The following is a 72,089-nucleotide window of genomic DNA, read 5'->3' as shown; positions in this document are numbered from 1 at the left end:
CTACCGTACCATTCCCTGAATGTTACGACCCACTGAAGATGTTTATAAAATGATCCTTTCTTAAGATCAATATTGCTTAAAATGTCCAACCACCTTTTGGACTAAAGAAGAAAATCTCTCGAGTATCTCCAACCCATACATATGGGAATTCCTTAAACAATTGTCTTGTTTCAGTTTCTTGTATTATCTAGAAATTTCCAGAGTAATATGCAAAACTTAGTTTGTGAAGATATTTTAGTTCATCTATCATTATTTCAATGCAACATGCTTTATGAATAATGGGAGACAAATAAATTGATCCTGAGGATAATTAGATTTGGACAAATTATTGGAAGGAATGCAAAAAGATTAACCTGAGAACATATCTTTGCAAAGAAAAAGAATCCAAAGATAGTAAATAGGATAGAAATCAGATGCCCCAGATATCGCCGCTTGAGCGTCTATACACCAGCTCCATGAAGACTTTCTTGAGTTCAACATGTGTTTAAAATATCCAAAGTAATTCGTTGATGCCTCAATATGTAACATACTTCATTTCTCGTTGAATCCAGTATAGCAAGGTCACTGCATGACTTTCCAAATTTGAGCTGCCCTTTCGGGTTTTCAACTCAAAACCCCTTTGGTCTCAAGGTGCCCTTTGCGGGTTTTCACCTTGGCCTCTCCATTTTTTTTTCTTTTTTCTCTTTTTTCTTTTTATTTTTTTATTTTTTTCTTTTACTTTTTTGCCTTTTTTTTTGAAATAGAAGTCCCAAAGTGCCCTTTGTGGGTTTTCACCTTGGCTTCCCTTCTCCTTCAGACAAAGTACTCCTTGACCGAGTCCGAATTCACTGGATCAGATAAATTCTTCCTATCCATTTCTTGTCAAAATCAGTGCACCTCTAGAGAAAGCCCTCTTTGCAACATATGACCATTCCCAATTCGGCATCCTTTTGCATGGGAAGGATCTCTTTCAGCACAAGGTTTCCTTTATGAAATTCTTTTGGACGAACCTTCTTTGTTATAAGTCTGTGTTATCCATTCTTGGTACATTTGCTTAGGATGAATACTTTCAAGTTAATTTTACTAGAGGTATCCAATTCTTGACTCCATCAAAGCTTGGAGGAAAAATCTTGATTCAGAAACCCATGAGAAAAGGATTGCCCCAGCAGCATTCCTGGCTGTTGTTTGTCAAACCCTACAAAAAGATGGTTCAATGATTCTCAGCAGACAAGAATGAAGTTGCTGACTTTATCCTTCAACCTGAAAAGCTGAGGTACAGAGATTACTCCCGGAGCATACATCCTACCATGACTCGATGATGTTTCTGAAGCATCCCTAATCTTCATAAATTGCCCCCAACTGTGAAGCTGCCAAATGAGCGTAGCAAATAGGAGCCACAACAAATATGGTTGTGGTGCTCTTTTGATACATATAGGATAGAGAATGAACAAACTCTTGCAGATCATCAGCCGAAAACTCAGCCTGGCTAAGAGAACATGATAGTGGGTTTGCCTCGTGATTCCAATCATTCCAGCATGGGTACCAAGGTAAAAATCATTGTTCTTTGGATGGCATACTTTGTTGTCAATGACAGTACCATGTAGCACATTGTCAGGAGATCCCTGCTGAAAAAACTTGGTATGATGGTTTTTTGTACAACAATAATCACAATCTTTAGGGTTCCACTTCTCGTCAAGGAACTTACAAGCCTCAATAACTTGATCAAAACTTGATTAAATTGAGACTCGCTAACCCCATCCCTGAAAATAATGATTTGATCCGGTTTCCTCTTCCCTGAACTTGTATAGAAGTCTAAGAGAGCTTCATTCAAGATACCGTCCTCCACTTAGTTAGAAACTGGTTTTGAAGAAAGAATCTATCATTTTAAGCTTCAGAGGCTATGTACGGCCTGATGCCCCATAGCTGGAAATCAATGGCCACCGCCTGGAGCTAAACATCGCAGCTATTGACGGCACATCAGACTGCTCAGGAAAGCCAAACAATGCACCCATTCCAAGGATAATGGTTGGAACCGTTGAAACAACTAGAATTGAAGGTGTTTTCCCCAACATAAGCATAGAGAGTAGGTGGTAGTTTCTTATGCCAATTTTTACCAGTCTCGGTCATCTTCTGTAATTTGTTTTTTCCTTCTTTTTCTTTTCTTTTGGCAACCTTTGTTGTATTGTGGTATGGCGCATTATCTTTGAACAGACTGCAAACTTTTAGCATTGTGCAGTTATAAATAATCTCTCTTTTTTTTTTGAAATGGATGACTTTTGACTTGGTAATATTGGCATATGAAGCTATCTCCCTCTCTTAATGGAGTAGTTGACGTCCACAAAGATGAGTCATTGTCAGCTTGAAACTTTTGACGAGCTTGGGCCCATAACATACATGCCCTATAAGTCTTGACTCCTTTAAATTTGGCATTCGTTGTACAACTGATGCGGTCCCTTTCCATGGTGGACCAACAGTGCCCCAAAACCTCATGTTTATCCTGGCAATTGCAAATCCTCCTGCATGCGTCTTTGGCCCACATTTTTGAATTCCCATAATAGTCTTAACAAGGTCTTGTTTTGTCTCCTCAGCTAATTCCAATTTCGCAATCTTTCCTTCCTCTAAGGCTATACTTCCTACCACCACTTCATGGGGTAAAAACGATTTTCAACAAATTCAGAAACAAGTCACAATTTCTGTCACCTTCAAAGTACTGAGATTCCTCTAAACACATATCGCACTCAAAAGGAACTCTGAATCTGTAGTATCGTTGCTCGTGTCATTGATATCTAGGGATCTATGATAGGCACACAAAAGAATATACAAGGAATAAATGAATTCAAGAATGACTATTCACATGAAATGAAAATTTATAAAGAATGTCAAAGGTCAAAAGAATCAGAATGAAAGAATATTTACTCGGATGAATAATAAAAGTATGTTTTATTGAAAATAAAAATGTATGAACATGAGCCCACTTCTCAAAATAAATCTCATTACTCCTAGGCTTTAGAGCAACAAGAGTGTTCTGAATATTACTCCGTAAAATTCCTAAAGATTACAGGAAGTTCTTCTGTAGTCCAATTGTTTAAAGAACTTCCCGATTCGTAAGGGCGAATGCCCTCAAGGTTTCTTTGTTCAGTCCCTTCCTCATGTATGATATTGATGGGATGATTTTCATTTCCAAACACCCCATTCTCCGGGTAAGCTATCCCTCCTGACACAAAAGTCGGGGATATGTAAGGGAACATCGTTAATTCCCATTCAACTTCTTTTTCACTCAGCCGTGACCCTCTTCTCTCTCTCTCTTTTTCTTTCTCTTTTTAATAACTTTAACTAATTAGGGTCTTTTTGCGGAGTTAAATGCATTTGATGTGATACAATGAAAATGCATGAATGCAAAAGAAAAGGAGATGTTGATCTTGAATTCAATTCCATTAGAATAACCTTTCTCGAAAACAGATTTCTTTACATGAAAATAGATTACATATGCGATCTTGCCCTTCATAGTCCAAGTAAACGCTGATCTTTTCTTCATGGTCGAATCCTGTAAATTCTCCAAAAGATGCCTTTGCTAGCTCCTTGCTGCTTAATCTGAGCCTTGATCTCTAACTCGCTTATCTTCATGATACTCATCAAAAAGTGCCAGCTCTTGGATAATCTTCATTGGCAATTAAATCAAGTCATGTATTCCTTCGTGGACTTCCAGCTTTCTCTTTTCATGCTCTTGGATAACCTTTGTTGGCTTGAATCTCTGGAAATTACATCATGTATTCCTCCATGGACTACCAACTTTCTCTCGTCGTGTTTACTTGGACTATATTCAGACGACCGCACTATAATCTACTTTATCAAGAAATTTGTTTCCTTATGACAAACTATTCTATTTAGGAATCGAATTTCAAATCAACACCTTCTTTTCTTTGATGTAATGTAATGCAAATGCATGAATGCAAAAAGGCATCGATCTCGATTCAGTTTTATTTTAGAAAACGTTATTTAAGGAACAAAAGTCTTTTCATAAAACGGATTACAAATACGCTTTTGCTCGTAGGCCCAGAGTCTTAACCCTATCTAATAACAAAGCTAACTCTCGACCTCTATCTGAACTGTAGCTCATATTGGTGCTCAACGTGCTAGCCCTTTCTACCAGTATCTGTAAATGATCAGCTATCTCTTGAATTTGAATTACGGCTTCACCTATGAAATAAGCTCTACAGCTAAAGACACCTCCTCCAATGTCTGTGAAGTTGCTCTGATTACCTTGAAAGAAAGATTAGCAAACAAGTAGGCATTCCAGCTTCGCAGCATACTGCCTTAAAATGATATCAAGCATCCTCAGTGCTTCTTGAGAGTCTTTAAATTTCTGCCTCCACAGAACATTTCAAATTGCTTGCATGGGTATCTTCGCAGCATAGCTAATCTCCACTTTAAAGGTCTTTAAATGATACAATCTTCTTTAATCTCTTTCTTTCATGCTCATTTGGGTTGTCCCGGTCATCAGATCTTGCATTTCCATTATTTCTGATAAGTACAACATCCTAAAGTACCACAGTAAATTCCAGCTTGTTGTTTGGTAGCGGTCCTATAGTAAGTGAGCCTTTCTACCATCATAAGCAAAATTCTTTCCATCCAATTCAATTTTGTAGGTCTTAAACCCTTACCAGCCACGAGGTGACTATCTTCATCTGTAATGGTAGAAGTGTCCATCAGTACTCCCCACGCTCACCTTGAATTATTCATCTATCTTCATGTCAAGTGAATACTGCAATTCCCCATAACTGTTGTAGAACAATTGCTTGGCTTCGTTACTCCATTAATCCCATATTTCCTTTAACTCTTGGAGGTTATTTTGCATCACACTAATGAGAGTGTAGTCCCATAATTCTGATGTGTATCCTTCGATGACACTATTTCCTTTTTCTATCTGGGTTTTCTCTGACCAAGCACAAACAAAAGAGTAGTCCTTCACTTTATTAAGATATTCGTTCCCTATTACAAAACTTTCTAACTCAGAAATCGAACCTTGAATCAACACATTTTAATGATAAATGACATGCAATGATAGCAAAATAAGAAAAACAAGTCAGTGTCACATATATAAAAATATAATAAATAAGAACTTATAAAGGTAGGCACTAAAGGTCATCATCATACTACCTGAGGCAAGCACTTAAAGTTCACTATATGTAGTTCGGTTCTAAAGCAAGGATACCTGAACCAGCAGATTCCTCGATCCTCACCAATTATAGGCTCATATGGACCAAGTTCAGTTCAGGGGGACACATTTCCCTATGGCCATGCGGAGATGAAAACCTCACGAAGACATAGGTACGGATGTATCCCGGAAGCAATCCACTAGCCCATGTGGAGGTGAAAACCTCACGAAAGCATAGCTTCTCACTCCCACTTAAGGGTGTGACCACAACGGTCATGCAAATGCAATGTGTGCATAATAAATAACTAACATATGCAACTAACACATGTAAAAATGACATATTTTAAAAATTTTCCAAATTTTCGAAATTACGACAGAAAATAATCAATTTTCGGCTTGACTCTCTTATAATCCCCAGTGGAGTCGCCAAGTTGTCGAAACCTATTTTTTAAAGGGGTGTTTGAAAAACGAGGATTGACTTTTTGAAAAATGAAAACGGGAGTCGCCACCAATCTTTTTAGGTGTGATTGGATCACCTTATAAAATGTTTTGTTTCAAAACATTAATTTTGGTCTACGAAATTATGAGAAAAATAGGTTCGGGAGTCGGTTACGTACGATGAAGGATTAGCACCCTCATAACGCCAAAAGTTGGTACCAAATTGAATAATTTTTTGTCTTAATGTCAGAAAATTTGAAAAGATTTTAAAACTTGAACAATTTAAAGTTGAAACTTGAGATTCCTTTGTTTCGAAATATACAAACATCACATCCAGCATGTTAGGACACGATGTTTTAAATCCTCGTAACTAAAATTATCTCATGATTTTTAAATTTGTTAAAAAGGATATTTGGTTATTTAGTCAAACGAAAAAATCGCAACCCAGCATGTTAAGGCACTATTTTCCGAATTTCTAAACACCAGACATTGCCTTATTTAAGAAAAAAAACTTTTTCAATTAAATAAAATATATTTTTTAAAACAATGAATAATATAAAATTTAATAAAAAAATAATTTGATATAATACTAAAATTATTAAAAAATAAAATATAAAAGAGAATTAAAAAACACGGAGATAGTGATTAAATAAAAAAGTTGAAAACGAAGATGAACAAAGAATAAATAAGAACAAACCGTAGAAAATAAGAATGCAAGAGGGAGACAAATTTGAGTGAATGCTCTCAAGAATTCTTATTGCTTCCCAAAACTCAAGTGTAGTCAAGTCGTTTTACAATGAGAGGAGAGGCCTCTATTTATAGTTGAGCCTCCCCAAATCCAACGGTACAGATCAATTACATCAACGGTTAAGATTAAAGGATATCTACAAATTAAATCTCCAAGATTACAAAATCATATCTTCTAAGATTGTATATCATATCTAAGATTGCAATCATATCTAAGATTGTATCATATCTAATATTGCAATCATATCTAAGATTGTATCATATCTAAGATTACATATCACATCTAAGATTGCATATCATTGAAGATTATATTTCCATATGAGTCAAACTTGTAGATGGACCTTAAATCTTTTTAAGTAATGGGCCATTCCGATCGGGCCAAATTATATTTGTAATTCTGGACTGAACTTGGACTTTTTTGGGGGGGTTTATTATTTTTGTTTTTGGACTTATTTTTAGGCCCAGGCAAAATTGAGTGTCTACAGAGATTACTTATCATATCAATCATTGATAATCTAGTGTCATGTGTTTTAGAACTTGCCTTCTTAATGGTCTGTAGATCCCGAGATAAATATTAATATATACCTTGAAATCACCATTACCTAGATCAGTTATCTTGTTGATTTCTAACCAAGTTACTTAAAATCTAGCTAGCACAATATAGGCAAATCAAACATATTATACCTTTGGCGAATACTCATTTCATACTTACTTTTTATCTTATAACACTGACTTTTCATTAATATTGCAGTATCAGGAAATCAAATTCTTACTTTCTTATGTGGCAGATACTATACGCCTACACGTATACACCAAAAACAATCATTTGGGCAGCTAACACTATATCAGACAAACTATTTACAGTTATACATCGAAACTTTAGACCCACCAGATTTGAGGTGTTAAAGCTATGACAACCAATAGAGGCCGACGAGACATTAAAAGCGGGGCAATCCGTCGGGATAATAAACACGAGGTAGTTTCCTAGGACATTAAACATGGGGTATAGTGTGTAAGACCATAGCTCAGCTATGACAACATAGAGAGTCCATCGGGATAGTAAATAGGAGAAAGTTCACCAGGAAATTAAACATTGGGTTACAATGTGTAAAACTATAACTCAGCTTTGGCAACCAAGAGAGTCCGCTAGGACATTTAACATGGGTTCAGGCTAGGTAAGACCATAGTTCAGCTATGGTATCAGGTGAATTCTACAGAAAAGTTTGGGCTAGAAAGAAGGAAATATAAGAAAAGAGAGAGATCGAAATATGACCTACTTGAAGAGTAACACAAAAGGACAAGTACGATGTGTCCGAGAACACGGGTAAATGAGATAGTCCAAATATCTGTCAGATTAATAATATGAGTTTACATGTTTGGGCAAGTAAACCTGAGTCGGGGTGAAAATATGATGATTAAGTGGAACATAAAACTAAGGATCCGTAACTATCTAGTGTCTGGTAAGTCTATTGAGGTCTACGCGGAGATAAGTTGTAACAACCCGGTTTTAGCTAAATCGAAACAGTAGTTTTGGAACCACAAATTCAAGGTCATAAAATTATTTTTAATATTATTTTTGATGCTTATAGCATGTTAATATGTATGTGTGAAAATTTTGTGGAATAATTTTAATGTTTGAGTGCTTAATTTGACAAAAAGACTAAATCGGGTAAAATGCAAAAGTTGCATTATATTTGTTAAAGTGCTTAATTGTCATGACTTATTAAATGAAAGGTCCTTATATTGATATTAGACCATTGATAGTGGAAATTTTCATAAATGGGCATCCATTAAGTTGTTTTTAAATGGTTTAATTAAGATTAAATTTGTAAAATGGTTATTAAATGATAACTAAAGTAAAACAGAACCAAATGTTCATCTTTATTCATCTCTTTGACCGAAACTAAGGAAAGAAATAAGGGTTGGGAAGCTTTCATACATTCGGCCATCTTTAAGCTTGAGTGTAAGTCCGTTTTAGCTCGATTTTTTATGATTTTATGTTTTTGTGATCGTTGCTTTGTGTTTTAGCTAACCCATGCCCTAATTTTTGATTTGGTTGATGATTTTAGAATTTTCCATTGATGAATTCATGTGTTTTATGATGTTTGATGATGAATTATGAAAGTTTGGTGCTTGATATACATGTTTTGTAAAGTGATTTTGAGTAAAAAATGCATATTAGGGATTAAATTGAGAAAAGTCTAAATAGAGGGGTTAAATTGTAAAATAAATGAAAGTTTTGGGCTGTTAGGGACTCAAGCATAAATTGCCTAAGCATGGGTCTTATTGAATTTTGTGAATTTTGTGTATTTATGAAATATGAACTAAATTGAATAAATGTGGAATTTTAGGGGCTAAAGTGCAAAAATGCCCAAATATGTGTTTGTGCATTAAATTTAATAAACATATAATTGAATAGGTTAAATTTGAATACATCTAGATCTAGAAAAGAGGAATTCAGATCTAGATTGGGGGAAAACTAAAGTTATCGATAAACGATTCAATTCTTCGTTTTAGTATCCGAGGTAAGTTTGTACGTGATAAACATTGTTACAATTATGTTTTAATGCTTTAATATTGCATAATTGTACATATGCGACTACGATTGCGTACGATGATAAATTGACTATGTTTGGCACTCAGTGTGCGTTTCGAGATAGCTTCGGCTATATAAAGCACTTATTGTGCGAATTGGAATAGCTTCGGTCTAATGTGATGGCACTAAGTGTGCGACATCGTTATGGCTTTGGCTAATTATTATTTCACTAAGTGTGCGAGTTCATTGAATATTGAAAGACTTCTGGGTGGTTTAATGTATTGAATAAAAAGGTGAGAAGGAAATAAATAAATACGGGGAAGTACAGGTACGTACAAAACCTATGTGGTAGTTGATACTATATGTATGAAGTAAGGGATTTGTATATACATGGTAATGGTCTTGGACTAGAATTGAATGATGATATTAGACTTACTAAGTGTTTATTAATTAATGATTTGTATTTTATGAATTGTTGAGTATATTTAGTACGAACTTACTAAGCTATGAAGCTTACTGTGTGTATTTGTCTTTGTTTTATAGAGTATCGAAGCTAGCACGGACATAGGGGATCATTGGGAACCATCATCACACTATCGACTACTTGTTGGTATTTTTGGATGCTTGTAAATATGGTATATTGCATGTATAGGCTAGTGAGTTGATGATATGTTTTGAATTATGATTTAAGCCATAAGATTTGGCTTACTTTTGGTTGAAAATGTTGGTATGTATTTGGTCATTTAAGTTGGCCTCAGTGATGTGCATAATGCCTTATGTATATTGGGTTGATTTGGTTTGATGGCCTTAGTGTTGATAAAGTTTAATAATGTGTTTTGTGATATGAAATAGATGATAATATGATGAATTAATGTATATGGAACTTATGCAAGTTGTGATGATTTTGGCATAATGATTTGGTATGTTTTGAATGTGGAATTGAGTAGTTAAAATGGTTGATGATAGATGGTATGATATATGTGTGAATTGGTTGTTTTGGGCTGCCTATAAGTGTATGGAAATGGTTCCAAATTGGTTGTTATGTATGCATGAGTGAAGGGTGGCAAATTGGCTTTGCAAATGGCCTATTTTTGTCCACACGGGTAGAGACACGGGCATGTGTCTCAGCTGTGTGTGACACACGGCTATGTTACACGACCGTGTGTCCTCTCGGGTACCCTTTCGAATCAAGGCAGTATACCCTACAGTTTTGACACGGCCTAGACACACGGGCATGTCTACTAGCCGTGTGAGACACAAGGGCTGGCACATGGGCGTATGGCTGGCTGTGTGACCCAAGTTAGTAACCTCCCTAATTTTCCCATGGCCATGGCACACGGGCATGTCCTCGGCCGTGTGGTACAAGTCAGTATGTACGCCTTGTTTTCACACGGTCTACACCACGGGCTTGTCTGGTAGTTGTGTGAGGCACACAGCCTGTTCACACGGGCATGTGACCCTTAAATATTGGAAAATTTTTCTAAGTTTCCCTAAGTTTGCAAGTGTTATCAGTTTAGTCCCAAACCACTTTTAAGCATGTTTTAAGGTCTCGTAGAACTTTATAAGGGACATTGTGAATGGATTTTGATTATGAATGTATAAATGTATGTGAATGAGATGTATTGTCTGGTAATGCCTCGTAACCCTATTCTAGCATTAGATACGGGTTAGGGGTGTTACATAATAGCTGCCCAGACAGTCAGGTGGTGAAGACGCCAGAACATGCACCAATTGATGGGTGAGCTAATTAGGGTTATGTAATGCAGACTAAATCATATGGAAGCCCGCCAATGATTACTTGGGTGGAATCTCGCCAAAAGACAATAGAAAGTATGAACTAATAGGGATTTATCTATTGTCATCAGTCATTCTGATGACTGGGAATAGGATGAATAGTTAGCTAGGAATAGATGGTATAGTGCAAGGCTATCACGGTGGTAAGACATCCCTTCAATGGCTTATTCAGATAGTCAAAATCATGAACACAATGCAGGTTAAGGTAAAAATGGAAAAATTGGAATGCGGCAAAATTAGGCCTACACCTTAGAGAACCAATTCTGTAAAGAATATGTTTATGACTCTGATAAAGATTAAGCCTGCCAAAGGTAAGCTATGGAAAGAAGGGAGGGCATAACCTCGCTAGTGAAATCTGCGAATGGTCAAGGATGAACAAGGAGTTGAAATCTCTACTTAAAACATCATTCCTTAAAGTTCTGAATTTTTTATAGGGTCATTATGCAAAAACTCATTGTCATTATGCAAAAACTCACTAAGTTCAATTAAACTTAAAAATTGTCTGCTTATTTGCAGGATAAAGTTTTCACTCGAGAATCGAGTGGAGGGCTAAGCCAAACAATGCCAGGTAGAGGGAGAGGTGTGGATGTCGTTCATGTGCATAGAGAGGCTCCCTTAAATGCCACACCTTGGGGATTGATACAAGTGTAACGATCTTATTTTAAATTTTGGTGTTGTAAATATTGTTCAGTTGTGTGACTGAAGTTTAGAAGAGTTATATTTCTTGTTAAAAATTTGATGTGTAATTTAATAGTTTAAGTAAGTTAACAATAATAAATTCATTGTTATAATTATATTTTTTGGGTCCTTGTATCTCCTAGTACCCGGATCTAGCATTCGAGTTGGATGTAACACCCCTAACCCGTATCCGTCGCCAGAATAGGGTTACAAATAGGGTTACAAGGCCTTACAAATCAAAGCACAACATATAATATACATTTCCCATACATGATTCAATTTCACATAAATATCAATCTAACATAACCATATTGTCCCTTATAAGGTTCTACGAGACCTTAAAACATGTTTAAATGAGATCCGGGACTAAACTGATAACATTTGCAAACTTTGAGAAACTTATAAAATTTTCAACCATTCAGGAGTTACACACCCGTGTGAACAGGCTTTGTGCCTCACACGACCACCAGACATGCTCGTGTCACAGACCATGTGAAAACAGGGTATACATACTGACTTGCACCACACAGCCGAGGACATGCCTGTGTTCCATAGCCGTGGGAAATCTAGAGGGGTTACTGACTTGGGTCACACGGCCGGTCACACGTCCATGTGCCAGCCCGTGTGTCACACACGGCCAGTAGACACGCCCGTGTGTCTAGGCCATGTCAAACCTGTAGGGTATACTGCCTTAATATCGAAAGGCTACCCCAAGGGACACACGGCCGTGTAGCATGACCGTGTGTCAGACACGGCTAAGACACACGCCCGTGTCTCTACCCGTGTGGTCAAAAATAGGCTATTTGCAAAGCCAATTTGCCACCCTATTTTCACAAGCATATACAAGTATAATTTGCATCAATAATTCAACCCAATTGGCGGCCACTTCATAACCATTCATACACATATCATACCATTTAGAAACCATTCTCTTAACTACTCAAATACATGGCCAAAACATACCAAATCAATAAGTCAAAATCATCAAATTTGTATAACTTCTAAATGCATTTCTTCCTTATTTCAATTACTAATTCTTGTCACAAAATATACCATTTCATCATCTCAAAATCAAGCCATAACATGCTATCTTCCAAACATTAATACACCAATTATCAACTAGCTACACAATCAAACATATAACCATCACAAAATATGCCAAAACATAAGGCCATATATATATACACCACATGTACCACTTATCAAACACATAATTCAAGCCAACCTAAATAGCAATATACACCACCATTTACAAGCCAAATCTCATGGCTAAAGTCATAACTCAAAACATATCAATATGACACTAGCCTATACGTGTCATATACCATATATACAAAGCTTCAAAAGTACCAAAAAGTTGATCGATAGTGTGATGACGTTTCCCGATGATCCCCGAGTCTGAGCTAGCTTTGATTATCTATAAAAACATGGAAAAACACACAAATTAAGCTTTAAAATCTTAGTAAGCCATAGACAAATAAATTATCACATGAATCAACATCATTTCCATCAATAGGCAACTATGAGTAAACATTTATAAGATCACAAACCTTTCTCATTGTACACATATTCAATATCATAATTGAATTCATGAAATACTTCCCTTTTATTACTCGTATGAATCTCGTACGTACCTGAGCCATTTAACTCATTCACGCATTCTTTCTCGACTTAACTTTGCCTGTTGAATCGATCGGGATTGTTAAGGATACTCGGCAATCACATATAACTCGTACAATGCCATATCCCAGATATGGTTTTACATGTTATCACATATCGATGCCACTGTCCCAGACAGGGTCTTACACGAAATCAAATAACGATGTCAATATCCTAGACATGGTCTTACACGTGATCACAGTACAGTGTCAATGTCCCAGACATGGTCTTACATGTAATCACATCTTAGTAACCTAATGTCATGACATTTGTATCCTATACTATTCCTAAGGCCCGTACAGGACTTTCGAATGTCGTAACATCTTCGATTCTTGCTCTTATTTGCTTATTCAAAAATCATAGCAATTCAATTACAAATAAACACATGTAATTCAATTTAAATACATTTATTTGCATATGAACTTACCTCGTATTCGTGATAAACGGCTTAGATCGACTATTCGACAACTTTCGATTTCCCCCGATCTAAATTCGATTTCTTTCTTGATCTGTATGAAATCAAAATTAACTTATTTATCCATCAACACATTAAATTTAGTCCACAAACACATATTTAAGCCAATTTGCACTTTGGCCCTAAACTTTTACATTTCTTACAATTTAATCTTCAATTCATAAAAACAAAATTACACAATTTCTGTCCATGGTCTAATAACATCATAAGGACCTCACATTTAATCAACCATAGCAATTAAACACATTTAACATATAGAATGCCACTTTTGCATTTTACGCGATTTAGTCCTTTTTCTCAAATTGAGCTATTAAACGATAAAATTAGCTCACGAAATTTTCACACATATATAATCACATGCTGTAAACACATAAAATAATTTTTCCAACCTCGTATTTGTGGTTCCAAAACCACTATTCTTCTTTAGCTAAAACCAAGCTATTATAACTCTCCCCCCTTAGGGATTTTCGTCCCCGAAAATCTTACCACTGAATAGGTTTGGATATTATTTCCTCATAGCACCCTCGAGTTCCCACGTAGCTTCTTCAACCTCTTGTCAATTCCATAAGACTTTTATTAATGCTATTCTTTTATTTCTCAGCTCTTTGATCTCACGAGCCAAAATTCGGATCGGTTCTTCACTATACGATAAATCTGGTCAAATTTCAGCTTCGGTCGGGGAAATAGCATGTGAAGGGTTGGATCGGTATCTTCATAGCATCGATACATGGAATACATTATGAATATTCTCTAATTCTGACGGTAATGCTAAATGATATGCTACTGGACCTATTCTTTCAATGATCTCATACAATCCGATGAATCTCGGACTCAATTTCCCTTTACCACCGAATCAAAGTATTTTCTTCCATAGAGATACTTTCAAAAACACTTTATCCCCGATCTGAAACTCAATATCTTTTCATTTCAAGTTTGCATATGATTTCTAACAATCTGACGCTGCTTTCAAACTATCACGAATTACTTTCACTTTTTGTTCGGTCTCTTTAATCAGATCGACCCCAAAAATCTTATTCTCACATAACTTAGTCCAGTACAGCAGTGTTCGACATTCCGACCTTATAAAGCTTTGTACGGTGCCATTTTAATACTCAATTTTTTATACACAAATTCAATCAACGGCAAATAATTTTCCCACGTACCTTCGAACTCAAGAATGCAACATCTTAACATATCCTCGAGTATCTGTATAACTCGCTCGGATTGACCATCTATCTGCGAGTGAAATGCGGTACTAAAATGTAGTTTTGAACCCAGTGCATCTTGCAGTTTCTTCCAAAATCTCGATGTAAACCTTAGATCTCTATCTGAAATAATAGAAACAGGTACTCCGTGTAATTTCACAACCAAGGAGATATACAACTCAGCTAACTTTTCAAGTAAATAGTCTGTTCGTGCCGGACTGAAATGAGTTGATTTTGTTAATCTCTCGACTATAACCCAAATTGCATCTTTCTTTCTCGGAGATAGAGGCAATCCTGACACAAAATCCATAGTTACTCTATCCCATTTCCACTCAGGAATCATAATCGGCTGCAATAAACCAGATGGTACCTGATGCTCAGCTCTAACTTGCTGACAAATCAATCATTTAGAAACGAACTCTGAGATATCACATTTCATACTAGGCCACCAATAAAGCTATTTTAAATCATTATACATTTTTGTGCTTCCAGGATGAACCGATAAACAACTACTATATGCTTTGTTCAAAATCATTCGAATCAACTTTGAATTTCTCGGAACATATATTCAGCCTTTGAATCTTAAACAATCATCAACTTCAACTTGAAATTCTGAATCAAGGTTCGAATCATTGAGCTCGTTTTGCTAACATCTTATTATCAACTTTCTGAGCTTCACAAATCTGTTGTAAAAATAATGATCTCGCTTTCATGGCCATAATCGAACCATCATTACACAAATCTATTTGAGTGTTCATCGCACGTAGAGCGAACAAAGATTTCCAGCTTAATGCATCAGCAACAACATTTACTTTTCTCGAATGATAGTCAATTACTAGCTCATAATCTTTTAGCAATTCTAACCATCTCCGCTGTCATAAATTAAATCTTTTTGAGTCATCAGATATTTCAAACTCTTGTGATCTGAATAAACATGGCATTTCTCACCGAATAAATAATGGCGCCAAATCTTCAACGCAAACACAATAGCTGCTAACTCCAAATCATGCATCGGGTAATTCTTTTCATGCAACTTCAATTATCTCGAGGCATAAGCTATGACTTTGCCTTTTGCATCAAAATGCACCCCAGACCATTCAACAATGCATCACTATAGATCACAAATTCTCTACCCAGTTCTAGTTGTACTAACACTGGAGCTTAAGTTAAAAGAGCTTTTAGCTGATCAAAACTTTTCTGACATTTCTCGGACAGTTCAAACTTTACATCTTTCTGAAACAATCTCGTCAACGGAGTCGCAATCATTGAAAAGCCTTTTACAAATCGTTTATAATAACTGGCGAGTCCCAGGAAACTGCGGACCTTAGAAACATTTCTCGGGGGCTTCTAATCTATAATCGCAGATATCTTGCTTGGATCAACTCGAATACCTGATGCTGACACAATATGCCCCAGAAAACTAACTTCACGCAACCAGAATTCATATTTGTTAAACTTTGCAAATAACTACTTACCACGCAGAGTCTGCAATACAATTCTCAAATGCTCAGCATACTCGGATTCATTTCGTGAATATATCAATATCTCATCAATGAACAACAAATCGATCTAAGTACATCTGAAAATTTGGTTCATTAAATCCACAAAGACTGTAGGAGCATTCATTAGTCGGAAAGGCATAACTAAAAATTCATATTGTCCGTACCTCGTTCAGAAAGCTGTCTTTGGCATATCAGAGTCTCTAACTCGCAACTGATAATAACCCAATCTTAAATTTATCTTTGAAAACAATGTATCCCCTTTTAACTGATCAAACAAATCATCTATTCTGGGCAGAGGATATTTATTCTTGATCGTCACTTTGTTAAGTTGTCGATAGTCTATACACATTCTCATCATGCCATCTTTCTTTTTCACAAACAACACGAGAGCACCCTAGGTGAGAAACTCAGTCTTACAAACCCTCTGTTGGTTAATCCTTGCACCTAAGATTTCAATTCTTTTAAATCTGTCGGGGCCATTCGATATGGAGCTATAGATATCGACGTTGTTCTCGGCACTAACTCAATGCCAAACTCAACCTCTCGGATCGGTGGTAAACCCAGTAACTCTTCAGGAAACACAACTGGCATTGATTCTATCTTCTTTTCAGACACTTTTGTATCAAGCATATAAGCAAAATAAGCTTCGCAACCTTTTCTCACATATTTCTTAGCTAACATCGAAGAAATCTCTGATAGTAAATCATTCAAATCATCTGACTCAATCCAAATAATCTCATTATTCTGACATCTCAAATCAATTGTCTTTCTTTTACAATTCACTATAGCATCATGTAGCGTTAGCCAATCCATACCCAGAATTATATCAAATTCATCAAATGGTAACAACTTCAGATCAGCCGGAAAATAGAAATCTTGAATCATCAACGGACAATTCTTGCACACTTTATCAACCAGTACATACTTGCCTAAGGGGTTCAATACTCTAATTACAAATTTAGTAGACTCTACAGGCAAAGTCTTACTTGATACTAAATTCATGCATATATAAGAATGAGTTGATCCTGGATCTATCAATGCAATAACTTTAGTATCATAGAGAGTAAAAGTACCAGTAATAACATTTGGAGATAACGCTTCTTCGCAAGCACGAAAAGCATAGGCTCGTGCAGGTTCAGACCTCACGGTAGAGTCTTTGGTTGTTCTCTGACTACCACTCACATTAACAACATTTCTAGGTGGTCTACCTCTACCTGCAGTATTACTTAGCCTCGTGTTTTGTATTGTATCTTACTCATCCAACTCAAGGCAGTTACGAATGAAATGATCTAATGATCCACATTTAAAACAGACCTGATTATTCAATCTACAATCATTAAAATATCACTTTCCACAATGTCTACACTCAGGTTGTTTTGTCTTACACTGCTAACACTAGCAATAGATCTAGCTTGAGCTTTAAAACTCACAAGATGCTTTTCACGATCCTTGATTGAATGTCCCACTAATGCATTAGAATGATTAAATGAGTCTCAAAATTTCTTCGATGAAGATTGATATTGCTTACTCATTGATCTCTTTCTCGAGTCTCTAGCTTCTGAGTCTACTTTTCTCTTTTATTTGTTGAGATCATCGGCTTTAGAAGCCCTTTCAACCAAAACGACGAATTCTTTTATTTTTAGAATCCCGACTAGAAGTTTTATATCTTTATTCAATCCATTAATAAACCGTTTACACATAATCTCTTTGGTAGAAACATATTTCCGAGCATATTTGCTCAATCGTCCAAATTCTCTTTTGTACTCAGTCACAGTCATTTGATCTTGTTTCAATTCTAGAAACTCTTTATACTTTTGATCAAGAAACCTTTGACTTATGTACTTTTGGAACTCAGATTGGAAAAAATCTCAAGTAACTTGTTCTCTTGAAACCACTGATATCAATGTTTTCCACCAATGGTATGCATTATCTCTAAGTAAAGATACCACACATTTGATACACTCATCAGGATTACAAGACAATTCATCGAATACTCGGATCGTGTTCTCGAGCCAGAACTCAGCCCTCTCAGCATCATCATCAATGGTAGCATAGAACTCCTAAGCCCCATGTTTATGAATCTTATCAATAGGTGGTTTATTTAATTGCAAAAGATTAATACTTGAGGAATTACAGGGTTTTGTTGAAGAACAGGTGGGGTCAAGGTTGTTTAGCAGCCGGATGCGTTTGAAAGAACTCCGTGAACCACTCACTCATCATTTGGAAGAAGGCTTGCTTAGCCTCTCCCCCTTGACTACTTGAAATCGGCCTAGAATCAGCCGACGCTGCCCTTTGAGCAAGAGCTAGTGCATTACTTTCCACATCATCGGCTATTGCTCATTCGGGATCCATTTACTATATGGAAACACATTTTAAGCTGTCAGGAATCATCACACTATCGCAGTCTATATATATGACATGTATAGCTAGACTCTTACATGCTACGTTAGTCCTAGAATCAACTAAACTATAGCTTTGATACCAATAAAATGACCGTGTGTTACACACGGTTGAGACACACACCCGTGTCTCTACCCGTGTGGACAAAAATAGGCTATTTGCAAAGCCAATTTGCCACCCTATTTTTACAAGCATACACAAGTATAATTTGCATCAATAATTCAACCCAATTAGTAGCCACTTCATAACCATTCACACACATATCATACCATTTAGAAACCATTCTCTTAACTACTCAAATACATGGTCAAAACATACCAAATCAATAAGTCAAAATCGTCAAATTTGCATAACTTCTAAATGCATTTCTTCCTTATTTCAATTACTAATTCTTGTCACAAAATATACCATTTCATCATCTCAAAATCAAGCCACAACATCCTATCTTCCAAAAATTAATACACCAATTATCAACTAGCTACACAATCAAACATATAACCATCACAAAATATGCCAAAACATAAGGCCATATATATATATACACCACATGTATCACTTATCAAACACATAATTCAAGCCAACTTAAATAGCAATATACACCACCATTTACAAGCCAAATCTCATGGCTAAAGTCATAACTCAAAACATATCAACATGACACTAGCCTATACGTGTCATATACCATATATACAAAGCTTCAAAAGTACCAACAAGTTGATCGATAGTGTGATGACGTTTCCCGACAATCCCCGAGTCTGAGCTAGCTTTGATTATCTATAAAAACATAGAAAAAACACACAAAGTAAGCTTTAAAAGCTTAGTAAGCCATATACAAATAAATTATCACATGAATCAACATCATTTCCATCAATAGGCAACTATGAGTAAACATTTATAAGATCACAAACCTTTCTCATTGTACACATATTCAATATCATAATTGAATTCATCAAAAACTTCCCTTTTATTACTTGTATGAATCTCGTACCTATCTAAGCCATTTAACTCATTCACGCATTCTTTCTCGACTTGAATTTACCTGTTGAAATGTTTGGAATCGTTAAGGATACTCGGCAATCACATATAACTCATACAATGCCATATCCCAGATATGGTCTTACATGTTATCACATATCGATGCCACTGTCCCAAACAAGGTCTTACACGAAATAAAATAACAATGCCAATATCCTATACATGGTCTTACACGTAATCACAATACAATGCCAATGTCTCAGACATGGTCTTACATGTAATCACATTTCAGTAACCTAATATCATGACATCTGTATCCTATACTATTCCTAAGGTTTGTATGGGACTTTCGAATGTCGTAACTTCGTCGATTCTTGCTCGTATTTGCTTGTTCAACAATCATAGCAATTAAATGAAAAATAAAAACATATAATTCAATTTAAAGACATTTATTTGCATATGAACTTACCTTGTATTCAGGATAAACGGATTGGATCGACTATTCGACAACTTTCGATTTCCTTAGATCTAAATTTGATTTCTTTCTTTCTTGATCTATATGAAATCAAAATTAACTTATTTATTCATAAACACATTCAATTTAGTCCACAAACACATATTTAAGCCAATTTTCACTTTGGCCCTAAACTTTCACATTTCTTACAATTTAGTCCTTAATTCATAAAAACACAAATTACACAATTTCTTTCAAAATTCATGCTAGTCGAATTCTTCATAGACTCCAAGTAGCCCATTATTTTTATTTATTTGACATTTCAACCCTTCAATTTATAAATTTCACAATTTAATCCTTATTTGACATTTTTGTCAAAAATCACTTTACAAAATATTAAAATATATCAACAATTATTCATTTTCCATCATTAACTTTCAAAAAAATCAAGCTATCATCAATGGCAACTCAAAAATTCATCAACCAATTCTAAAATTAAGGCATGAGCTAGTTAGAACTCAAAGCAACGATCACTAAAACATAGAAATTATTAAAAACCGAGCTCAAAACATACCTAATTGCTTGAAAATAGAAGTGCCGAATCAAGAATCCTAACTTCTCTTCTTGTTCTTCTAATTTCGGTGCACTAAGATGATAATGAATGGAATTTATGTTTTATTATTACTTATTTTAACATTATTTACAAAATACCATAATTAACCTTATTTAATAACTATTAAAACACCTTAATAAATGTCAATTTATGTCCATTCCAATTGTCCATGGTCTAATTACATCATAAGGACCTCACATTTAATCAACCATAACAATTAAACACATTTAACATATAGAATGCCACTTCTATATTTTACGCGATTTAGTCCTTTTTCTTAAATTGAGCTAATAAATGATAAAATTAGCTCACGAAATTTTCACACCTATATAATCACATGCTATAAACACATAAAATAATATTAAAAATATTTTTTTATCCTCAAATTTGTGGTTTCAAAACTACTATTCTGCTTTATCTAAAACTGGGCTGTTACATTGGGTCTTGGTTGCTATAAATTTAGTGGTATTAGAGCTTCGATTTAGTCAATTCTCTAGACATGGAAAGTTAAGAAAACACCCCTATAAACATTTCACAATAGGTCTAGCTTAGCATCCCAGGTTATTATAAAGGATTCATTTATGTTAGGATGTTGATGTAGCGTGTAAATTATGGAAGTCGGCATTGGGCTTATCATAACCGAAAGGAAAGCGAGAGATGTAAACATAAAGGATGAATAAAGAAGAAGAAGTTTTCATTAAAGAGAATATTTTACAAGTATACGGCTATTTCAATTTTCCCCTAGAACTGAATCTCTTGGAGAATCAAGGTCGGATGGTTCCAAGCCTTGATTATGAAAGAGTTTTCTCAATTCCCTCCATTCTCTCTAAAATTCCTCCCAACTAGTCTTAGAGGGATTGTAAACATCGAAGCCAAAGTTCATATTGATAAACTGGTGTAGGGAGCTAAAATTTACTTAACTCAAGTCAAAAGGACCCGCGGCAACCTATGCGTGCAAGATCAAGTTTATCCTTAATTTGGGCAGGAAATCTTGAATGCCCTACTAGGTGTTCACCTTGTACTTCGTCAATGTCTCCTCATTCTCTTTCTAGATGTGCTCCCTATAAGCGAGGTGATTTTTCTCGAGGGTTTCCAACCAATGAACCTTCTCATCCAACTCCTTTGCTCTAGTCTTTAAGGGCTTCTATTTGGTCTCCCAAGTAGAGATAGACTCGATGAACTCAACAATTTACTAGAAAGAAACCTCATATGATTAGCAGAGCTAAGCAAGAGATTGCTTGTTAGAGAGAAGGGCCCTTTTAGACTCGACCTACTTGTCCTCAAATTCAGCACAAACCTGTAGGAGGACCTAGCTCGCGAGGCCATTCTCTGCTGATAATATGGAAAAAGAACCCGCCAGCTATTGAAAAGTGGGTTTGTGAACGCTAGAGGAAGGGGATGAGGGGTAGGTGAACTCCTTCAATTCCTGGGATAGCTCCTAGTCCATTCGTTGCTGGACATTATAGAGAGAAAAAAAGATACTAGCCCGTGTGGAGATGATTTCACCAGGAGAAGAAAGTTTGAACTTTCCTTGAAGGGGGAGTATAAGTGAGGGCGACAAAAGAGGAAGTGTGGGGAGTTAAGGTAGTAGCAAGCGGGTATGCAATATTGGCGAACTCAACAAGAAGCTTGAGTAGAACTGGAAGGAGGAACCAAGAACGTACTACAGAATCAGATGATGGAAATATTGTGTTGGGCATTAACGGGGGAGCAAGGGATCTACCCTCTAGAAAGACCGATTGTTTTCCAAGCCTGTGGTGGGTCAACTTATTTCCACTACTCTCCCCAACACTAGAAGACCCCCTCTCAAGTCTTAACCTCTTTTAGCTACTACTACTAGTTCTTACACTTGATGCAATCACATCCATGGTTTTTTGTGCACCCTAAAAAAAGCCTCAATATCCATGACTTTGGGTTGGGCAAAGTGTAGGGGGAAATAAATGAGTAGTGTAACACTCCTAACCCGTATCCGTCGCCGAAATAGGGTTTCTAAGCATTACCAAATCAACGTAACCTAAATCATTCATTTCAAAACATTTCAATAATCATAACATAATCCATCATTAAACATGCATATCATCCTTTATTAAATCCCTCGAGGCCTTAGAATCACTTTAGAAACGATTCAAGACTAAATCGGGAACATTTGAAAATTTTACGAAAAAGTTAGAAAAACTTCGACTGCAGAGGTCACACGGCTGTCTGACTCACACGGTTGAGACACACGCCCATGTCTGTGCCCGTGTAACTCTCTGACTTGGGTCACACGGCCAAGCCACACACCTATGTGTTAGGCCGTGTAACTCTCAAAATGGCCTCACACACCCCAGTGTCTAGCCATGTGTCTCATACGGCCAAGTCACATGCCTGTGTGTCTGGCCATGTAGACCTAACATATACCTTAAACAACAAGTTTACCATTTCCTACTTGCTTGGGCATTAAGCAACTCAAAAACCATTCGTTTAACTATTCAAAACACGTCAAAACAATCATCCTAGGTGCCTATCCAATATACTCACATTGGTACCACATTTATATCATCAAAACATATCATCAATGCATCATTCAAATCAATATTTTAAGCATACCTTTAACCTAACTTATAACTACCTAAAATATCAAGCTTAAGTTCACATACACTTCACAAGCAATGGTTCAAACAATATGCCAAATTATAACTTCAAACACAAACATAAACATACTCAAACTAACATTGCACTTATAACTTCATTTACAATCCATCAACAAAATAACTATCAACTAAGACATCCTAGGTACATGCCATAAAAAAAGGTAAACATCACCACATTTGAGATCAGGATCGTTGTAGGATGCTGAGTCGGAGATCAAAAGATAAGTACCTAATCTGCGCACGGAAAACAAAATTGTACACTGAGTAAAACTCAGTGATATTTCTATAATCCAAACAATTAAAGACATAATGATGCAAAAATGCATAATTTGAATTATACGAACATACTATTGTCTAAGCTTACAATTACCATATACCATCATTTCAAATTCATGCATATTACAATATCATTTCATACCATACTCAATTTTCACATGCTATCATCTTTGATTTGTTTAACAAATATCTCAATTCACATCACTTGTTATATAAAATAGCTTTTCACATATCAATCCACATTTCATTCAAAAATGGCATTATCATTTCCATATTCAATTCATGAGTACATAACTCATATATCCCATTTGTTCACCATATATTTCACATTTCATTTTCAATCCACTATAATTTTCAATTTCTCATTCCATCCCATTTTAATATCAATTATAAAACTTTATTATTTATTTACCTGTATTAACACAACTCGAACGTGGACGAATACACAGATCCAACCAACACACCAATTTGGCACTCAGTACCTCATCAGATAAATCCAAAGTAATAACTGCGCCCAGCACTATATAAATTGACACCCAGTGTCTCATTGGTTAAACCGAAGCAAATTGGCACCCAGTGCCTCATCGACTCAAAGTCGAAGAAATCTCTGAACTCTTCTTATCTTATGGCATGCCATCTATATCCGACTTAGCCCGATACAGTTAATAGGGTTTCATTTCACTTTTCAAATACAACCAATATCCAATTCTCATATTTGCACATTATCACATTTACACATATATTCATTTCGATTCAAATAATCAATACATTCATAATGTATATACCAATTCAGTCCATTTCAATCAGCTATAATTTCAATTCACTATCAAAGTGCCAAAATACTCGCCTCAACCACTTACCATATGGATTAAATCAAAATACAACAATTAACAACTAGGTTCGAATTATAGAAATACAAACCGTGGATTTTGAGCAATTCAATGTTGATTTTATCCTTCCCCTTTTTAGTCGAGGATTCTGGTACGATGTTAGCTACAGAACTAAACAACTAAAATACATTAATACTGCACAATTCAATTCCACATTGAATATTTCAATTTTTACTCAATATTTGCTTAAATTCATATTTAGTCCCTAAATCGAGACTAATTTTTATTCTTTACATTTAATCTCATATTTTTATACTAATTTCGCTTTAAGCTATATTTAGCTCCCTATTTTCAATTAAACCCTTAAATTTCAAAATTTTCACAATTTAGTCCCTATTACTCAAAATTTACAATTTGTTCTATAATTTAATCCTTCTCCATGTCTAACTTAAAAATCTATCAATTAAATCACTAATACTAAAACTATTCAACAATAACAGTATCTAAAATCTTAATCAATGTTAAAATTTCAATATGGGTCGAATAGCTCTGAACACTGAGATTCCAAAAATATAAAAATTACAAGAAAAGGGACTAAATTGACTAACCAATTTTGAATTTGAACCTTAAAGTCCCTAGGTTTGCCGTCAGTCACCCTTCTTTCTTTCTTTCTTTTTCTTTCTTCTTTTTATTTTTCATGCCACCACTTCCTCTTTATGTTTTTATTATAATAACCATTATTATTTTATAAATTATACATAATTTAAATGTATGTAAACTATTATTATAACATATAACATATATATAATTTAAAATTTCATTAATGACTGCCCACTAACATAAAAAAATGTATATTTGCTACTTTAGTGCTTTTAATTAACTTTAATCTATAATTCAACGTTAACCTTTATGCAATTTAGTCCTTATATTATAATAACTCTTAATTCATACAAATTCACTTAACTAAAATCTAATTAACTACAAGCTACCTTCGTAAATAATTTTAAATATTTACGAGTTCAATTTACGGGAACAAAGTTCTGGGAGTGCACTTTCTGACACCCCTTACTATAGGGTCATTACAAGTAGGACCTATAAGGGGAACAATGGGGTCAACAACATTCTCAACTAAGCCCCTACCTGAAGACTCACCCATGAACCCCGGAGTTGATGTAAGCCAACGGTTGGGAGGAATATTGCAAACAATATAAAAGAAATCTATGGGCTCCCTCTATTTTCTACAAGAGCCCAAGCTAACTCACCATCGGTCCCAAATGGCCACGCCTCCTCGACTGATTGAACCATTCTAGGAGTTACGCCGAGATGACTGTAACACCCTAACTCGTATTCGTTGCCAGAATAGGGTTTCAGAGCATTACCAAAATTTACAAATCATTTAATAAAAATTTCACTTCACATAACAATCATACCTGAAATCAATCAAATTTAATCATAATGTCCCTTATGTGAGCCATCGAGGCCCAAAATATATATTAGAAACATATCGGGACTAAACCAAAAACTCATAAAAAATTTCTGAAATATTTAAAATTTTCAACACTGCAGAGGTCACACGGCCGTGTGGCTCACGCAGCCAAGAGACAAGTCCATGTCTTAGGCCGTGTTTGCATTTTGTTTTGTATAAATTAGATGATGCAGTGGACACACGACCGTGTGTCACACACGGCTGAGACACAAGCTCGTGCCTCTGCCCGTGTGGACGAAATAGACTATTTTTCCTAGCCTCATTTCTTACCCAACTTGTCAACAAACTAACCAAACAATTTAGAATATCAATATTATAAAGCAAATTGTGCATACACCAAAATACCAAAACACATATAGGCTAATATTTAACCAAAATAACCTCTACATGCTATTATAACTAGAATCAAATTATCCAAAATTACCAATGGTTAGTGTGATATAGCTCCGACAAGCTTCCAACCCATCCGAGCTTCCGATAATTTTCCACATTTCCACCTTTTGCATAACACACTAGTCATAAGCATATCATTCCATCATAGCTACAGGCTAGTGCATTTAAACATAGACCTTTTTCGAATTAATCACATGATAAATCATTTCATAAGAAATTGCATAACTTAAACGTTAACACTCTTTCATAAGCACAAGCATATTTTCATCTGGACACTTACCATTTCAATGCATCTTATAATTAAACATATTACCATTCAACCAGTATAGTTTGGCACTTGCCTAAGCATTAAGCAACAACACTGGTTAGCGTACTTTAACATCGATAAACTTATTTTCTCAACATGTCTCATTTGAATTTATTACTCGTGTAAACATACATAATTTCCTTGTATCAACATATCAAAGATAATCATATATGTACATGTCATGTTACATATCATTCTCTTACTATTTCTTCATAAACATATATCATTCATTTCATTATATCAATATTTTATGTAGCATAATTTCCATGTACTTCATGTATATTTATTCCAGTAATAGTTCATATTGAACTTAACATTAATCAAATTTCATGTACATATACTCTCCACACCATGTGTCCATATAACATGTACAAATCATTATATATATTTCAAGCATATACGGGTAATTATTCATTTTGTACTCATATTGTTTCATATCAGAATTTTTCCCTTTGAATCATTTAAAATATCGATGGATACACTTATTTTAGATCAATACTAAAAATAACCATAAGTCTTTGAATATTAATTTCATGTGTCGCTTACCAAGTCTTTCCAAATCGGAGAACGGCTTATGGATATGAGTACATCATTTTTCCTTGTGCCATAGTCCAACTATGGTTTTACACATGCATTGCCATGGCCTTGCCATGGTCTTACATTTTTAGTGCCATAACCCAGTTATGGTCTTATCATTAGGATGCCATAGCCCTGCTATGGTCTTACATGTATTCACATATACTGTCATGGTCTAACCATGGTCTTACGTTCACGGTGCAATAACCCAGTTATGGTATTTTCACTAAAATGTCATAGCCCAGCTATGGTCTTACATTTAACACTTTGTCATGGTCTAACCATGGTCTTGTCCGTCAATTTGTCGTTTATCATTGAACTATCGTACTCAATCCTACGTTCCACTTAATTTGAACTTTCAATCCAATCTCATATTTTTGTAATAATCATAATCTAATAACAAACATATGAAATAATACATTGTATAATTTCTATTTTAACAACTAATCACAAAAATTCAACCATATGAACTTACCTGACTAAATTGCAAAAGTACCAAGATTCAGGGGTGATACGTGATATTCGCGACAAGTTTTAAAAATTTATAATTAATCATTCTTGAAACTAACTATTATCACGATGAAGGCAAGTGTATCTATCGAACAGTAGTATAGCTTTACCAAGACTGGATTGTCAAACCCAAAGGAACCAAGAGTACTAGTAATTACTTTCTTTTTATTATCTAGCCTAAAACTTAAAGGATTTGTTTATCTAAACTAATTAAGTAAACTAAGGGTGCACAGAGAGAAAATTGGGGAAAAGCTTTTGGGAAAACTCGATTGATTAAGACAATACCCAAGGAAAAATCTACCTAGACTTCACTTGTTATTTGACTCTAAATCAAACGATTTATTCATTTGACTTGATCCGTAGAAATCCCAAAGTTATAGTATTATCTCTCTCAAGACTAATAACGTCTAACCCTAGGTTGATTAATTGAAATCTCTTTCTAATTAACACCCTAGTGTTGCATTAACTCGATCTATGGACTTCCTTATTAGGTTTCTCCCTAATCCGGCAAAATCTTGTCACCCTATCTCTAGGCGTGCAATCAACTCTACTTAATTACGACAAATTTACTCATAGACAGGGACTTTTGCTCCTCTGAATAAGCGCATTAACTTGAGTCAATATCCTGGAATATTAAAACAAGAATTAAGAACACATAATTAAGAACAAGTCAAATATTTATCATACAATTCAGATAATAATAACAAGACCCGTCTTAGGTTTCATTCCCCTTAGGTATTTAGGGGGTCTAGTTCATAATTATGAAATAAAACATATCAAAAGAATAAAGATAACAAAACATAAAGAAACCCCAAAACTCTTGAAGAAAATTACAGGGAGATCTTCAGTCTTGACGATGAATCCGGCTTTTGAGATAGATCAATCGGCTTTCCTTGAGTAATTTCTTGCCTCCTACTCTGTGTGTCCATTCTAAGTGCCTCATCAGGTGTTTAAATAGGCTTTAAAATGCCTAAAAGCCCTCAAGAGTGGCCTTTTCTAAATAGAACTAAACTTGGGCTCGACAGGGACACGCCCGTGTGCGATTTCTTCAATCCGTGTTCAAGGCTGTTACATAGGTACGGGCATGTGGTCTACCCGTGTAATTCATGCTTCGATTCTTCCAAATGGACACAGCTATGTGGCTTTCCCATGTGAGGAAGTCCAGGCCGTGTTGATTTCCCATGTTGGTCCATTTTCTCCTTTTTCGGCCCGTTTCTCGCTCTTTTTACTCTCCTATGCTCACCTAAGTATAAAACATGAAATTAAAGGATTAGGAGCATTGAATTCACCAAATCTAAGGATAATTCATCCAAAAAATATGCTAAGCATGAGGTAAAAATATGTATAAATTATGGTTTATCAATGGGCATTTTGGAATTTCTCTATTTTTCTCGATTTTCCACCCGATCTTGATCTAAATTACTAATTTCATTCAATTGATTAATTTAGAAAATAAAAAAAATTCATTTCATGTAATTTGTTCATTTTTTACATTTTTACAAAATTGCCCCTCAAGTTTTACTTTTATTTAATTTAGTCCCTGAGCCAAAAACATGCAAAATTAGCCATTTTTAATGTAAACTCATGCTAGCTGAATATTCATATATATTTTCCTCCTCCTCCTCTCCATTCCACATCCTTAATGTATATAACTTGCTTATATGTAACATTATCTATAATTCCATTATTTACTTGTAAAAAATGTTCATTCAAAGCTGTCCACTTGAGCCATAGTCACTAAATTATTTATATCTTGAGCTACAGAATTCCAAATTAAGATATACTTGATGTTTGTGAAACTAGAATCAAATATCTTTCTACCATAAAAATTTCAAAATTTATAATTTATCCAATAAGTACAGTAAAATCTTCAAAGTTATCCTTGTTCTACTATTTGACAGCTTCGACCTTTCTTTACTAAAAATTAATTATCTTTTAGGACGAGGTTTGGATGATGTTTCCATTTTTTTCTCTTGAAAAAATACTCATTTAAGAATTTAAAAATATACCCCTAATTATTTTTTTACAATTTTTTATGATTTTCCAAAGTCAGAACAGGGGAACCCAAAATCAATATGACCTTGTCTCACAAAAATTCATATATCTCATAATTTGAAATTATTTTTCTTAAAAAGTTTCTTCTATGTAAAACTAGACTCAATAGGCTTTAATTTAATTCTTTAATTCATCTCTAATTCAATTTCTATAATTTTTGGTGAATTTTCAAAGTCAGACTACTACTGCTATCCAAAACTGTTTTAATGCAAAATGTTGATAACCAAGTTTATAACACCCTACAATATTTCCCATCACTTTCTCTTATTTCCCCTCACTAACATATCAAGAACATAGAACCTTATACAAGAAAACTCTAATTTAACATCATTTTCATGCTTCTTCAATAATATCAAACTTAAAAATATATTGAAATCTTGATGTTCTTACCTTGTCCTATTGATTTCAATCTTTAACTTGATTTTCTCTCTCCTTCAGCTTCTATTTCTTGAATCCAACTTGATATTCTAGCTCCCCATAGTCTCCTTATTATTTCTCTCTTTGTAGCTCTGAAAATTCTTTTGATTTCTAAGTGAAAATGGTGAATTTTTGGTAAAAGGACCAAATTGTAAAGAAAAGATATATTCTTTCTTTCTTTTCTCTTCTCTTCTCACGTTGGTGGCATGGGAAAGATGATGAGAATTCTTCATCTTTCTCTCCTTATATATTAAATAAAATTATAATAAAATATCTCATTAAAATATTAATAAACTAATATTTATTTAATTAATTAATCTAAAATATCACCAACATCATCATAGACTTCTAAATTTCTCTCTCTTCTAATTGACCATTTTACCCTTTATGATCTTTTAAAATTTAATCTTTGAGTCACCACTTAATTTGGTAAAATTATGATTTAGTCCCTCAAAATTCTTCACATTTTCAATTTGGTCCTAATTTTCATCTATTTTCTTTAGTTTCTAGATCATTCCACCTTAAAATATTTACACTATTGGTCCTTCAACTTTTTCATATTTACATTTTAACCCCTCAAGTTTTGAGTAGTTACTCTTAGGCAACAAAACTTTTCTCACTTTTGCAGTTTAGTTCTTTTTTGAATTAATATATCATAATATACTTTCCAATGTTTTCATAACTCAAAAGGATAATATCTTACTTTCTTACTATAGAAATTTTTGAGGTATTACAATGACGGTTGAATGCTCACCAACCATTTGGGCTCCTACCCTCCAAGCAGTAGATAAATACAGTTCTAACAATAATGAGCCTTCTTAACTCTAGAGTCCGCCTTGAACTCAATCTTTTAATTACACTGCAAGGATGTTTGTGTCTAAGGGCTGAGATTGGCGGCAAGTAGATTCAAAAGGAATAGACCACTTTGTGGGAAAATCGAAATTGTTTGAAAGTCTATTTTCACCAAAATAAATTTATTATGGTCCAAATGAAGGTTTGGAGCCCACCCTTTGAGTATGGGTTCGTGACCTTGACGAACACTGAAGTAGACAAATCTAGATAAAAGCCCTTAAGCCAAAACTTTCAACCAGTAAAAGCGTTGAAATACGCCTAGCAAGGGTGGCTGATCCCGACTATTATAGTACAAGAATTATGTCATCAAGGTCCACCAAGATAAAACAGTCAATTGCCCTAGTGCAATTCCATACTTTTTGAGTACTGCATAAAAGAAATAGTGTATAGGAAGATGGAAGCCAGCTTCCAAAAAGTAAATAGGTAGAATAAAGCCCTCATTGGAATTACTAAAACGTCTCTCCCTTGTTACAATCTTAAAGTGATACACAAAGTTAGGCAACCGGATACCTCGGGATACCAAGTAATTTGCCATATTCTCTAAAATGGTTAGAAAAATGTACAATGGTGTTCTTTTTGAGGTACTAGTCTCTTGGGACTGTGGAACATCTTCGTTCTTGATTATAGCTCCACCCATTTAACTACAAGAACTAGAACCCCTAGCCCTTCCTCCCGATGCTGGTGTAACCCCGAACAAATGATACAATGTAAGATAAAAGAAAAAAGGAAAGTGAAAAGATTATTTGGAAAATAATGAGTGCTCGTGGAAGACAAGTAATTCTAGTAAAGAAAATAAGAATGGTGAAAGGCAGGAAAGAAGAAGTTGAAGAAAGAAGATTTAGGGTTTAAAAAAGAACTCAAACGATAAAGAAATTTAGAGAAGAAAATTGATTTCTAATGACAAGAATTCTTCAAGTCTCGGCTTAAATAACTAATAGTGTAAAGTGATATTTGAATGAGAAAAGAAATAAATTGTTTAAATCCTTGAATCTATTTTTGACACCTGTTGATCTAGGGAAGGGTTTTTGTCCACCTCTTGATAAAAGGAAAAGTAGAAAGATTTACCCGAGTGAATCAACATTAAGTATCTGCTAGAATTAGTGAACACTCATATAGACTCAATTAAATAACTTTTGGCGTGAAAACGATCTTACACAAGGTGTAAGCTAAGGACTCCGTCAGGAAGGTAGATATTTTTTGTGCATGCAAAATGCGGATCCGCCATTCAAGTGGGGTGGTTAAAGAAAACTAGGAAACTATGAAGTCAAACTAAACCACCCAAATAAGTAGGGGTGTATAACTCTGAACTAGGATGAGAGTTCCTATGAATGGTAAAATTTCCCTGAAGTTTGCTATGGACTAGTCATGAAAGGAAATTTTGAGGACGAAATTTTCTTTAAAGGTGGGGGAGTTGTCACACCGGAATCTCCTAAAGACCTAACTCAAAAAAGAGTTGGGGAGTCACTTGTGTACAAATAGAAAGTTTTGGGCTCTAATGAAATATTTAGAAACTTAAGTGGCTGGTTGGAAATGATTAGATTTCAATCTTGGTTTAGTTAGATTAGAACTGACTAGTTCTATAATGGAAGACAAAATTATTAGGATTGAGTGGTGGTATTGATTTGTAGAGACCATGCCAATTAAGTATATATATAAGTGTGTGTAGGAAACAGAATTCTTCTCATTTATCTTTACCATTTTTTTTCTTTCTAAAGCATCGTCTTCTTAAGTTTCTTTGAAGAAGAAGATATAGCTGAAGGAAGCTCTGTATGTTATAGTCGTCGTGTGATTTAGAGTTTAGAAATAGAAAATTTGGGGAACTAGTAAGTTTCTTTATCCCTCTAAACTTGTGGATTAAAGAAATGAGTAGAGTAAGAATTCTCAAAGATTTTTTATAATTATGGATTCCCAGTTTTAAGCTTTGAATACCTTCGAGTTAACCAATAAGTGGTTGTTATGGTTAGTTGTCAGGACAAATGAAGCTCTAGCGTTTGGACAAGCTAGGTTGTCAAGAATAAGGAAGCGAGGTAAGTTTTTTTACCTTGCCTTCTAGATGATAGATGATGTTATGTGACTTTCATGTATCACGTTGATGGTGTACTAAGGTTACCCAAGTTATAGTGTGTATGTGCTTGAAGAAAGAGTAGGTTGTGTGTGTGCACAACAATGTGTAAGCTCTTGCCAATTGACTGCTGGTTGTTTTATGGTAAATAGTTGATGACAGGTAAATTGGCATGATGAATGTTCAATGATAAATTGTATGACATGCTTGAGCAATGTATCCATAGTACGGAGGGAAAGTATATATAGGTTAGATAAAGTTAGGATTGAAAAAGGGTGAACCTATAAATCGCTATATAGTGTTGCTAAATACAGACCGTGATGTGCAAAGCATTGGGCCTTGTTGAGGGGACACTACGGTGTTCGATCATTAAAGTAGAAATGGCGAGTAGGAGGTATGGCAGATGAATAGGGAAATGGAATCCCATTAAGATACCATCATACAACATTTTTTAGTGCAAACCATTATTTGCAAAGCTTTGAGCCTCACAAATGGGACACTTTAGTGTTTGAGCATCAAGGTTAAATAAGAATTGGTATGATACTAATTGGTCCTTCAAAGTGACACCATGATGACTGTAATTAGGTTCCATATAACAACATTGCGACAACGGTCAATAGGCTTTATGGGGTGACACTGCGATGATGATAAGGTCCTTCGGGACAACACCTTAAAGAGGTATAAGATGTAAGACCATAGTTCAATTATGACAATCAATAGAGTCTACTAAGACATTAAAAGCAAGGCAGCCTTCCGGGATAGTAAACACGAGGTAGTCCATTAGGATATTAAACATAATGTATTTGCGTAAATGTAACACCCCTAACCCGTATCCGTCGCTGAAACAGGGTTTCGGGGCATTACTAGGATTTACATATCATTTAACAAAAACTTTCAATTAAATACTTACCGATTCAATGCATCATATAAATAAACATATTACCATTCAATCAATAGCTTGGCCCTTGTCTAAGCATCAAACAACAACATTATTAGTATACTTGCACATATTTCATATAAATTCAACATTGATATACTTATTTTCTAGACATGTCACAATAGAGTTTAATAATTGTCTCAACTTACATAATTTCCTTGTATCAACATATCAAAGATAATCATATATGTACATGTCATGAAACATATCATTCTCTTACCATTTCTTCATAAGCATATATCATTCATTTCATTATATCAATATTTCATGCACTATCATTTCCATATATTTTATGTATATTTATCCTGGTAATAGTTCATATCAAACTTAACATAAATTAAATTCCATGTACCTATACTTATTTCGTTTATCTAATTTCATAATTATTTCATACAACTATTTTGTACATATATTTTCATATGACCAATTCTTCTAGACATTTCACACAACCATTTTGTACAACCAATTCATATAACCATTCATCATCTGATACATATTACCTGAATATTAATTGTTCAACAGATGTCATAGTGTCTCCCATCCACAGTCTTATTTATCTTCGACATGATGCCATAGTGTTTTTCAATTATGGTCTTACTCATTTTCTGTCATGTTGCCAGGGTAACTTTAAACCATGATCTTATTCATTTCCTGTCATGTTGCCAGGGTATCTTTCAACCATGTTCTTATTCATTTTCTGTCATGTTGCCATGGTATCTTTCAACCATGGTCTTATTCATTTCTCGTCATATTGCCATATTATCTTTCAACTATGGTCTTACATATCAGAATCATGATGCCATAATGTCTTTCAGCTATGGTCTTACTCATCTGAATCGCGATGTCATAGCGTCTTTTAGCTATGGCCTTACTCATCTGAATCGCGATGTCATAGCGTCTTTCAGCTATGGTCTTACTCGTTTCTGGTTTGATGTCATAGTCCAACTATGGTTAGTCTAACTATGGTCTTACACATGTATTACTATGGCCCAGCCATGGTCTTACACTCGTAGTGCCATATCCCAGATATGGTCTTATCATCAGGATGCCATAGTCTAGCTATGGTCTTTCACATATATTGCCATGGCCCAGCCATGGTCTTATCCGTCAATTCATCACTGATCACTAAACGATCATATTCAATTCAGCGTTCTGCTCAATTTGAACTTTTGATTCGATTTCCATAATTTAACAATATTCATAATTCAATTGCAAACATATGAAATAATACATTATATCATTCCTAATTTAACAAATAATCATGAAATTTCAACCATATGAACTTACCTAACTAAATTGCAGAAATACCAAGATTCAGGGGCATTTTGGTAATTTTTCATTTTTATCGATTTTCCATCCGATCTTGATCTAAATTAATAATTTCATTCAATTTATTAACTTAGACAATAAAACAATTCATTTCATGAAATTTGATCATTTTTTACATTTTTACAAAATTACCCTTTAAACTTTTACTTTTATTCAATTTAGTCTCTGAATCTAAAGCATGCAAATTATCCATTTTAAATGTAAGCCCTTACCAGCTGAATATTCATATATTTATTTTCCTTCTCCTCATCTCCATTCTACATCCTTAATATATATAACATGCTTATATGTAACATTATCTATAATTCCATTATTTACTTATATGTTCATTCAAAGTTGTCCACTTGAGTCATAATCACTAAATTATTTATATCTTAAGTTACAGAATTTCAAATTAAGATCTGCTTGATGTTATTGAAATGAGACTCAAATATCTTTCTACCATAAAGTTTCCATAATTTATACTTTAGCCAATAAGTACAGTAAAATCTTCAAATTCATCTCTGTTCTGCTGTTTGACAGCTTCAACCTTTTTTTACTAAAAATTAATTATCTCTTAGTACGGGATTCGGATGATTTTCCCATTTTTTTCTATTGAAAATAGAATCATTAAGGATTTAAAAATATAAATTTAATCCCACAATTATTTTTCCCCAATTTTTTATGATTTTCGAAAGTCAAAACAAGGGAACCCAAAATCATTCTGACCTTGTCTCACATAAATTGTTATATCTCACAATCTACAATTCTGTTACTTATACCATTTCTTCTAGGTGAAACTAGACTCAATTATTTAATTTCATATATTATTTAACCTATAATTCAAGCTCTATAATTTTTGGTGAATTTTCAAAATTAGACTACAGCTGCTGTTCAAAACTGTTTTAATGCAAAATGTTGATTACTAAGTTTATAACACCCTTATTCCTTTTCTCTATAATATTTCTCATCACTTTCTCTTACGTCCCTTCACTAACATATCAAGAACATAAAACCTTATATAAGAAAACTCTACTATAACATCATTTCCATGCTTTTTCAATAATAACAAGCTTAAAAATATATTGAAATCTTCATGTTCTTACCTTGTCCTATTGATTACAATTTTTAACTTGATTTTTGTCTCTCCTCCAGCTTCTATTTCTTGAATCTAACTTGATATTCTAGCTCCCCATAGTCTCCTTTTCATCTTTCTCTCTTGATGGCTGTGGAAATTTTTTTGATTTCAAAGTGAAAATGGTGAATTTTTGGTGAAAGGACCAAGTTGTAAAGAAAAGAAAATTTTCTTTCTTTTCTTCTCTTCTAATGTTGGTTGCATGAAAAAGATGGATGAAAATTCCTCATCTTTCTTTCTTTACATACTAATAAAATATCTTATTAAAATATTAATAAAATAATATTTATCTAATTAAATAATTATAAAATATCAAAATATCTCTAATATCATTATTGTCTTCTAGAATTCTCTCTCTTTCCAATTGACCATTTTGCCCTTTATGATCTTTTAAAATTTCATCCTTGAGTCATCATTTAAATTTGGTAAAATTGTAATTTAGTCCCTCATAATTCCTCACCTATTCAATTTGGTCCTAATTCATCCATTTTCCTTAGTTTCTAGATCATTCCACCCTTAAAATTTTTACACTATTAGCCCTTCAAATTTTTCATATTTACACTTTAACCCCTCAAAGTTTGAGTATTTACTCTTCTGCAACAAAACTTTTCTCACTTTTACAATTTAGTCCTTTATTGAATTAATATATCATAATATACTTCCCAATATTGCCATAACTTAAATTTTTCCTTTTTTTCACTTTATTTCCTTATTTTACTATATCAAGGATAATATCTTACTGTAAAAAAATTTCGTGGTATTACAGTAAAACCGTAGCTTAACTAGGGTAGCATAGAGAGTCCACCGAGATAGTAAACACGAGGAAGTCCACTAAGACATTAAACATGGGGTTGTAAGGTGTAAGACCATAGTTCGACTTTGACAACCAATAGAGTTTGCCAGAACATTTAACATGGGTTCAGACTAGGTAAGATCGTAGCTTGGCTATGGCGTCAGGTGAAGTCCGCCAAAAAGGTTAGGCTAAAAAGATGGCAGTATTAGAAAAAAGAGAGATCGAAGTATAACCTACTTGGAGAGTAACACAAAAAGAAGAGTATGACTTGTCCGAGAACACGAATAAATGGGATAGTCTAAGGATCCGCTAGATTAAGAATATGAGTCTCCATGTTTGGGCAAGTAAACCCGAGTCATATGGTGGAGGACGCCAGAACATTCACCAATTGATGGGTATCTAGCGCAACATAAAACTAAGAAGCCACGAGTATCTAGCGTCTAGTAAGTCTGTCGAAGTCTATGTGGAGATAATGGTCGCCCAGACAGTCATATGGTGGAGGACGCCAGAACATTCACCAATTGATGGGTGAGCTAACTAGGGTTATGTAATACAAAATAAACCGTATGGAAGTCTGCCAAGGACTACTTGAGCAGAATCTCACCGAAAGGCAACAAAGAGTATGGATCAATAAGGATTTATCTATTGTCATCAGTCATTTTGGTGACTAGGAACAGGAAAAATAATTCCAGGATTAAATGGTATAGTGCAAGGCTATCATGGCATTAAGGCATCCTTTTATATGGCTTATTCACATGGTCAGAATCATGAACACAGAACGAGTTAAGGTAAAAATGGAAAATTTGGAATGAGGCAGAATCAGGCCTGCACCATAGAGGACCAATTCTGTAAAGAACATGTTTATGACTCAAATAAAGAGTAAGTTCGCTATCAGTAACTTGTGGAAAGAAGGGAGGGCATCAACCTCGCCGTGAAATCTGCGAATGACCAAGGATGAATAGGGAGTTGATATCTCTACTTAAAACTTCGTTCCCTAAAGTTATGAATTTTGATATAGGGTCGTTATGTAGAAACTCACTAAATTCAATTGAACTTATAAATTGTTTGCTTATTTGCAGGGTAAAGTTTTCATTTGAGAATCGAGTGAAGGGCTAAGCCAAACAACGCCAGGTTGAGGGAGAGGCGTGGATGTCATTCATGTGTATAGAGAGGCTCCCTTAGAGGCCACACATTGGGGATCGATACAAGTGTAACGATCTTATTTTAAATTTTGGTGTTGTAAATACTGTTAAGTTGTGTGGTTGAAATCTAGAAGAGTTATATTTCTTGTTATAATTTTCATTTAAGAGTTTAAGTAAGTTAATTATAATAAACTCGTTGTTGTAGTTATATTATTTGGGTCCTTGTATCACCTAGTACCCAGATCTAGCGAACGAGACGGGTCTAGGGTGCTACAAAGTCTTTCTTCTCGTTATCTATTATTCATTGGCTAAATCAAAATTTATCATGTCAAGTTGATGTTGGCAATCATGAATATACATGGGGAATACTCTTTTCTATCCTTTGTTGGCTCCTTTGGAAGACATGTAACAACTACATTTTCACTGGCAAACATAGTTCACTATAAGAAGTTACTGCTACGGCTATCGCATGGGCAAGGAACTACTTAAGTTCAATGACAGCACAAGTTCGTTCCACAACCACGATCATGTTTACCCATTGGTGTGCACCAGAAGTAGGATGGGTGAAATTAAACATTGATGAAGCAGCCTTGGCGCATGGTATTGGTAATTCAATTGGGGGTGGTCCTTTGAGACTCTCATGCGGAATGGATATGTGGTTTCTCGATGAACATTGCTAATGATTTCGTCTTTAATGTTGAGTCAAGAGCCTTGCTAGAGGAGCTCATTATTGCCTGGGATTTAAGCTTTCAACATGTGGAACTTGAGTGCGACAATGCTATGCTGGTGGAAACAATCCTTGCTGAATGTGCAATCAAAAACAGATTACAAGAGTTGCGAAACATTCACCAACTCCTTCGCCGTAATTGGAAAACGCGTGCCCAACACATCCCTCAATTTCATAACAGAATAGTAGATCATATAGCCAAGATCCCGATTAATGGTACCAGCAGTATACAAATATTCAATACGACACCAATTTCAATGCTGAGTTTGCTAATGGAAGATCAGAATAATTCTAATACTGTTTTGTCTTTTTTTTTATTGTAATCGCTTTTACTGTTTCTTTACTACCAAATTTTTTTTATGTCACTTGACTATTAAATGGCACTTTTTAGTTGGTATAATAGCAATTTTGTTGAATCACCAATTGAGTAAGCGTAACATAAAACTAAGAAGCCACGAGTATCTAGCGTCTAGTAAGTCTGTCGAAGTCTATGTGGAGATAATGGTCGCCCAGACAGTCATATGGTGGAGGACGCCAGAACATTCACCAATTGATGGGTGAGCTAACTAGGGTTATGTAATACAAAATAAACCGTATGGAAGTCTGCCAAGGACTACTTGAGCAGAATCTCACCGAAAGGCAACAAAGAGTATGGATCAATAAGGATTTATCTATTGTCATCAGTCATTTTGGTGACTAGGAACAGGAAAAATAATTCCAGGATTAAATGGTATAGTGCAAGGCTATCATGGCATTAAGGCATCCTTTTATATGGCTTATTCACATGGTCAGAATCATGAACACAGAACGAGTTAAGGTAAAAATGGAAAATTTGGAATGAGGCAGAATCAGGCCTGCACCATAGAGGACCAATTCTGTAAAGAACATGTTTATGACTCAAATAAAGAGTAAGTTCGCTATCAGTAACTTGTGGAAAGAAGGGAGGGCATCAACCTCGCCGTGAAATCTGCGAATGACCAAGGATGAATAGGGAGTTGATATCTCTACTTAAAACTTCGTTCCCTAAAGTTATGAATTTTGATATAGGGTCGTTATGTAGAAACTCACTAAATTCAATTGAACTTATAAATTGTTTGCTTATTTGCAGGGTAAAGTTTTCATTTGAGAATCGAGTGAAGGGCTAAGCCAAACAACGCCAGGTTGAGGGAGAGGCGTGGATGTCATTCATGTGTATAGAGAGGCTCCCTTAGAGGCCACACATTGGGGATCGATACAAGTGTAACGATCTTATTTTAAATTTTGGTGTTGTAAATACTGTTAAGTTGTGTGGTTGAAATCTAGAAGAGTTATATTTCTTGTTATAATTTTCATTTAAGAGTTTAAGTAAGTTAATTATAATAAACTCGTTGTTGTAGTTATATTATTTGGGTCCTTGTATCACCTAGTACCCAGATCTAGCGAACGAGACGGGTCTAGGGTGCTACAAAGTCTTTCTTCTCGTTATCTATTATTCATTGGCTAAATCAAAATTTATCATGTCAAGATGATGTTGGCAATCATGAATATACATGGGGAATACTCTTTTCTATCCTTTGTTGGCTCCTTTGGAAGACATGTAACAACTACATTTTCACTGGCAAACATAGTTCACTATAAGAAGTTACTGCTACGGCTATCGCATGGGCAAGGAACTACTTAAGTTCAATGACAGCACAAGTTCGTTCCACAACCACGATCATGTTTACCCATTGGTGTGCACCAGAAGTAGGATGGGTGAAATTAAACATTGATGAAGCAGCCTTGGCGCATGGTATTGGTAATTCAATTGGGGGTGGTCCTTTGAGACTCTCATGCGGAATGGATATGTGGTTTCTCGATGAACATTGCTAATGATTTCGTCTTTAATGTTGAGTCAAGAGCCTTGCTAGAGGAGCTCATTATTGCCTGGGATTTAAGCTTTCAACATGTGGAACTTGAGTGCGACAATGCTATGCTGGTGGAAACAATCCTTGCTGAATGTGCAATCAAAAACAGATTACAAGAGTTGCGAAACATTCACCAACTCCTTCGCCGTAATTGGAAAACGCGTGCCCAACACATCCCTCAATTTCATAACAGAATAGTAGATCATATAGCCAAGATCCCGATTAATGGTACCAGCAGTATACAAATATTCAATACGACACCAATTTCAATGCTGAGTTTGCTAATGGAAGATCAGAATAATTCTAATACTGTTTTGTCTTTTTTTTTATTGTAATCGCTTTTACTGTTTCTTTACTACCAAATTTTTTTTTATGTCACTTGACTATTAAATGGCACTTTTTAGTTGGTATAATAGCAATTTTATTTATCGTTGTTATACTTTCTATCAATTTGACCTTGATAATATATAAGATGATAAAAAATTGAAATTCTTTTTTAAAAATTTAGAAATTTCTAACAATTAAAAGTAGATAAAATTTTCAAAAATAGATAAAGTGAGAAAATGAGGAAAATTTATTTTAAACCCTCCAAATTTTCTCTTTGTATTATCTTTATAGAAATATCAGTTTTGGATGTTGTTCAGGTGCATGTATCTTGACTTGAAGATATTCTAATTTGGCTTTGTAAAACACTAAGGAAGCATATAATAGTCTAGCTTTTTTTGGAGGTGAGGATTTTGTTCTGTTTTTATTTTGTTATTAGATTCTATTGAATGATAATTTTTTTTATTTCCCATACATATTTTCAAGATTTTATTTTTCTAGAATTTTTTTATTTTTAAATAATTTTGAGTTTTTTCAAACAATTTTTATATAGAATCAAGGTCAAATTAGTATAAAATATAAAAGTTGAGGACTAAAATGTTATTACACCAACTAAAGAAATGCCACTTAATAATCAGGTTAAAAAAAATAATTTTGAAAACTTTAGTGATTGAATTGTAATTTTTTAATTAAGTAACCAAAATGAAAACTTACCCTTAATTTAGTGTTTAATGGTGTATTTTACACCAAATGAAAAAATCTGAAAAGATTATTAGTAATTTAATTTAGGGAAAATATTTAATAAATTCACAGTAAAGATTTTAGACGCCAGAAACAATATTAAAGATTAATAAGTGTCCTTAGGATATAATAAAAATTAAAAATAGATATTTAAAAAAGAGAAACAGATATTAATTTTTTTAAAATGTTGGTGGAATAAAAAAAATAAACGAGCAGTGTATAAATATTCATAATTTATTAAAGAATGAAAAAGAAAAGTAGAAACAAAATAAACAGGAGGAAAAATACATTTAAACCACTGTGTCTATCTTAGTAATACACAACCCCTAATTTTTAGGGTTTGTTCCTCAACTATATAAAGGCAAGTTTTAACACCTTTAGCCTTCATCATATTTATCTGCTCTGCGGCCTCTTCTCATCACAACGCAATCCCTGCCTGTTTCTTCTCATCTTTCATATCTTATAGATTCTAATTTCACATCAATTTGAAAATATATATATTTAAAAAATTTTAAATCAAAATAATAAAAAATACTTTGAATTTTTGAAAAATATTTTGATTTTTTTATAATTTTTGTTGAAATAAATTAATTTACTTATTTTTTAAATTAATAGGAACTAAAGGGGTATTTATACTAATATGTTATTCAAATTGTAAAATTTAACTCGAACTCGAAACTCAAATTACTTATTCGTGTTGACTTAAATAACTTAAACAATTCGATTCGATTAATTTGAAATTTAATTTTTTTTCAAATTGAATCGAGTTTTGTTATCAATGGCTAATCTAGGGGGCTGACAAGGCCCTAGCTCCCCTATGGATAATTTTTCATTTTGACCCTTTAAAATTTTAAATTAATAAAGATAAAATTACACTTTGACCCCTCTTAGAAATAATAAAATTTTGATTTAATCCTTTAAAAATATATTTTTACTATTATAAAAATTACAATTTAATTTTGACCCGTCTAATCCAAATCCTTAAGTTTTAATTTCACTCTATTTCTTTTCCATCTATTTATATCTCATTCATGTTTAATCACTATTCTCACCAAAGTCCCCTTGCTAAATTAAATATATTGGCAATCGATTTTAATGTGTCGCCAACGTGAAACTCGAAGGTAGAGGTGTTCATGGGCCGGGTCAGGTCGGGTTCATGTCGGGCTCAACTAAAAAGTCAGGCCCATTTACTAGGTCCAGACTCGGCCCAACCCAAAAAATGGGCTGGGAAAAAATGATAAAACTCGGGCCCAACCGAACTCGCCCATATTAATTTTTTGTATTATTTTATATAATTTTTAAATATTTATAATACATCAAAAATATTAAAAACATCAAAATAAATATTTCTCAATAAATTAAAAATAAATTTTAAAAAAATATAGACTTAAATAACACTAAGATAAATACAATTTAACAAGTAAATACCTCTAAAATAATAACAAAATTAACAAATGCCTTTAAAATAATAACAAAATTAACAATAAAATAAGTTTTATACAATATGCAAAGAATAATAACAAAATAATAGCAACATAATAGTAAAATAGTAGCAAAATAGGGAGAAAGCAATAAGAAAATAACATTAAAAAAAAAGCATATTTTTTTGTCTTTTAGTAAATTTGGGCTGAGCCCAAATAAAAAATACCTTACCCGATGCCCTGCTCATTTTTTAAATGGACCTTATTTTTTTGTCTAAGTCCATTTTTCAAGCTTATATTTTTAACCAAATCTTCCTATATTTCGAGCGGGCTTTTGAGCCGGGTCTAATGACCAGACCCATGATGAGTTGTACTCTAAGGCTTAGCTTAACATTTTAAGCAAAAGTTTCAACTTTTAATTTATAAAACATTTTTTTATCCGGAAGTTCTTTTAAAAAGCTAAACTGCCAACTCAACCTTAGTGCACTGTGTAGTACACCGATTACAACTAGAGGTGATCATGGGTCGGGCCGGGCTGGGTTTGGGCCGGGCCCAAAAAAAATTCAGGCCCGTTTTCTAGGCTCGAGCCCTGCCCGGCCCAAAATATGGGCTTGAATTTTTATCCAAGCCCGACCTGACGAAAAAGTGTGAAGCCCGAGCCCAGCCCGGCCCGGCCCATATTAATTTATTTTTTAGCTTGAGAGCATGAAATAATGACAAAAAAATAATAAAGGGAAAAATAAAAGCAAAGCCTGATTTAAAATAAATAATCCTGCAAATAATTGTTTTATTTTTATTTTAAATTTGATTTTAAAATAAATGTTTCAAACGAAGACAATTTAATTTAAAGCTTTTTATTTAAATATAAATTAAAATTTACCAACTTATTTGGTTCTAAATTAAAATTTTATCTTCTGGAATTTTATTTAAAAGAATTTTGAATGTATATTTAAAAATTAAAATACTATTGAAATAAATTATAAAGCTTAAAAAATTGTAAACACAGAAACAGAACAGAAGCATGCATGATGCACCGACAGGAGTCAATTAGTCCACAATCCACATGCATTATTATTAAAATAATAAGTATCATTACATTAGTTTTGAGTTTGACGAGTGATTGATTATTGTAATAAAATTTAATTTAAACCCTAAGATAGTTTATAAGATAGTAAACAATCCTCAAGGTCTAAAGCTCATGCAACTTTCATTGTTTATCCACAAACGAGGGTAAACAGCATGTCGAGCTAAATGCCATAAGTGTATCCATTGATGCTTAGAGTTGAATTGTTTATAAACTTAATGAAACTTAGTAAAGCACTCGTATGTATAAAGCTGTCTGTTTATTAAAAGCTCATGGCTTCGAACTCAGACAATGGGAACTAAAGCATATATGCATTTGTACATAGTAATGAAATAATAAACCTGCAAGAAGAAGATGCAGCAGTGAATAAGAAGAAGAAGAAGAAGAAGCTTACCGTAAAGAAGAGGCTACCGAGACTGCAAAGGAAGAAGCAAAAATGAAGAAGCTGAGCTGAGCTTGAGGCTAGCTGGAGGTGGCCGACAGACAACTGGGATTTGGGTGGATCGGTGGAGGTGGATCGGCGGAGGTGGTGGTGAGGTGAGCTAGGGATTTGGGTTTTGGAAATGGGAAAAAGGGGAGGAAGGCAACAGCACGAAATGATAAAATGAAAGTGGGAAAAAAAAAGAGTAAAGTTAAAAGACTTAAAGTTAAAAATAAAAAATGATTAAAAAATAATAATTTAATATAAAATTTTGGCCGGGCCCGGGTTAAAAAAATTTACCCGGGGCTCGGCCCGTTTTCTAAACGGGTCTCTTTTTTGTCTAAGCCTATTTTTTAGGCCTATATTTTTACTTAAACCCTCACATTTTTTGGACAGGCTTTTGGGCCGGGCCGGGCCGCCCAGCCCATGATCACCTCTAATTACAACTGCTTAGGGAAGGTATATGCCCTTGTTTGGAAATTACAGAACCACTAATTTTTTAGGGTTTGTTGAGCAACCACTATATAAAAGGCAAGTTTTAACACCTTAAGCTTACGTTATACTCTATGTGCACTGCGGCCTCATCTCATCTCAACGCAATCCCTTTCTTATCTTTCATGTCTTATAGATTTCAATACCTTAAATAGGTACTACTAATCTTTCATTTTTCACTTTCTGTCAGTCTAATATTCTACGCATCAACAATCCATGAATTGCATCCTATAGCTTAATACTGCATCGTTTTTTTTCTATAATCTTATGTCAACTGAAAGAATGATTTTCAGATGCTGTAGAATTTTCTCCTTTACTTGTTTCATTATGAAAAAATGAAATCCATTTTCTCAAAGTTGATTTGCTATGAAACTATTGATTTTTTTTTTAGTTTGCAAATGTTTAAGTGATGTGCAGATAGGCTCCATATCAGAGTCAACAGCAGGTGCCAGTCTATGGCCGATCTGACTGCCTCTTGGAGCCAATATTTAGTTAAAGGGGTGAAGACCCATGAAACTCACAGTTGTTTCATGACACAATAACCCCTTTACAATTGTTTATTGTCTTTTAAATTCATGGTCTAGCATTTGACGGTGTTGTTGAAGGGCGGAGGGGGGCATACAGTCAGACACGGGTGTTTGTTTGTTTACAATAGCAATCCACCTTTTGCATTGTGCCTAAACCAAAGCTACTTACACGATTGGAGGGAGCCTTTGCCTTCTCCATGCTTTCCTTCAAATTTAAAGCAGCTAAATTTTTATTTTATATTTAATGATTTTAACCATGTTATTACTTCTGTTGTGAAAAATAATTTGAGCCAAATGCCGTCATGCATGGTGGATTGGTTGATGGGGATTGCAAGGAAGTATTTGAAATATCATGTTACAATATTGTTATCTACAGCTTTAGAAATCATTCCTTCCTTGTTTAATGTACAGATACACACATATAACAAGGAATGAATGATTTCTAAAGCTTTAGATAGCTTTATCATGATGAGGAAGCAAGGCACCGAGTTCAATATTGTCATGTACGGTGGAAATATTGCAATTTATAGTACTGTTATCTACAGCTTTAGAAATCATCCCTTTTTTAGATGTGTAAATATATAAATAAATTGAAGCACATTGCTAGAAAGGGATGATTTCTAAAGCTCTAGAAAACGTTATTACAACGAGAAAGCAAGGTCACCTATAGTGGATTGGTTAATCCATATTGCAAGGATTTTATTGGCAATATTGTTATCTACGGCTTCAGAGACCATCCCTTGCTTGCTAAATTAATGGAATCTGTAATCTACAGATTGACGCCCCTTGCAAGGAAGGAATGGTTTCTGAAGCTTTAGGTAACTTTATCACGACTTGATGCACGTTGCAAGGCAGGTATGGTCGTGGATGGGAAATCATCGTCCCCTTTTGTTTTGGTTTACACTTTTGTGCTCGTTGATTGAAGCTTGCAGACTGACTCATTGTCTCTTTAGCTTATTCATGAAATTTTGGCTTATATTATTTTGATTTGTTTTTACCAATTGTGTACATTTAATGTTGGATTCTGTAAGTTTCAATGTTGAATTTCGATAAAAAAACAATTTCTCAATTTGATACTTAAATTTATTTTCAATGTCGAATATAGTATTTAGATCAAATGATTGTTTTTAATATTGAGAAAATTGAATCTTAAAATTAAACTTACATACTTAATTGAGATGAAACAAAACTCAGGTATTAAATTAAACATTTTGAAACATGGACATTTAAAATTCAAAGGAATCCAATCTCAAATTTGTAATTACCACATTCAAAACATAAAACCAAATTTTATTCTGGGGAGGCAAAGTGGAGAAGCAACCACTCTTCCTAGAATTGAGAGATGATTAGGAAACCTAAACCACTTGGAGAGCTAGGTATGATAATCAACCAAGTCCACATCATCAAAATAATATGGACAACTATATCACTTGAGAGAATTCTATATGACTTGAGATTAGGGATTAGCGTTTTATTAAATTAATTGAAAAAATTTTAAGTCAAGCGAGTTGATAAGTCTTTCGAATCGAGTAAATTTATTTGAGTTAAATTAAAATCTTATTACATTATAATAATTTTATTTTAAAGCACATAAATTTAAAAACATATATATTTGAAAAAACAATTCAAAATAAAATAATAATAAAATATATTCTTAACTTTATTTATATATTCTCTAATTTTTTTAAAAATAAATTTAGAATTTTTTAAAAATATATAAATTTTAGAATTTATATAAATATTTTGAATTTTAAAAATTATTTAAATTTTTTTTGTAATTTTTGTTGAAAGAGACCAATTTGCTCATTTTCAAAATTGTAAAACACCAAAGGGATTTTTACACTAATTTGTTATTTAAATTGTAAAATTTAACTCGACTTAAACTCGAAACTCAAATTACTGATTTGAACTAACTTGAATAACTCCATTCAATTAACTTGAAATTCAATTTTTTGAATCAAATTGAGTTTTGCTTACCCCTACTTGAGAGGGATACATCATGGGTCCAAATTAAACTTATCCATAAGCTTAGTCACCTGGCCTGACCCAAAGGCCTGTCTGAAAAATAGAAAAGTTTTGATAAAAATATAAACTCAAAAAATGAATTTAGACTCAAAATGAGACTCGTATTCAAAATGGGCTGAGTCTCTTATATAATTTATTGGTCTGGCCCGACCCGAACCATATGCTTAATAAGTCACCGTTTCTTTTCTTTTTCTTTTCTTTTCCCGATTAACACCTCTAAATCCCTTCTCCAGTCCAACACCCACCGACCACCACCGCCATCGTTAACAACTCCGGTCCACCACACACCCACCGATCCATCATCGTTCACCAATCACCATTGTTGCTTCTTGACTGAAAACCCGAAGGTAACACCACCATTTTTGAATTTTCTTTGTTTCAACTCTTTGTTTTTAAAGCTCTGCCTTTGAAAAAAAATGGGTTTTTTGAAGCAATGAGATTGGTTGTTTTTTTCGATAAAATGCATTTTAAAAATGGAGGTTTTCACACTAGTTCAGTTTTGAAAATAAAAGTGGAATTGTTTAGCTAGTGAAGTGTTACTCAACATCGGATGACTGATACTGCCTTTTGCATATTTAGAATATTTTGCTGGCACTTTAACATAGTACTTTTAATCTAACAAATAAAGTTTTTGAATGGATGACATTCATGGGCTATGATGAACTATAAAGACAATTCTGTACCATTTAACCCTAACCACATGTTATATTCCATTCACTTCAACTCCAAATACATCGCACCCTTGCTGTTGTTTTAGGTTTTCTAATTGGTGGAACTTTTTCACTAATTTCAGGTTATTTCCCTTCTACAGTTACCCTGAAATGAATTGATGTAAAAAATAGGTGTCATTTCAGTTTGTAGTAGCATTTACTTTCACTAATGCTGTTTCATATCTTCTGCAAATTGACATGCCACCTGTGATCTTTATTAACTAAAAATAAGTAATTAGGACAACAGTGAGGATAATAATAGCTCAAGAATTGGCTTGCTGCACTTGATGGACATTCACTGGTTACTTGGCAGCCCATGCCATGCATGAAGTTCGCTTCTAGTTGGAAAGTCCATCAAGTGCAGCAAGCCGAGCAATGAAAGTGCTTGGGAATGCAAAAAATACACCATAATAACCTATGCCAAGCCACCACCTCCTGTTAGGTCTTATAATTTTCCTAACCTCAACACAACTGCTTCGAAATAGTTTAGTTCTGGATATGCTTTCTTCTTGCAATGTTTTCATCTGCTCGTTCTTTATTTTTCAAATGTGAAGATGTCAATATAAGTGCATGGTCTGATGATTCATGTGGCATAATGGGATTGTTTCATTTATAGGTTTTTATTTTAAAACCCCCAATTTGTGATGACTAGAGTTTTGAGCTTTTATTATCCTCACTGTTGTAGTAGTTACTTATTTTTAGTTACTTTTAGCAAAATAAACCCCCCCCCAAATTGTTTTATATAATAAAATAACTTTTTTAAAATTAGTTTACGTCGGGCCAGCCTTGGGCCTCAACTTGGACAAAAAAATGAAGCTCATTTTTTGAATTGAGTCTGAAACTAACAATTGAGCTTAAAATTCTATCATGACCTGATTCATAGACAGATTTAATCTGAATTCTTGAATTTTGATTTCACTCTATTTCTTTTTTATCTATTAATACCCGATTCATGTTTAATCACTATTCTCACCAAATTCTCCTTGCTAAATTAAATATATTCGTAACCAACCAAGTCACTACAAGTGCAAATTTTAGTGTGCCGCCAACGTGGGGAGCTCTAAGAAAAACAAGTCGAGGGGATACGATGGGTTAACCGCTTGACTAAGTTTTGGTTGTGTAATTGATCAGGATTGGGAGACCCTTAAGGAGAGACGAATAGGAAATGATATTTCCGGAATAGATGTGAAAGCTTCTCATTTCAACTGCCAACTCAACCTTAGTGTAACGTATAGTACGCCAATTACAACTGTTGAAGGAAGGTATGCGCTTGTTTGAAAATTACACAGAATCTAGAAAGTTTACATTAGGCAGTGCGTATGAGTTTTGGATTATAACAACGTTGGACGAGTGCAGAACCAGGAATGGTATTATCATGTATGACTTGACAATAACCTCAACAACAAGAACTGGTACACAAAACCCACAATACCCTTCCATCTCATCTTTGCCAAAACTTTTGACAGTCCTTGTAGGCTAGACAAATTTCTTGAACGTGCAACTACTGAGTAGCCTATCCTGTTAAGTTCTTGAGATGGAGGAAACCCAACCTTGGTGTAAAATAAACTCGGCAACGAGGAATCCTGGCAGGGGAGGAGCTGAAGTTGTTATTAGGGATCACAATGGAAATTGGGTAAAAGAATCATATCGACACATACCACAGGCAACAAGCGTCGAAGCAGAACTCTGGACTTGGTATTATTAATATATATACAAGTATAAGTAGATGCAACTGCTCTAATAAGTCTCATATCAAACACCATTACTTTAATGTGCCAGAATGTGGTGATCTAATTATTGTTTATGGGGAAGCACCCTTACAACTAGCTTCCTTCTTGACAAAACACCCGCAATCTGTAGCTCAAATAGAACAAATAGTTTTGTTTTGAAATTTTTCGTGTGATTAGTAACCAAAATAAACAAAAAAGTCAGCTCATGGAAGAGAATGAATCAAAATTTGCATTTCATGTAAAAACTTCATGCCTTGCGTTATACAACAATCATATTTAGCCTAAAACCCTCAAATTTCTGAAATTTGAAAATTAAAGTAACAAAGACTAAATTAACACCAAAACCCCATTTATCAAAAACAACAATCACAATCAAATGGGCAAAGTGGCGTACTTCCTGCACCAGATTTACTAATACCCAATTCTTCTTCAGTGTAAATTGCAAAACCATCTGCCGTTCTTTTCCGAGGCCGAGAAGAAGGTTCATTGAATCCTCCTTCCCTGTTGGTTTCTTTACTCTTTTTACTCTTCTTTTTCGACAATTTGGGTTTTGAAATTTCCTCGCCGTTCGGTTTCTCGGACCCTTTAGGGTCGGGTTTCTTCCTCTTTTTACCTGCAAATATCTCGTCGATTTCGTTACCAGCCATTTTAGAAGCTGAATTCTTCTGTTCTGGAATAGATTCTTCTTTTTTATTTTCTGCTTTTCTAGAAGGCGTCGTTGAAGAACCCTTCTTCGCCATTAGGTTGAATCTGCAACTTCAAAACAAAAAATTATAGCATACGAAGAACTAAAATCAACAAAAACAAATCTTGAAGAAATATTAAATACATTTATTAAAAGAAAAAATAATACGAATGTTGTGTCAGAGAACACATTATCAGCACTGGAAATCAGACAGGGATAACTGTGATAATATTAAATTTTCTCATCATTCCCAACATCGTTTCAAAAAAAAATTGTTTCAAGGAATCTTCAACGAATAAACGGATTAAATCCCGAAAAAAGAAAAACCCAGAGAAGGAAATATCTTCCTATGGATATAAAAAGTAATTATCACTGGTGCCTCCTACCTCGCAGTGAGATCCTAAAGAGATTACGATATGGTTTTCCCCTAAACGGAAACGAAGCAGCAGAAACAAAACGAAGCAGAGGAGTGTGAGACAAAGTTTATTTGAAACCCTAAATTGGGTATAAGATGATTATATAGAGGCCCTTTGTTTCGGGTTAAGGGTTTAAGGCTGAGCTTTCTCAAATGTTTGGGCTTTTTCTTAGAAAATGGACCTTTTTTCTTTTGGCCTTCTTGTGAATGTAATATAGATTGTATGATTAAATTAATATTTGGGTACTCTAATTTTTTTTTAATATTTAAGTCTAAGTTTGCTATCAGTTTCTATATTATTTGCATATTTAGCATTTTATATTTTATTATTTTTAAAAATAATAATAATCTTTTTACTCTTAATTGAAGTCCAATAATTTCGACAAAAAAATTTAATTAAGTTGGATTAAGTAATATCCTTTTAGAAAATTGTTCGTGATTAACTTTATTACTTTACTTTTAAATAGTAATATTGAATATAATCATTAGATGTGCTCATAAGTTAAGTTGAGTTAAATTCGACCCAAAAATGAGTTTACTTTTTTTGCTCAAGTTCTTAATTTAAGAAAAGTAAACTCGGACTTGACTCGACTTCCCATGTTTGATTTTTTAGATTAATTTTTATTTAAAAATAAAATTTAAAAAAATATATATAATATACTAAAAAATGCTAAAATAAAACTTTTCTAACACATGAAAAGGTATTCATATTTAAAAACACTATTATAATTTATTAAATTGAAAAACACAAATAAATCTAATAAATATTTTATTATATTAAATATAATTTTAAAATTTTATATTTTGAGTTCGGTTATACTTATTTTGAGTTAGGTTATACTTATTTTGAACAAACCCCTCTATCTAAAATAAAATAAAATAAAAAAACTTTGAGGGTTATCAATTAAATTCCAAATAAATATACTAAATTCTAGGGTTAAAAGTAAAAATATTAAAATTGAAATGCGTGACTAATCGATCCACTTATAAATTTAAAATATCGTCAATTAAAAAAGTTATTTTTTTCCAAGAAAATAGAATCATAATGAATTAATTATAATATGTATTAATATTGTAGAGAAACCACATTTAAAGTGATAAAATTATTGCTGGTTGTCATCACAAACCAACGTTTAAGTCCTACGTTACTCATCCCCTTTCATCACTACATCTCAAATTTTCATAAATCTATGGAAGAAATCAGTGTTGGATTTCACCATGTTATGATATAATAATGTTCCCAGGTCTCTCATTACTAATTAAACCTCACTCATACGCCGGGTATGGGAAACTGGGTGGTAAGTGCTTCGACTCTACTACGAAGATTGGACACCTTATCCGTCAACGAAAAATCAGGATACGAGACAAACTTCAAGAACTCTTGGACCTTTGATCCAGAAGCTAATCCCTTAGCCTCAATAGTGATTTGCACGCCCTCATGGATGAAATCAGCAATAGCCGTGAATTCCTTTTCTGTAAATCCTCTGGTAGTCATTGCAGGCGATCCAATGCGAATGCCACCCGGCACAAGTGCACTCTTATCCCCTGCAAATTTTGAGATGTATCAAGGATTGGTATAAAAAGGGAAAAAGTTAATTATAAATGAATGGTAAAAAAGGGGAATAAGGAAGAACTTACCAGGCACCGAATTTTTGTTCAAGGTGATAGAGGCCATGTCAAGTATTTTCTCCACCCGAGCCCCATCAATACCCTGTTGCAGGAGAAGTTCATTGATATAAAGGAGGCAAAAGGAGTTTAGGGTGTCTACAAGAGAATAAAAAAAACAAGAGATCCTACGCCTCTAGACTTGTCAATTGGGCAGATCAGGTTGGTTTTGATCAGGTTTATTTGGGTTTTTGAATTTTTAGGTTTGTCAGTTTAAGGTTCAAGTTATTTAGGTTGGGGCTATTTAGGGCATTTTGCGCCAAGTTATTTTGGGTTCAGGTCAAATTCGAGTTCAGATCAATTTGTATTTGGGTTGGGTGGATTCAGATTGTTGACTTTTTATAGCCAAATTGTGTGAGGTTGGTCGAGTTGAGTCAGGTTTTCAGTTTTGAGTCAATTTCTAAATGCCACTCAAGTTTGCATGTCTCACAGAGATGGTAACTTACCAATGGCCTTAGATCCACAAGCACAAGGTGATTATCACTACCACCAGAAACTAGTGTATAGCCAAGTTCAACCAATCGCCTTGCAAGAGCTCTACAATTAGACACTACCTGCAGCATGAAGTACCCATATTTTGACTTAATCACCACATAACTTTGCCTCTTTATTTTTTATTACTCATCTTTGAAGGAAAGTACCTGATTCTGGTAAGCCTTGAACTCGGGTGATTGTGCATGTTGCAAGCAAACTGCTAGTCCTCCAATTGTGTGGTTATGAGGTCCACCCTGCATATACAAACATTATGCTTCTCATGATATAACTAGTTCCATAACTTGAAAGCCGGCAGAAGGATGGAATGGGGAATTCAGATTAGTAATAGGAGCAAAGGAGACCAATCAAACTAACCTGTAAACCTGGAAAAACAGCATTATTGATAGCAGATTCCAAATCAACTCCAAGAACAGGGTCCTTCTTGAAGAAGATCATGCCACCTCTTGGACCTCTCAAAGACTGGAAATGAGTAAAGAAAATCAAGTAGGTTATTCAAACGGACATATTAACACAAACAAAGTAATAGTACTATTTGGAACACACAAGTATCAGTGAGATTATTGGCAAAGCAGCTTATTTAAATTCTAATGCACATGATAAGTAAATCATGATCAAAACAACGTGAAGACATTCTTCGCTACACAAGGGCAAGTGAAATAGGGAAAGAATCAAGCGAGATTTACCATGCTACAAGGTAGTAGATTTTCTCAAGTTACCTTAAATATTAATGTTTCAACAAGCAAAACTAGCACTATGTGAAGTGAATTTAACATGAATATGGTTCAAGACAGCATTTGAAAATATTCATCCCAAACCTTGTGTGTGGTTGTTGTCACGATATCACAATATTCAAAGGGGTCAGCAACTACAGAAGCGGCAACAAGGCCACTTATATGAGCCATATCCATCATGAGAAATGCACCAACAGCATCTGCTATCTTCCAACAGATATCAATTCCAATTAAGTTAAATGCTTAAAAAAAGTCACTAAATGATAGTAAAGTACGGCAGACTATATAGCACAACCAATAAGCACATCAATGCTTACCTTCCTCATGCGAGGATAATCAAAATCTCGAGGATATGCACTGGCACCACAGATTATGAGTTTTGGTCGAAAGAGGGTAGCTGTTTTCTCAAGCATGTCATAATCAACTAGGCCTGCTCCAAATTTAAGACAAATCAAATCAACCACCAAGCAAGCATACCAACCACTAAACGAATTAAGTCTTAACAATAACGATGAGTTACCTGTGGATTCATCAAGCCGATAAGGCATTGACTCGAAATAGATTGATGTACCAGATACACGTCTTTTAGGAGTCATAAATCCATGTGACAAATGTCCGCCATGTGGTAAGTCCAAACCCTATACCAGTTACATTAAGAATCATTTATATGTGCACTATCGAACAGAGAGAACTAAGTTACAGCAGCAGAGTTCGGCAGAAGTATCTTACCATTATTCGATCATGCGGATTAAGAATTGCTGTATAAACCTCAAAATTAGCAGGAGAACCAGACAATGGTTGAACATTAACGCCCCACTTATTTTCATCCAAATGAAATGCTGCCAAAGCCCTCTTTTGGCAAAGTATTTCAAGTTCATCAATGTACTCATTGCCCCCATAGTACCTGCAATAAAAATTAAGATCATTAGCTGCAAATAATAAATCCAAAAACACAAAGATCACATCTCTATGCATTTAGCTTAACTCGATATACCTTTTACCAGGTAGTCCTTCGGAATACTTGTTTGTGAGACATGACCCAACTGCCTCCATTACTGCTCGGGATGTAAAGTTCTCTGAGGCAATAAGCTCAAGGCTTTTGAATTGCCTCTCTTTCTCCTTGTTAATAATAGCACGAACCTCGGGATCGGCTTCACTGAGGCCATGGTCCACAAATCGGGTTTCGACCACAGGGAATGAGTCCGAAGAGGGAGGCTTTCCAGTAACCAAGCTGCTTTCAAGTTGAGCTCTACAGGGTTTGACAGAGTTGAACTTAAGACCATACCCTTTTAAAGGAAAAATTGGTCTATTCCCTTTGACCCATATGGGCTGAAGCAAAGAACCCATCATTGCAGCTCCATTACAAGCCTGCATTTTGACTTCCCACTAGTATTTCTCACAAATAACCTGCAAATTTACAACAGAATAACACATAGAATTAAAATAAGAAATTCAATTCATCATCAATTAATTTATATGTTAAAGCAGAAAATGAACAGCTATTAAGACTTAAATAATCCCATGAGACACAGGCAAAAAGAAAAAAAAGGTATTTTCCTTTTAGAACTTGATCATTACCAATTCTTCTGTTAACCCAAAACACGAAAACTAAAGAACAGCAATCTATCTTAAGTTAAAATACAGATAATAAACAAATATCTCAATAACTGGATATGAAAATTAGAGAGAGCAACGAATTAAACAAAATTTTAAGAAAGAAGGAATAATTCAAGAAATATAGAAAGAAGGGCATACTTGTTGGAAGGATTCTCTTTTTTTTTTTTCTCGCGTTTTCTTTTTGGGTGCAATGGATTGAAGTGGCTCAAACTCTAAAACCCTAAAACTCGACAGTGGTTTGCTTTAGTACAGTGGCAAAGAAGAAAATTAAAGAGGGTTAATTGCAGGATAAGTCCTACATTATGATCCAAATTTAAATTAATCCATAAACCTTAAAAGGTTGAATTTGATTTATCAAAGTATTAATATTGTATAATCGTATCTTTCCATCATCCTAACATCGATTTCAACATTAAATTTTGACGTAAAGTATATTTAAAATCGATAAATAAAAATTTTAATATCTAAATTTTTATTACATGAATAATTTAAATTTGATGATTTATAAAAGATCAGATATTATCACTAAATTTTACAAAGACTTTTTTTTAATGTGTTATATTTAAACTATCAATGTAACAAATATAAATGTATTTATAATTTGAATAAATTATTTTAAATATACTTCGTGTCAAATTTAAAATAATATTTGATATTTAAGTTAAAAAAATCTAATTAATATAATATTAACACTTTAATATTTCAATTAAAATATTTTAAATTTCAAATACTAATCTAGCGAATAACCCTAATTAATAAATAAATGTAAAAGAAAATGAAAAAGACGAACGGCGCCGAAAATGGATTGGATAGCGGAGATTTGGGTAGTTGTCTTATGAGGGTTGAAAAACCTTCCATGCGGGTTGTTCCATTGGATCTACTCGTATGTACCTGCTCTGATGTTGCCACTTATCCTACTAAGTCCTGATTAAGTGATATTGGATATAGAGGGGGGAAATCAACTACATGAAAATGCCAGTCTTCAATTATGCTAAGAAAAAAAAAAGTGTAAACCAAATTTGTAAGGTTTACCAAAAATGCTAATGGTTAGAAATTTGGGTAAACTATGTAGAAAGTTACTAAATTGTTAATAAATTTATCTTGTAGTTACTTAAATTTAAAAAATTATAAAATGATAATTAAATTATTTAAAAGTTTTCATATAAATTATTGAATTGTTAAAATTATTGTTGTATGGCTTTCTCCGTTTATACCGTCTGCACCAATTAAAAATTTTTTTATGGCTTTCTCCGTTTATACCGTCTGCACCAATTAAAAATTTTTTTCTCCTTCTCTTTTACAATTTAATTTTTTTTAAATGAATAATTTTGAAACGTAATGAATTTATGAACTAAAAATTAAATAGTTTTTTTCTCTGATCCTCCACACTAATTATCAAATCAACTTGAATCTAATGTATGTTTTCTATTCTCGATGAGTATTGATCTACCATATCAATCATTAAATTGTGGTTTAGAGTTCACCAATCAAACTTACTCAAACTACTCCTCTTTCTCCAAACTTATCTTCCACTATTCTCCATCAGTTTTGATCAAATTTAGGAGGTCTCAAGAAATTAACTATAACTATGCAATTAAAAACTAGTTTAAACGAAAATTCTGACCTTCCATAATGGTCTTTAGGCATGTCTTAAAACTGAAATTTTCAAATAATAGCAGAGAATATTCAACGTAATTTCAATATAAAAAAATTGAAGAAGCCAATGAACAAAGCTGGCGGAAGAAGAGACGACCAAGTTACCAACTCCACCTTTCATACTATTAATACACTGGTTTAAAAATATTTTATATATTACAACACCACCGCACACTTGATGGAGAATAAATCTTATAACCTTTAATTTTTTTCCTATATATTTATATATTATATTTTTTCTAAATTTTAAATAATATCTCAATATTTTTGTATTATTATTATTTTTATCATTTTCAAGTGTCACAATTAGACCTGATCATGAATCAGGTCGAGTTTGGGTGGAGCTAATGCAAATTTTTAGGCCTATTTTCTAGGTCTCAACTCGAAAAATGGACTTAAATTTTTGTTTAAGCCCAACCTAGATAAAAAAAATACTAACCTTGAGCCCAACTCGGCCCGGCGTATTAAAAAATTTATATTATTTTTTATATAAAAACAAATTTTAAAAAGTAAACATCAAATATACTAAAAATATTAAAATAAATTATTCTCAACAAATTGAAAATACATTTTAAGAAAAAGTCTTTATATTTAAATAACACTACAATAGTTACAACTTAGTAAGCAAATGCCTCTAAAATAGTAAGAAAATTAATTGTAAAACAAGAGTTATACAATATCCAAACAATAACAACAGAAAAATAGTAATATAATAACAAAATGGCAACAAAACAACATTAAAATGTCAATAAATAACAACGAAAAATTTTAGGCAAATTCGGGTCAATCCAGGCTCGAGCCAAAAAAATCTTACCCGAGGCCTGACCCGTTTAGAAAATGGGCCTTTTTTTGTCTAAACTCATTTTTCAAGTATATATTTTTGCCCAAACCCTCTCACTTTTCAAGTGGGTTTTCGAGCTTGAGCGAGTGGCCCAACCCATGATCAGGTCTAGTCACACATGGTAAAGATACTTGAAAAAAGAAAAAGAAAAGGTCATTAATGTTAACTGTCAAAGGATCTTTTTAATGCATTTTACCCATTTAGATACTCAATTGAGTAAAAAAAACAAAAGCTTAATTACTTTTTTTGAAAAAATTCAAAAGTTTTTTACACCCTTAATCCTTCTATTTTTTTAAGTATATTTACCAAGTACACCAACAATAAATTTTGACAAAAAAAATAATAATTATGTCATCTATAAAGTAAAATATTTAAATAAAAAATAAAAGAATTTAATCTTAGATAAACTATAAAAATAGTCACTTAACTATTAGCTTATTTCTATTTTGATCATATAGGTTTAAAAAATTTTATTTTAATCACTAACATTATTGAAATTTAATATTTTGCTTACTCATTCATTATGAAAGATTTTTTATTGACATAATAAAAATTTTATCTATTCAATATTAACATATTCTATCAATTTGGTCTTAATTCTAAAAATTCAACAAATTTAACCCTCAACTTTACACATTTTGATAATTTAGTCTTGATTCTTAAATTTTTAAAAAAAATTTTAAAAAAAATTTAAAAGTTTATTTTTTTTGATAAATTTACATAAAATTTTATAAAAATACATACAAAATTATAAAAATATTTATAAATAAATGAATACCCATTTTTCTAACACAAAATTTATTAATTAAAATAATATTTTTATAAATAAAATAATAATCTTATACATAAAACAATTTAAGGAAAAAAAACATAAGAAGACTTGTAACACCACACACGACCCGTTCACCAGATCCGAATATATGATGTCACATTATGTTATCGAAACAACTTGAACTAACTTAGCACATGTTGACAAAGTTTAGATCATAATTACCGTGCATAACAATTAAATCACCCATTATGTTCATATACGTAAATTCATTTATACATAGGATTCTAATTCAATAAGTTACGAGTTATTGTGGGGTTGATTTTAGAGTTAGGACTCAAATCCAACTCAATTATCAAGTTTCAATGCTATGTCTCGAGACAGAGAACTCCATGTCTCGAGACAGAGCTCATTTTATTTTAAGAAATTATTTATTTATTTTTCTTCGATAATGGCATGTCTCGAGACATTAAAATCCATGTCGTGAGACAAGGTCCCTCATGTCTCAAGACCAACCTTACCTATTTTCTTATTTTAGTTTCAAGTTTGAATGTCTCAAGACAATGAGTTCTTGTCTCGAGACCTAGAACAGGACAAAATTTATTAATTTCGATATGTATGGTAAATTTTGTTCCAACTATCTTGAGACAGACTCGAGAGATGTCTTTCTCTAGACTTGATGGTGAAATGACCCTAAATGCACATTTTCAAGTTCCTAGATCATACCAAATGGTACCATGAACATACTTAAACTTTACACCAATTGTAACACCCTTAACCTGTATCCATCGCCGGAACAGGGTTACGGAACATTACTAGAGTTTTCAGAACATTACAGATAATTCATGTTAATTATTATTCATAATCGAACCTAATCATATTGTCCTTTGATGAAACCTCGAGGCCCATTATAAATGTTGGAATCAAGTCGAGACTAAATCAGGAACTCGGGGAATTTTTTACAAAATTTCACAATTTCTCTCATATACAGGGGTCACACGCTCGTGTGGCATTGGGACACGCCTGTGTCTCATGTCCGACCCCGTGTAACTCTTTGACTTGGATTACACAACCGGTCACACACCTGTGTGCTAGGCTGTGTGGTTAACTTAATTTTTGTAAATTAGGTGCAGGATTCACACGGCCAAAACACACGTCCTTGTTCTAGGCTGTGTAGCATACACGGCTGAGACACACGCCCGTGTCTCTGCCTGTGTGCCAAATTCTGAGCATTCTGTTTCTAAATTTTAGGATGCAGGAGACACGCGGCCAAACCACACGCCCATGTGCCGAGGTGTGTGTCACACACGATCAAGACATACACCCGTGTGTCTACCCGTGTGGACAAAATAAATCCATTTTCTAGCTTTATCTCTCACCCAAACTTTGCCAATAACCTACACCAAAACTTTCATTCATATACCAAACAATTCAAGCATCATAACCAAATTAATTCTAACATCTAACATGGTACATCATTACATGCATTTATGTTTATAATCTTATCTTTTTTGTGAACATACATGTTAACATAATTTGATCAACCACTCTAAACAAATGGATATTCATCATGGTATAACCTTATAATTTTACCAAAACAAATCTTTACTAACCATTCCAATGGCTAAATTATAATCAACCATTTATATTTACATGCCAATATGACCAATTAACCTATACATGCCATTATAACCATAATTGATTTACCATATGTGCTGAAATGGACCAATGGATAGTGTGAGTGATCTCCGTCAAGCTTTCAATCCAATGAGCTTCTGATTTACTATAAAACAGGGAAATAAAACTGAGTAAGCATATAATGCTTAGTAAGTTCGTATAACATGGTACTTAACTTACCATTCATTCTATTTTAAGATAAACATGTAAGGCATATTCAATCAATTTGATCTCAAACCCTACATATATCCTCATTGTCCTTGTTAGTCATACATTTCACAATATCATCAAGAAACAACTATGGACTCAACAACAATTAGATTTCCAGAATAATTCATCTCAAGTTTAGATTATTTCATATCAGAACTTTACTCATTTCATTTGAAATATCAATGTCACACGAGTAGTACACTCAAGATATACAAATCTACAATCAAGAATGAGCATATTCATCAAATAAATTCTATGTACAAATATCATCATTTCATATTTCCATATATCAATTATCATGTATTATCATTCTCATGTATTTCAGGCAAATACGTGTAATAACTCATTTCTTATTCATATATTCTCATGTCAGGATTTTTACCCGTTGAGTTTATTTGAAATATCGATGGATACATAGGTAGTACACTCGAGATGTGCAAAATCAGGATCCATCAACTCATATTCAGGAGTACCCATTAAGGCACTTAATCAGAAAGCACACTCTCGAGCCACATATCATATAATAGGATTACTTGTCCAAGCTAAATCCTATTTCCAACATATGCTCATAAAAGCTTAATCAGGATTACCCATCCAGGCTAAATCCTATCTATAACTTATGCTCAAGAGAGGCTTATATCAGGATTACCAGTCCAGGCTAAATCCTTTTTATAATGAGGTCAATAGGATTACTTGTCCGAGCTAAATCTCGTCAGCAACAAATGCAGGGCCTCATTTATTACGAGAAATCACATATCCATCGATTATCATTCATTCAAACGGGATTTAACATTTTTCAGATATTATCAGACACGTGATTATTTCATATATCTATAACATTCATAAAATTCAAATAAACACATTCCACATTTAATTCAAGCATAAAAGTAAAGTTTTTATTATTTATCATTTATTGGGTATTATCATTTATTTAAGACATTATCACTTATCGGGCTTTGTCAGATATGTATTCAATGTCATATATACTATATTTATACAATTCACAAACACAACATTTAATTCAAGCATATAAATATACACAATTTAGTTACACGAACTTACCTCGACAATGTAACATCCCGAAATAGGGCCTAAATGAAATAGTAGTTGCGAAACCTTGAATCCAAGGTCAAAAAAATTTATTCTGATTAATTTTTAAGGTTTATTCATTGATTGAATAATTGTGTGAAAATTTCGTGAAGAAATTTTATGTATAAGTGCCTAATTTGACAATTAGGACTAAATTGTAAAATTAGCAAAATGTGTGTTCTAGATAATATAGGGGATTTAATTGAAATGGGTTCTTAAAATGGAGGTCCTTACTTAGTAATTAGAGCATTATATTTAAGTTTGGATAAAATGGGCAAGAATAGGACAAATTTGAAAGAAAAGCCTTTAAGGGCATTTTGGTCATTTAGTAATTAAAAGAATTAAAAAGGGAAAATAAAGCCAAAATTGGTCCATTTTCTTCATGGAGGCCGAATATAGCATGGGGGAAGCCATGGTTAGGGTTTCCAAGCTTTCCAAGCTCAATAGTAAGTCCGTTCTAGCCTCGTTTTTAATGTTTCTTTACGTTTTTGGAGTCCCGGTAACTTGATTTAACTTATCCTAGAAATAATTCATGCCAAGATTCATATTTGGAAAAAATACCCATAGGTTAAATGTGTTTATTTTGATGTTTTATGGTAGAATATGAAGCTTGAAATTATGTTAAACAACTTTTGCTAAGCGATTTTAAATGAAAACGAGTAAAACGACATAATCGGTAAAAATACCTAATGTTCATAAGTACATGTGTAATATCCTAAATTAGGGCTTAATCGGAATAGTAGTTTCGTGACCACAAATCCGAGATAGAAATAATTATTTTATAATTATTTTGATGATTATGATATGATTGCATGATTGTGTGAAAATTTCGTGATGAAATTCTATGCCTAAAGTGCTTAAATTGAAAGTAGGGACTAAATCGAATAAGTTGCAAAATTTGTATTCTAGAAGTTTTTAGTATGAAATTGCATTGAAATATTAATTAGGAGATCTTAAATAGCAATTTGACCAATTTTAAGTTCATGGACAAAATTAGGACATGGAAGGAATTTTTGGAAAGTTTAGTAGTAAGGGCATTTTGGTCATTTAGTTATTAAAATGAATTAAAACCAAAATTAAAAGCCAATTTTTGTCCATATTCTTCATTAGGCCGAAATTTCAAGGGTTCTCCATAGTTAGGGTTTGTTTCAAGCTTCCAAGCTCCATAGTAAGTGATTCCAAGCCCCGTTTTTAATGTTCTTTACGTTTTTGGAATCCCAGTAGCTCGATTAAGCTTATGTTAGCAATAATTCAACCTAGGGTTTATATTTGGAAAAATACCCATAGGTGAAATTTGTGTATTTTGATGTTTTATGATAGAATATGGGGTTTTAAATTATGTTAGACAACTTGTGCTACTCGGTTTTGAGTGAAAACGAGTAAAATGGCTTAATCGGCAAAAATACCTAATAGTCACAAGTATATGTTAAAGTAAGAATTTGATGTTGCCATAGAAGGGAAAAATGATCAGCATGTTATAAAACATAAGAATAAGGAATAAAGTTTAATTCCCGAGCCTAGGGGCAAAAGTGTAATTATGCAAAAGTTTAAGGGCAAAAGTGTAATTTTTCCAAAGTTCGTATTAAATGCTGTTTTGATGAATGTATGTATTAAATAAGATTAATTTGGCATTATAGATCAAGAGAAACGAGATTCAAGTCGCGATCGAGGAAAAGAAAAGATTGTGGACTAAATTGCAAAATCTTTATATTTTGGTACCAAGGTAAGTTCATGTGTAAATAATGTAGCATAAATGTTATTTTTAAGTTATTAATGTTAATTATATGATATGCTGATTTTTAATCGTGAAATATTATGCTTTATGGTTAATATTGAGTAATATGCAAATTATGTTTACTACTTGATAAATATGAATTGCTACCGAGTATCGGTTCCGATATTCCATGGAAGACGGCAAATGTGAGATCAAGGGAAAAATCCCGTTTGAACCTTAGGAATAGATTAGGATACAAGTGACATGTCACTAGGATGGTTGAGCATCCGAACTCGTTGAGTTGAGTCCGAGTTCACTTATGGATGCGAATGTCCGAACTCGTTGAGTTGAGTCCGAGTTCGTGAGATGTAACTAGGCATATGAACTCGTTGAGTTGAGTCCGAGTTCACTTATGGATGCGAACGCCCGAGCTCATTGAGTTGAGTCCGAGTTCACTTAGGGGCGGGTTACATGATTTCTTGATTACATATGAGGCACTTATGTGCAAATTATCCGTGTATCCGAGTTGTATTCCGATGTGTTCAACGGGTGAAATTTCTAGTGAAATGAAAGAACACTTAAGATGCAAGCGACGTATTGGTAAGTGTTGTGAAATGGACACTTTGGACAGGTATGTTCTTAACCCTCGGGTTGATAATAGATACAACAACGATAAGGTGGTAAGATGATGAATGATGTTTAGAACTGTGACATATGTTTTGGTGATACCATGCTAAAGTTGTTTGGTATATTTGTATTGTTATGTTACTTGTTATTTACATATGAACTTACTAAGCATTTATGCTTACTCCCTCCTCTTTATTTACTGTAGTTTTGAACAAGCCAGCTCAGGAATCGGGACGGGTCGAAGGTTCGATCACACTATCTAAAGGACTTTCATCTGGGTAAATGGCTTGTAAAACTTAAGTATGGCATGTATAGCAATATACTTATTTTGTGTAAATAATTTTATGATATATCCATGATTGGTTGATATTGATAAATCATGGTGATGGTTAAATTTAGATCATGTTTGATATCATGGAAGTTTAATAGGTTATCTAGTTCATAACAACTCATGAAAAGATGAAACTTGCCTTAAAACAGAATATTGCGGCAGCAATGACATGAATTTGAAAAATCACTAAAAATAGTATAAATGGAAATAAATGATGAGTAAGTTATGAAATTGAAGCTTAATGAGTCTATTTTCATGTGGATTGAACAAAACAGGCATATAAATTATATTTTATGAGATATTTAAACTTTTGTGAAACAGGGCCAGAGTGATTTCTGGATCCCCTGTTCTGACTTTAAAAAATTCATAATAAATTTTAAAAAAATAATTATAAGTTTTTCTTTATATGTACAGATTACTTATTGAGTCTAGTTTTAAGAAAAACAAACCTCAAAGTCATTGAAATTCTGTATAGAGAGATATCTGATTCGTAATACACAGAGGTCAGAGCAGTCGAACCCTGAAATAGGGGAGAATTTAACTAATAAATTGTACTAATTGGCCCAACCAAAAATTCTAGAAAGAAATTAGTAAATAGATATATGAGTCTAAATTGAGGGAAAATTTACGGATTTTGATTTCAAGTTTCTTAACTCGAGATATGATTTTTCTTGTAACTGTGACGCGGGTAACTAGAAAGCTGTGAATGTAGAAACAAATGATTTGAAGTTCTTAATTTGATAAATTATATTCGGTAACTCCTCAAGCTCGACTCCGGCGACGGTTTCGGGCATGGGGGCGTTACATTTAGTGGTATCAGAGCAGGTTTAGTCAGTTCTCGGACTACGTGTTGTATGTACGGATTTTGCTATACATGCCATATGTATGAATTGTGATAGTGTGACGACTTCTGACCTTTTTAAATGATTTTTATATAGTAAATGGATCCCGATCCAGCTGTCGCAGATGAAGTAGAGAGTAATGCGCCAGCTCCGGCTGAAGGGGCAGCGCCGACTGAAAACCCACCTCCTACTGTTGGTCAGGGAGGAGGAGAAAGGGATCGGGAAGCCTTTCTCCAAATGATGAGTGCATGGTACACTGAGTTCGTTCGTACGAACCCAAATGTACGACCTCCCCCACCTCCCCCAATTCCTCAACCTATGCCTCTGATGCCTCAGGGAGTGGATATGATAAAATTTCACGGAACCCCCGTTGATAGAATTTGTAAACAAGGGGCTGAAGAATTTAGAGCAAATATTGATGATGATGCAGAGAAAGCAGAGTTCTGGCTTGAAAATTCTATCTGGGTATTTGATGAATTATCTTGTACACCTGAAGAATGTTTGAAATGTGCTACATCTTTGTTGAGAGATTCAGCCTATAATTGGTGGAAGACTTTGATTTCGGTGGTACCGAAAGAGAGGGTAACCTGGGAATTCTTTCAAGAAGAGTTTCGGAAGAAATATATTAGTGAAAGATTTATTGATCAGAAATGTAAAAAGTTTCTTGAGCTGAAGCAAGGTAATATGACAGTCTCAGAATATGAAAGAGAGTTTGTTCGATTGAGTAAGTATGCCAGGGAATATGTTCCTACAGAAGCCAAGATGTGCCGATGATTTGAAGACGGGCTTAACGAAGACATTAAGGTATTTGTTGGGATCCTTGAACTAAAAGAAATGGTGGTACTTGTCGGTCGAGCTTGCAAGGCTGAAGAATTACTGAAGGAAAAGAAAAAGGTAGAATCTGAAACACAAAATTGGAAGAAAAGACCAATGAGTAATGCACCCTCACAGCAAACTGGAAAGTCAAGAAATATGAATCCTCATTCCCAAGTTTCAGCTGGGCAATCATATGGAAATTTTAAGAAGCAGAATGTGGGTCCTAAATCTCAGAATACTTCTGCAACCAGTGTAGGGAACTCGAAATTTGTTAAACGTGAGTGCCAGCGGTGTGGTAGAAATCATTTTGGTCCGTGCAGAGCAAATGAATGTTTTCGATGTGGTTCTCCGGATCATTTTATTAGAGACTGCCCAGAGAGAGCTGAGAAAGAAAAATTTCAGAGTGTAAAAGCTAGTGGTGCAAACTAGAGGGGAAAGTATCCGAGAAAAGCTGGAAGTGAAACAAGCAGTAAGAATGTAGCCAGAGATGCAGTAGTTAGATCTGAAGGAAGAGCCCCGGCTAGAACTTTTGCTATTAAAGTGCGTGAAGATGCTTCCTCACTCGATGTGATTACCGGTACATTTTCTCTTTATGATATTAATGTTATTGCTTTGATTGATCCTGGTTCTACTCATTCATATGTATGCATGAAATTAGTGTCTAGTATGAATATACCTGTTGAGAACACATAATTTATGATTAGAGTGTCGAACCCGCTAGGCAAATGCGTGATAGTTGATAAAGTAAGCAAGAAATGCCCTTTAATGATTCGGGGTCATTACTTTCCGGCCGACTTGATGTTGTTGCCGTTTGATGAATTTGATGTTATTTTGGGTATGGATTGGTTGACATTGCATGATGCTGTAGTAAATTGCTAAGAAAAGGTTATAGAAGTAAAGTGTGAAAATAGTGAAACTCTGTGGGTTGAATCAGATAAATCAGAGGCATTGTCTAGTGTGATTTCTTCGATGTCAGCTCAGAGATATTTGAGAAAGAGTTATGAAGCTTATTTGGCGTATGTAATTAATACAAAAGAAGTTGAAAAGAAAGTTGAATCAGTGCCGGTTGTGTGTGAATTTGCGGATTTATTTCTAGAAGAATTACCAGGTTTGCCTCCAGTCAGGGAAGTAGAATTTGGTATAGATTTGATACCGGGAACAGCTCCGATCTCGATTGCTCCATATAGAATGGCACCAACAGAGTTGAAAGAATTAAAGTCACAGTTGCAAGAGTTGACTCATAAAGGCTTTGTGAGACCAAGTTTTTCACCTTGGGGTGCTCCCGTGTTATTTGTGAAAAAGAAGGATGGTTCTATGAGATTATGTGTTGATTATTGGCAGTTAAACAAGGTGACAATCAAAAACAAGTATCCATTGCCGAGAATTGATGATTTGTTTGATTAGCTAAAAGGAGCGACATGGTTTTCAAAGATTGACTTGAGATCTGGGTATTATCAGCTGCGAGTGAAAGAGTCAGATGTGTCTAAAACTGCTTTTAGAACAAGGTACGGTCATTATGAATTTTAGTTATGCCATTCAGGTTGACAAATGCTCCTGCTGTGTTTATGGACTTAATGAATCGCATATTTCGGCCATACTTGGATAGATTTGTTGTGGTGTTTATAGATGATATTTTAATTTATTCAAAAGATGAGACAGAGCATGCTGAGCATTTGAGGATAGTTTTGCAAACTTTGAGAGATAAGCAGTTGTATGCTAAGTTTAGTAAAAGTGAATTTTGGCTCCGGGAAGTTGGATTTTTGGGTTATATTGTTTCAGGTGATGGTATACGGGTTGATCCTAGTAAAATTTCAGCCATTATTGATTGGAAACCACCAAAAAATGTAACTGAAGTTAGGAGTTTCTTGGGGCTAGCTGGGTATTATCGGCGGTTTGTAAATGGATTTTCTATAATTGCTGCTCCTATGACTAGACTACTCCGAAAGGATGTTAAATTTGAATGGACAGAAGAATGTCAACAGAGTTTCGAAGAATTGAAAAAGTTACTAACTGAAGCACCAGTGTTGATACAACCCGAATCAGGTAAAGAATTTGTGGTGTATAGTGATGTTTCTCTAAATGGTTTGGGATGTGTACTCATGCAAGAAGGAAAAGTGGTGGCTTATGCTTCGAGGCAGTTAAAACCTCATGAGAGGAATTATCCTACTCACGATTTGGAATTGGCTGCAGTGGTGTTTGCTTTGAAGATTTGGTGACATTATTTGTATGGTGAAAAGTGCCGAGTATATACCGATCACAAAAGTCTTAAATACTTGATGTCACAAAAAGACTTGAATTTGAGACAACGAAGATGGTTAGAGTTATTGAAAGATTACGAGCTTGTTATTGATTATCATCCGGGAAAAGCGAATGTGGTTGCCGATGCTTTAAGCAGAAAGTTGTTGTTTACTTTGAGAGTTATGAACACTCAGTTGAAAATGTCAGATGACGGTTTGATTCTAGTAGAGTTAAGAGCAAGACCGATGTTTTTACAAGAGATTTTTGAAGCTCAGAAAAATGATCAAGATTTGCTAGCCAAGAGAAAACAGTGTGAAGCTGATACGGGATCAGATTTCAGAATCGGTTTTGATGGTTGTTTGATGTTTAAAAATCAGATTTGTGTACCGAAAAATGATGAGTTGATTCAAAAGATTTTGCATGAAGCACATAATGGTTATTTGGCGGTTCATCCGGGCAGTACAAAGATGTTTAATGACTTAAAGAAAATGTACTGGTGGAGTGGAATGAAAAAAGATATTTCCGAGTTTGTATCAAAGTGCTTAGTTTGTCAACAAGTGAAAGCTGAACACCAAGTACCTTCGGGATTACTTCAGCCTATTATGGTTCCTGAATGGAAATGGGATCGGATTACTATGGATTTTATATCAGGGTTGCCGTTAACTCCAGGGAAGAAAATGCCATCTGGGCAATAGTTGACAGACTGACTAAATCGGCTCATTTTATTCCGGTACGTACAGATTATTCTCTTAATAAGTTGGCTGAATTGTATATCCGAGAGATTGTTAGACTTCATGGGATACCTTTGTCAATCATTTCGGATAGAGATCCGAGGTTTACCTCACGGTTTTGGCAAAAGTTGCAAGAGGCATTAGGTACAAAGTTAAATTTCAGCACTGTCTTTCATCCACAAACTGATGGACAATCAGAGAGAGTAATTCAGATTCTTGAAGACATGCTCAGATGTTGCGTATTGGAATTTCAAGATAGTTGGGAAAGGTACTTACCATTGGTAGAATTTTCTTATAATAATAATTATCAGACGAGTTTGAAGATGGCACCTTATGAAGCATTATATGGTCGTAAATGTCGGACGCCATTGTATTGGACTGAACTCAAGGAAAATCAGATTTATGGAGTTGATTTAATAAAAGAAACCGAAGAAAAGGTGAAAGTGGTTCGAGATTGTTTGAAAGCTGCTTCAGATAGACAGAAATCTTATGCGAATTTGAAACGAAAAGAAATGGAGTTTCAAGTTGGTGATAAGGTATTTTTGGAAGTGTCTCCATGGAAGAAAGTCCTTAGATTTGGACGAAAGGGCAAGTTAAGTCCGCGTTTTATTGGACCGTATGAAATAATTGAAAAAGTTGGACCGGTAGCATATCGGCTAGCGCTACCACCTGAATTAGAGAAGATTCATGATGTGTTTCACGTATCTATGTTCCGTCAGTATCGATCGGATCCTTCATATATAATTGCACCGACAGAAGTTGAACTACGACCGGATATGACTTATGAAGAAGAACCGATTAAGATTTTAGCTCGAGAAGTCAAACAAGTAAGAAATAAAAGTGCTGCACTTGTGAAAGTGTTGTGGCAAAAGCATGGGGTAGAAGAGACTACATGGGAAATCTGAAGAAACTATGAAAAACCAATACCCACACCTGTTTATCGGTAAGATTTTCGAGGACGAAAATCCTTAAAAGGGGGGAGAGTTGTAATATCCTGAATTAGGGCTTAATCGGAATAGTGGTTTCGTGACCACAAATACGAGATAGAAATAATTATTTTATAATTATTTTGATGATTATGATATGATTGCATGATTGTGTGAAAATTTCGTGATGAAATTGTATGCCTAAAGTGCTTAAATTGAAAGTAAGGACTAAATCGAATAAGTTGCAAAATTTGCATTCTAGAAGTTTTTAGTATGAAATTGCATTGAAATATTAATTAGGAGATCTTAAATAGAAATTTGACCAATTTTAAGTTCATGGACAAAATTAGGACATGGAAGGAATTTTTGGAAAGTTTAGTAGTAAGGGCATTTTGGTCATTTAGTTATTAAAATGAATTAAAACCAAAATTAAAAGCCAATTTTTGTCCATATTATTCATTAGGCCGAAATTTCAAGGGTTCTCCATAGTTAGGGTTTGTTTCAAGCTTCCAAGCTCCATAGTAAGTGATTCCAAGCCCCGTTTTTAATGTTCTTTACGTTTTTGGAATCCCAGTAGCTCGATTAAGCTTATGTTAGCAATAATTCAACCTAGGGTTTATATTTGGAAAAATACCCATAGGTGAAATTTGTGTATTTTGATGTTTTATGATAGAATATGGGGTTTTAAATTATGTTAGACAACTTGTGCTACTCGGTTTTGAGTGAAAATGAGTAAAAGGGCTTAATCGGCAAAAATACCTAATAGTCACAAGTATATGTTAAAGTAAGAATTTGATGTTGCCATAGAAGGGAAAAATGATTAGCATGTTATAAAACATAAGAATAAGGAATAAAGTTTAATTCCCGAGCCTAGGGGCAAAAGTGTAATTATGCAAAAGTTTAGGGGCAAAAGTGTAATTTTTCCAAAGTTCGTATTAAATGCTGTTTTGATGAATGTATGTATTAAATAAGATTAATTTGGAATTATAGATCAAGAGAAACGAGATTCAAGTCGCGATCGAGGAAAAGAAAAGATTATGGACTAAATTGCAAAATCTTTATATTTTGGTACCAAGGTAAGTTCATGTGTAAATAATGTAGCATAAATGTTATTTTTAAGTTATTAATGTTAATTATATGATATGCTGATTTTTAATCGTGAAATATTATGCTTTGTGGTTAATATTGAGTAATATGCAAATTATGTTTACTACTTGATAAATATGAATTGCTACCGAGTATCGGTTCCGATATTCCATGGAAGACGGAAAATGTGAGATCGAGGGAAAAATCCCGTTTGAATCTTAGGAATAGATTAGGATACAAGTGACATGTCACTAGGATGGTTGAGCATCCGAACTCGTTGAGTTGAGTTCGAGTTCACTTATGGATGCGAATGTCCGAACTCATTGAGTTGAGTCCGAGTTCGTGAGATGTAACTAGGCATCCGAACTCGTTGAGTTGAGTCCGAGTTCACTTATGGATGCGAATGCCCGAGCTCGTTGAGTTGAGTCCGAGTTCACTTAGGGGCGGGTTACATGATTTCTTGATTACATATGAGGCACTTATGTGCAAATTATCCGTGTATCCGAGTTGTATTCCGA

At 34.0% G+C, this 72,089-nt stretch overlaps 2 protein-coding genes and 1 non-coding gene across 5 annotated transcripts; all 3 read right to left on the bottom strand.

Moving 5' to 3' along the window:
• Window positions 1-50,618: 50,618 nt before the first annotated feature.
• LOC107962866 (uncharacterized protein C6G9.01c) lies at window positions 50,619-51,621 on the bottom strand. Of its 2 annotated transcripts, none has more exons than XM_016899420.2 (2): window positions 51,482-51,621; window positions 50,619-51,160 (listed from the first exon to the last, which is right to left on the bottom strand). In XM_016899420.2, the coding sequence occupies exon 2, from the start codon at window positions 51,148-51,150 to the stop codon at window positions 50,764-50,766; it is 387 nt and encodes a 128-aa protein (XP_016754909.1). In that variant the 5' UTR covers window positions 51,151-51,160; window positions 51,482-51,621; the 3' UTR covers window positions 50,619-50,763. The 2 variants fall into 2 exon arrangements, with proteins under 2 accessions (XP_016754909.1, XP_016754910.1); XM_016899421.2 differs by having other exon boundaries at window positions 50,619-51,166; window positions 51,482-51,590.
• LOC121231293 (small nucleolar RNA R38) lies at window positions 51,267-51,351 on the bottom strand. Its single transcript, XR_005929355.1, has one exon. It is a non-coding gene; the product is annotated as a small nucleolar RNA R38 (small nucleolar RNA).
• Window positions 51,622-52,556: 935 nt separating the features above from the next.
• On the bottom strand, window positions 52,557-56,582 carry LOC107962865 (serine hydroxymethyltransferase 3, chloroplastic). 2 transcript variants are annotated; one of them, XM_016899419.2, is made up of 11 exons: window positions 56,157-56,582; window positions 55,396-55,808; window positions 55,131-55,305; window positions 54,922-55,039; window positions 54,719-54,831; window positions 54,486-54,608; window positions 54,025-54,129; window positions 53,817-53,903; window positions 53,622-53,729; window positions 53,149-53,221; window positions 52,557-53,055 (listed from the first exon to the last, which is right to left on the bottom strand). In XM_016899419.2, the coding sequence occupies exons 2-11, from the start codon at window positions 55,773-55,775 to the stop codon at window positions 52,781-52,783; spliced, it is 1,557 nt and encodes a 518-aa protein (XP_016754908.1). In that variant the 5' UTR covers window positions 55,776-55,808; window positions 56,157-56,582; the 3' UTR covers window positions 52,557-52,780. The 2 variants fall into 2 exon arrangements, with proteins under 2 accessions (XP_016754908.1, XP_040971285.1); XM_041115351.1 differs by lacking the exon at window positions 54,486-54,608 and having other exon boundaries at window positions 56,157-56,295.
• Between the last annotated feature and the right edge of the window lie 15,507 nt (window positions 56,583-72,089).

Source organism: Gossypium hirsutum, chromosome A06 (genome assembly GCF_007990345.1).
Source record: "Gossypium hirsutum isolate 1008001.06 chromosome A06, Gossypium_hirsutum_v2.1, whole genome shotgun sequence".
NCBI lineage: Eukaryota > Viridiplantae > Streptophyta > Magnoliopsida > Malvales > Malvaceae > Gossypium > Gossypium hirsutum.
This window is presented reverse-complemented; position numbering and strand designations above follow the sequence as displayed.

What these genes read in the sequence shown, in the direction of transcription:
- LOC107962866 (XM_016899420.2), bottom strand. Translation starts at nt 51,150, where the DNA reads ATGGCGAAGAAGGGTTCTTCAACGACGCCTTCTAGAAAAGCAGAAAAT.
- LOC107962865 (XM_016899419.2), bottom strand. Translation starts at nt 55,775, where the DNA reads ATGCAGGCTTGTAATGGAGCTGCAATGATGGGTTCTTTGCTTCAGCCC. An exon ending in TGACAACAACCACACACAAG is followed by an intron (nt 54,130 to 54,485) that starts GTTTGGGATGAA and finishes ACTCATTTCCAG; the next exon opens with TCTTTGAGAGGTCCAAGAGG. An exon ending in GAACAAAAATTCGGTGCCTG is followed by an intron (nt 53,056 to 53,148) that starts GTAAGTTCTTCC and finishes CAAAATTTGCAG; the next exon opens with GGGATAAGAGTGCACTTGTG.